Here is a 71,408-nt window from a genome sequence, read left to right as displayed (position 1 = left end):
CAATGCAAGCGAGAATGTCTTTCGTTGACTTCAGGTTATGATGACGTCATATTGTGATTTCAATGCTTGATGATTCCTCTATTGTTTTTTATCAGACACGTTGACGCTGGAAATGGCAACGCTAACGGTCCATTTAGCGTTTGGCCCGGCATCTAAGGATCGCTTCTTGACACGAAAGTAGCTTACTTAAGTACTTCCAGGGCCACGGTTGGATGAGACAGGCCGAGGCGTACGGGAGGTGCCCCCTACCCAAGAGTAAGCTTTAGTCCTAACTGTGAGGGTCTAACGTCCCAAAACCGCGATATTGTTATGCGAGGCGCTGTAGTGGAGGGCTCCGGAAATTTCGCCCACATAGACTTCTTCAACAGGCACCTAAATATAAGTGTACGGGCTTCAAGCATGTTCGCCTTCACCGAAAATGCGGCCGCCAGTTGCATGATTCAGTCCACCATTGTGTATGCATATACATTAACTACAGTCTCTTTCCTGTGGCGTAGCTAGGAGATGCCACAATGGGTCCATGGGCCCCGAAATTCTTTTTTTTTTTTTCGCCATGGCATATCGAGTGAAAAATGACGATTTCAGGGGGTCCCCTTTTCCCTCCTCAATCCCCCGAAAAAAGTTTCTGCCTTCGTCCCAGTCTCCTTCACTTCACTTCCACTGTCAGTCAGTCCCGTTCACACAAGCGAGAGCCGACAAAACTCTGTACAGCCTCGAAGTTCAACCCAGTCGAGGAAGTCGGTCTAGACGCGAAAACGCTTTCGCTTTCCACGCATCGAACTTGACCTTCGCGGGGCGTAAACACGAGTTCTGCCATTGGGCCTTATCGGTGAGGTTATCGCAGTGGCCAATCACGACTGACGATCGCCTACTTCCGGACATTTACTGAGAGTATGCGTGTGTTGTGCGGTATTACGGGCCTCTGGAGGACACCGAAAGTTTCAGCGTGCTGTCCACGGGCAGAGAAAGTGATTGGTCGACGTGCTTAGGCGGCACCCGCGCAATTGAGGCACGTTTTCTCGAAGAAAGCCGCGTGTGTTGCGTGCGATAAGCCCGACTACATTTGTGAGATAAGTACCGAAATTCTTCGAGGCAACTCGGCAGCTATTCATCAGCGGTTTGTGCGAAGCGAAACCATATGGGGAAGCATAACAATAATGAAAGGCGTACAAATCTATTCCTCGGACACTGCTCGTTGTGAATGAGAGAGAAAGACTTCGAAGGCCATACATTTGAGAACGTGGGTCCACACCATGAATAATTCTAGAAAGCCGGAAGGACTTCGCCAATGCTAGCGATGCAGTCTGCGTACCACACCAGGGGCCACCATTTGCATGCCACTATACGGTCCTGGCAAAACTAGCGAATCATCGGACAAAACGGGGATCCTTGGGGCCTCAATTACGGCCAGATGTAACTACTCCAGCAAGTCCTTTGTTGCCTTGGTGAAAAGAAAGTGGCATTTATGGACAGTGTAAGCAATGGTGCCCACCTGTGACATGATTTCTTTTTTTTTCTTTTTGTCACTGCATTTAATTAACGTGTGTTTTGTAAAGTTCGATAAGATTTTCCCGCTAAACTTGCTGACGCTTACTACGCGAGCTCTCACGTGGCGTGGTATGCCCAAGGAGGTTTTAAAAAAAAAATTGCTGGAGTAGAAGCTCCCGCAATGCTTTGCCAGCAGTAGTGAAGTTAGGTTTTGCCCTCCAAAGATCTCGGAAACATTATATTTTCTTGTGGTGGCCACTTAGACATCAAGTGACTTTGATTTGTTAATCTAAGAGCTACGTTAATTGTAAATTAAAAAAAAATAGTTGGTTCCGAAGAAATCATCCGCAGAATGTCTTACTCGGTGACTTAATCTCCAATAAAACTTGGAGGCCACCTAGCTGCAATTCGAAGGTGGACGCCATCTAGCATATGGGCGCAGTGATTACATGAAACTTCGTTTCTTCAAATCAACGCTAGATAGCGTACGTATCTCCCGCAGTCTAACGCAGCCTACTGGCCGATTTTCTCGGGCAGAACGTCAAACAAGCGTTTTATTCCCTACCTCTATAGACAGCAGACTATCGTCTTTCGATGACCTTTGCCAGCGGAGCACGCGAATTTGCCGGTAATATTTTCTGTGTGTTTAGAAAAAGAGGTGAATTATTTAGAGTACTTTGTACCCTATACTACGGGAGAGCTCGAAGCTGTCCCGTTGTAACCAAGGAGGTTCTATACTATAACCTCCCTGGTTGCAACCGACTATAGTGATGCCAAACCTGAGGGAAGTGGGTAGCCGAGCAACCTTCTTTGTTTCTCGTGGTTTCTCTATTTCCTTACCTCCCTCTATTGTTTTCCTATTCTGCAGTTCTTGGTTCTTTTTCTCGATTGATTCTGTTATTGTAACTTTTTTTTTTCTATTTTATTCTTTTGTTCTTTCTCCTGTTTTTATCTTCGTCTGTCTTTTTTTTTCAATTTTTATACATGGTTCCATTGAAAGCGCTCCGCACTTAATTAACACCATGAAAGCACTCAAAGAACAAGAGGACGAAGACTTTTCTTTTGGCGCGAACGTGGCCTCAGCATGCCGCGGTGTCGGGAAGATCGCTGAAGCATTGCAGGAGTTCATCAAATGTTCAAAGATATTTAAGTTTTTAAGACAATACTTGCTAATATTCTTTACTTCTCCAATTTCCTTTTTAAATTCAGATTCCTCCCTTCATTGCTTGAATACATTTATAGTTCATTATTCCATTAATAGTTTTGTGCCGTTTCATCTTTCTTCTTTTTCTTAAGTAGACAAATCCCAACCTTTTACTAAAAAATTCTTTTATGAGGACTATCCGGTTCTTGGCCGATCCTCCAGCGTGGGTGTGCGTCCCAGATTCGAGGATCTTGACCTGACTCAATATGCTACAGATGGCTATGCTATAATGTGGTTTTTGCCTACGGTAGGCCAAGCGACAACGACGGCATGTGACAACCTGGTTCTCCTAAAGTTCTCTGCACTTGAAAAGTCCGGAGGCGGAAAGGCCCGTGTGCTCAGATTTGGGTGCACGTTAAAGAACCCCAGGGTGGTCGAAATTTCCGGAGCCCTCCGCTACGGCGTCTCTCATAATCATATGGTGGTTTTGGGAAGTTAAACCCCACATATCAATCAATCAATCAATCATCAATCAGCACATAAAAAGTGACCTCGCGTTTCCACTTGTGCGAGTTAAGCTTGAGGTGGCGTTGTGCGCTCAATGTAGTCAGCCCAAATGACCATAGAGGGCTGGGGAGGAGGTATTATGGACCTAGTGTCTGGATGCGTGAGAACTGCAAAAGCATTGCCACGCAGCGTAGAAATGACACTTATCGCAGGTTTCCCGGATTTCGAGGCGATTCGCTATAACTGCGTGCACACGTACAGGCTGGGGTTTTGATCTTATTTATTATTTGTAAAGTGACGTCCCGAAACTATACGATGTGATACTGAGGGACGCCGCCGTGGAGGGCACCGAAAGGTTCAATCGCCCACAACACGGGCCTCGCATTTCGCCTCCACCGAAATTCGACGGCCGCTGCTGAACCAGCGACTTTCGGGACAGCATCCTAGCGCCTTAACCCGCTGTTCTCCCGAGGTGGACCCCTCACCCCCACCTTGGCCATACTGCTTTCCTTCATCGAAGAGTTGGTAACCCACGCTGCTTCCATGGCTGAAACGTGAAGTTTCCTAAATATACGCTAGAGGGAACTCTGGCGCTAGTGTCTATGGGAGCCGCTATACGCTTGGCGCTTCAGCGAGCATGGGAAGTATGGGTATGACACGGATCTGCCTATAGTCTTCGTAATTTACGGCTTCGCGTGGCTTGAGGCGGCTTTGCCATAAAAACAATCGGCAAACGTTCGGCAGTTGCGCTTCACCACCTGTGCTTTTTTTAGGATCCCCATTCAAATCAGGCTCACGATTTGAGTTTAAAGCCGGTTGTTCTTTCATTCCAAACAAAACCATGGCACAGCAATAAACGAAGCCACAATTGCGATTCACTGCCCGTAAGCGCGAAGGCAAATCCATGTAATACCCATAATTCCCACGGCCATTGAATGGTCGCGCAGCGCCAGGGTCTCTTCTAGGTAATTTTAGGGTACTCTATGCAATGAAACCTTAGCCATAAAGGGGCCCTCTAACACTTTTCATGACTTCATAGTTTTACACGTTTTTTCTAGCTGGTTGCGTACACTGACTGCTTAAGAGTTAAGTGCCGCAAAAACGGCAGCGATAGGGCTGCGCAGTGCCAAGTTATTCAGCGTAGAAATACCAAAATACAATGAAATGGATGCTTATACCCTCCACTCCATTTTCGCGGGCTCACCTTACCGTGTTTCCCTCGCCCTCTGACGTCGGAATTGAGGCTGCCCAATGAAATTAACTGAAAGCCCTACCGTACAGCAAGCTCGCATGGCATATTGACTGTAACGTCGAGCGTATTAAGGACGCCGTTGCGATGGTAACAATGTGGCACTTGAAGAGGGAACTACACGTGTGAAACGAGCCGGTTCGCGAATGCTTCTATAAAGTATTGTAGCTTTACTGATCTTTCTTTTTGCAATGACGTATATCTATCAACGCTCTTACATTTCTTTTTTTCTTTTAGTTTCATCAATTGATGGTGCCGGGAGCATCGCTGGCGCGTTTCCTCCAGCACATGGCGTTCGGCGCATTCTTTGACCAGCTTTGCAGTTTTCAAGCTGGAAAAGTGTGAGAGCTTTTTTCACTGTCACTTTGAGTGAAAAATCATGCTAACGAAAAATAAATCCGATAGTAGTCCCTATTTTGATGCAATGCCATGGTCACATTTAACGTTACACTTAACCAATAATGTGGTAGAGAGCTTCCGGCGTCATTTCCGCTTGCAGTAGTTCTGGCGAGCGGCTCTGCGAGTTATGCTGTCGGCACCGATGTTTTCAAGAGTTAGAGGGTCCCTTTAAACTTTTTCTGTCGCCTACTCACCTAGTGTAAGTTTTCAGTAGCGCACGTAAAAGAGGGGATAAAAATTCGGGGACCCTTAAGCTTCACTTTTAAAAGTGTCGGGACAGCATTAGAGTGTCGGGCAGCTTTAACAGGGTTGGGACAGCATTCGGGTGCAGATATCGGCTTCCTAAGGGGAATACGGACCTCCTCACTCTGTATTCGATGAACATAATCTCTGAGCATGAAGCGGGGCTCGAAGTACAGCTCGAACACTGCGCAGGTGTTGCCCAAAGACTTGTCCAATCGTCAAAAATTTCTTTGCCACATCTTTCTCCTGTTTGGAAGCCGAAGAGCGCCATCTTGGGGCCGCCTTTCTTGAACACGTAGCCGGTCTTGCAGCCCGGTGCGTAGCAATGGTTTCGACGCCGTCCGGGCATTTGCAGGAAACCTCTATCATCGCGCCAGTGCATTAGAAATTACATGCACTGCTGCTAAAAAAAAAAAACGCAACGCAGAGACGGAAAAAGCGTGAACAGCGCCGCACCGACGCACACGAACTCTAATGCGATTGTCGGATTGAGGACGCTACCGCTGGTATTGCCACCTGGTTCATAGCTGTGTAAGCACTTTTTGTTAAACGCGCGCAGAAGGCCCTCTACATTTATAGCCTCCAAGATTGCAAGCTTGTTTCTCAGCGCGTTAATCTAAAATTTCATGCAACTCATTTTTTTATCAGAAAGTGTCACCCAATTTCTCATTTATTTTTATACATTATTAACGAACACTTATTTAGGTAAACTTCAGACTAATTTATTAGGTGAAGTAATCCGGCATTTTTTTTTATTGCGCAACGTGGCTTTGGCACCGCGGTACACTAGCGCCATCTCTGACTAGCTCAACACTTCTATTTTCCCACCTTTGTGCGGGAAACTTAAATGAACTGACGAGAGGTTCGAATTTCAACGCGGAATCTTCGATCGCAGCTAAGATGCCGAACATCACAAAACTGCTAAGATCGCAGCTAAGATACCGCATGGCACAAACAAGCAGAAGTCAGTTATCTCATAGCGATATAGTAAAGCGTTTACGCTGACTTTCAGTCACTTGCATTCTAAGAACACTTCTCACCAATTCTTGCAGTGTGACGTTGATAATATGTCATTAATAAACCCATACTCACGTCAATAGAATAATATTGCAATTCTTGGGGCAGTCTCACTCTGGCGGCGCGAATCGTGACATAATTATGACAGGTCCCGTAGTGCAGGGGTCCGGGAACTTTGACCACCTGCGGTATCGGAGTGGCCCACTTAAAGTGCACTCGTGTTTGCCTCCCCCGCATCTACCGCGGCCAGGATTCGATCCCGTGACCTGCGTGTCGGCACTCGAGCCCCATAACCACTAGACCACCGCGGCGGGCTACGTCATTATGTTGTGTGCGAGGTCTGAGCGTGGCCACGTCACTGTTACGTCAGAGGTTTCAGTGTTTCTACTACTGGCGCTGCTGTGGGACTCTGAACTTCTACAACAGAGAGGATGAATAAACACCTTTGGACTGTGGCACGGGAGTAAAAAAAGATAGGAGGCCCTAAAGCGTCGCCTTTAGGATGTGAATGCGATAGCGGTATCCTGTACCCGGCGCGTATTTCAAACACTTAGTGCATGAAAGCTTTTCGAACTTGCTATGTACCCACTACGTGGCCTTAACCTATATATGCCCAAACTTAGGAAAATTAATAAAACTTACTTATTTCCCCAAAATGATTGCTTCTACAACCTCAGAAAGCAGAATAAGGTTTCATTAAAAAAAAACTCTTTTGAACAATGATTTTGGAGCCGCCTTGTACGTAGCCCGCATATGTTGACACACCGTGATCAAAAAACATTAGAGCCTATCACTGTCATACGAAAGTTACTGCACACCCAATAACTAAGGAACAATCGAAAAAAAATATCAGCAGCATAGAGAACATTTTGGCTCAATATAACTTTTTTTTTCGCAATATGGCGCTGAGCTACATAACGTTACTAGATTCTCCTTTCAGTTTGCAAACTACACCGCCGCAGGTGTCACCCTTCTATGCACCGCCACGAGGGGGCGCGCTCGTCGTTTTTTGAGGGCAAAATAGACTTTAAGCGGGTAGACTTAACTAAAAGGAGGTTATGTGATTGGTGGCTAAAGTCAAGGCACGAGTGAAAATTAAAATCTTCACTGCAAAGTACAAATCCTCAAACTCACTTTTTAAGAAAAAAAAATATAGATTTTGGTTCATTGAGTATTACAGCTTGGTGGCGCTAGCCACCGCCCGATCTAAAGGGTACAGCCATATCCATCCATCCATTCATCCAACCGGTTTGACGAGTGTCACGGCGGCTAGGCGCACGCCACCGACCACGCCGGCGAAGTGAAACAGCAAGATGCTTCTTCGTAGCGTGCAAGTATGGTGCAAGTGTGTTCCGCGGCAATCGCTATCATTGCGTGTATCAGCGAGATCGACGACACTCGCGCAGTTTGTGCTCCCACTGCTGCTTACTGCGATATCGTGGTGACAATTGGCGTTGTGTCTCACATGTTGTCAGCTCTATTGTGCTATCTTGCCGGGTGTTAGCTCTCATGCGTCGTGTGACTGTTTTTCGATGTTATGAAACATGCCTCGCTGATTTGTCAATGGTCGCAGTAGCGGCTACGACTCAACGAAACCTGCGACCGAAAAGGGCATTTTTTCAAGCCACCCGTTGATGAGGTGGGCCTTCAACAGTGGCAACGAGCAATACCGAGACTGCATAAGGAACTATCAAGATCTTGGGCTGTGTGTGACCTCCACTTCCAGGAGGACGATATCTTGAAGGACTACGTGCACAACGTTCATGGTGAAGTATAGTTCTGATACCGCGTGAACAAAAGTGACTTCCAGTTTATTTGTTGTAGCGTTCAATAAATTGTGTTCAAAAAGACTTTGCTGAAATCATTGTATATTGCACTTTATAGCCTTCTAAGGGACACACATTTATTTAATGCATCTGTTATCTTTCCTTTAAAAAAAAAAAACGTTCGGATCGTAAATTTCAGTTATCTGGAACGAACGAGTTATTCTAGGCTTTACACTTCCTATATCTCCGGCGGCATCAGATAAATGTGGTGTGTGTGCCTCATCATATAACAAAAACGAAGGTTATACGATTACGAGGCACGTCGTGTTGAAGAGCTTTGAAAAATTTGGCCACCTGTAGTTTCTCTAACATGCACCTAAATTCAAGTGCATAGTCCTCCAGCATTTACCCTTAAGCTCACTGCAAGTGTTTTCTAATTTATACGGTTGAATTTTAAAGAACAAGAACGCAATACGGCTAAATTAACACAATGCCCACAAGATTCAGGCATCGCACTCACATCTCCGCCATTTGGCCCCGCATTATCCGCACAGTGTTTTAATTGCTCACTCGTAATAACGTAATAAGCTTAGTGCATTATCAAGGAAAATAACTCCGGCAACGCCAAATTGGCCACAAGAACTCCGATGAACACTGTGTGTAGGATCCATTACGTCACGGCGACCCTTCAAATGGCATCGGAAGCGCCACCTAGAGAGCGGGAAACGAGAGGGGCCGCGTTTCGCCGCCTCGTCCTAGCGGAGTTTGCAAACTGAAGAAGAATCTAGTAACGTTGGAGCTACATGCACCGGAAATCGCCATTTTGTGACTTCAAGCACGTGGCTAATTGTAGCTCAGTGATCACCTAGACTTGCATGTGAAGAGGGCATCATAAATAGATCTTAGGTGGCGCTACCTTTTTTACAGAAAAAAAAAATCGAGTTACACTGAAAAGTTTCACCGTCCTACATGTAGGACACTGGGCGTAAATGAGTTAATAAGGGAATGGGCCCGGTAGCGTGTGTACGTTTTGTAGTGGGTGACCAACTTTGAACCACGAAGCCTTTATGATAATGACGCGTTCTGACGCCCGCTGGCAATTGGCGCGTCCGCCACGCATTATTACTGAAACATGTCATGTTTCGTTGTGCAGCATGAATACAAAACGCGCGTGCTTGTGAAGCATGAAAGCTACTTTCACTGCATTTCCAAGCACGGGAATCTCCCTTCGCGGTACGCGGTGCCGTGTGGTAGAACATGTGCTTGCCACGTAAACGACTTGGGTTCGATCTCCACTCGGACCCAAACGAGCGCGCTTCGGTCCTTACTATGACTCAGCGTTTGTTTATTACTTGTTTTATTGACATCGTTCTCGATTTTAGGTCACGCACAAGATGATGATTTTTTCGCTCGCAACCAACGACGCCGACACCGGAATTTCTTCGAAACGAGGTCTTTAACGTGACAGCGTTAAAAGGCTACGTTACTACCTGGCCAGTGTATTTTTGGACGGTCACGCCTCGAGCGATGTTCAGTGGGTCGACACGCACACACACACTACAGTGCAGGTTAATTCTAGGCCAATAAAAGGACTTCAACGTGCTACTTCGTATGAGAATGTCCATATAATCCACCTGAGAAACCCACAACACAACGAGTAGCCAGCTCTGTCCTGCTCGAATCTGAAGACCCGAGAGGCGCTTCTGAAACGTGCGAGGATGGCGGGCAGCGCCAATGGAATCTCGGTCTAAAAGATCTCACTCACCGGTATTCTCGCGCATAACACCATTCACTACATTTTTTGGGGGGCTGCAGAACTTATTGAGTAGCCGAGGTGACATGAACTTCAACCTCTACACAGTAAAACAGAACAGAACCGAAGAAATGCTTTATTCTCACTTTCTTACACTTAAAAGAATCAGCATGGCGACGATATGCGCCGTGATCGTCTAAGTTTGCGGTAATACTACCAACAGCTATCTGCCGTTCTTTCTTGCTTTTTTTTCACTCCCTGACACTGCCGGAGAACGAACAAAAGGTTCACTTTATTTCTTATCTGCCAGCAGTGAAAGTGCAATGTCTCAAGGTATATTCGATCTGCTCGTTCCTTACGAGCGTGGGCACCGCTTCCTCCGCGACCCCGCGCGGCCTTCCTTTGAAGACGACGAAGTCTTTGTCGTGGAAGTGCTGGAAGCACACCCGGGGGCTCCGAGGTCTGTTGATCTCGGGGTCGATGGGGAGCTTCTCGCGCCAAGACGACTCGAGCGCCTCGTCGGCAGGCAGCGAGAACAGCCAGATGCCGGTGAATGGCTCCCTGCCCGACGCGCGGCATCCCGACACGCAGCACTTGTACAAGCTGCCTGGTCCCTTTACCCTGCGGTAATCAAGGCAGAAGCACGCGCAAGTAACTAAAAGACGTTACACAAGCTCTCTAAGAACCAATGCTATAATTTCACGCCCCATGGAGTCGACAAAGCATGACACACATAAGAAGAACGGCTATTTGGGCTACTTGGTTGGAATTCATGGTAATAAGGGCTGCAGCGCGAGCACGAAGGTGCTAGAAGAAACGTGAAACGAAAGGCGAGGCAAGTAGAGCAAAGAGGACAACACGAGCGCTGTCTGCAATCCACGAAACCAAAGTGGCCGGGTCCAAAAAAGTAGGACTGCCCTGTGTACCAGAACTGCATTGAAGAAGAAAGGCTATTTGGGCTAGTTGGTTTGAATTCATGGTAATAAGGGCTGCAGCGCGTGTTGTCCTCTTTGCTTTCCTTGCCTCGCCTTTCGTTTCACGTTTCTTCTAGCAGCTTCGTGCTCGCGCTGCAGCCCTTATTACCATGAAGGCAACATATACTTTATTTGTCCCCACCGGGAGTGCGATCAATAGCCATTTTAGAAAATCCACGCATCTCCACGAAGTACAATCACGACAAGTTGGCGAAGCACTGGAGTTCAATCAGCCGCCCACTCGCGCATTTAAATGGGTGGCAACGCGCGCGTACAGTATACAAGATGTTTCATTGGTCTCCGGGCTGGCTTGTTTTCTGCGCCACGGCTTTACCTTTCGCGGGCGAGAGCACGTTCAGATTCATTTTCATCTATGGCAGAAAGATTGATTGGTTGATTGATTGATTGATTGATTGATTGTCCCTATTATCCTGGCGCCACCCATCATGGGTGATCAGCCATGAAACGAGCGGCGCTTTGCTATACAAAATAATAATTACATAAATCACTTTTTAAATTTACAAATAGACATGTTTTTAACGAATATGCTTGATTTTGAAAATATGTGGTGTAGAACGCACTTATTTGTCGTCATCATCACCAGCCGCAGCACAAAGAATGTGCACATAATTCTTTGCATACGTGTAGCGGGTACCTCATTTATTAGCAGAATGACGAACGGGTGCTTCCCTACTTCATGGAAGCTACCGCGAACGTATACAGTGGGTACCGATTGCATGTGATGTGCCGGGCAGCGGACAACGCCCAACGGACAAGCCTATATATACCCCAAAAAGGGTCCTGCTTCAAGCTCGTGGAAAGAACCGGAATTCGCGAACATAAATCATCATCACGATGAACCGGAACGCGCTCTTCTTGTCCTCCTCTTCATCTCCTGCTTCGCTCCACCAGAACACGTGCGCCGATTTTGTCCGGCGTGGGATGAAGTAACTCTGACGGGCGAAAACGAGTAGAGTGAGAGAGTGGAAGAAAGGGGAAAACCGGGGAAATTCTGGGCGAGATTCGAGCTCCCGTACTCAAGATCCGAAGGCGACCGAGCGTCGTATAGCCACTCGGCTACCGAAGGGACAGCATAGTCAAGAGGGCGAGAAAGGAAAGCGAGCTTGAGGAGGATGAGGAGAGTGAGGCATAGCATAGCATTGTGTTGCAAAAGGTTGGGAAAAGAAAGAAAGGAAAGGCACAACCATTGGCTGACTTGAAAATTGTGGACTGCAGGCTGACCGCGGTCACTGTGGTGGCCTTTTTTTTCTTTTTCTTGCACTCCTTTCCACTGTCTCCCTCCCCTGCTGACGCTCACGACTGTAATGATTTTATTGCGACTGCGAACTTCATTATAGAAACTATTGGCAGGGCTTTTGCAGTTGGGTTCCGTATAAGGCCGCCCGATCAGCGAACGGTAGTAAACTTCAACAAATCGGCGCGGCCGCGATCTCGACTGAGTTCAGTTGATGGCCCATATGTATGCCGTTGTATGGTGCGAGCCGCGCTCTAACCACTTGCTGAGCGTTTAAATGACAGGCAGCGCCAAAACCGCTTCAATGGAGCTGGCGAGGCCGTATTCTCTCACAGCAGCGCATCGTAGAGTGCATACGTACACGTGGCTGTCGCCTTCATTGCTTCACACAAACAAACACACAGATACAACACGCATAACTCGCGTCGAATGAAACCCGAAACAACGGTAAGCGTTGTATAAATTGGTCATAATGCGCAGCACCGCCCAGTTATCAACATTGACAGGCGCGCAGCACTTTGCATGCCTATCTGGACAGCGCTTGCTGACGCCATAGCCTCGTAGATTTCCCTTGCCTGCCGGACGAGCGCGAAACGCCCGTCATCTATGGCGGCGCTGCCTACGTATGAATAAGGGTCTTTGTACTTGGCCTTTAAGATTGGCAACTTTGGCGTTTGCTACTAATTTCAGAGGCTATGTTTCGTATTGAAAGAGTTGCCTGCTGAATGACGGCGTCACTTACGTAGGGTTAATTAAACTTACTTTTACGCCTTTTTAAAACGTTTTTACGTTATTTTTGTTGCACATAAGCTCCAAAAACGTTAAAACTTATTTGAAGACACCCCTACCTAAGTGGCGCCACCACCATAGTTACTTATTTGAAGACACCCTTACTAGGCGATGCCACCACCATAGTTCCGACGACGGCCGCTTTCGAAATGACCGCCGATTATACGGCAGGAAAGGAAAATCTAGGTGGCTATGCTAACGCTTAGCAATAACTCTTATAGCAAAATGGTGAGGATTCACCCAAAGTCGACAAAGAACAGAGTGACAGGAAAGAGCGAGAGTTTCTAGCTACGCTCTTTTATGTCCTCCTGTTTTTTCGGCACCTTCGGTTGCGTCTTTATCTTTTTGCTCAGCGTGAACCAACTATAGCCTAACACGTATTATTTTGCTAATGCTTGCCGCTGTTCGCGTTTTATTTGACGCCGATATCTTACCATAACATGTATGTATGTATGTGTGTATGTATGTATGTATGTATGTATGTATGTATGTATGTATGTATGTATGTATGTATGTATGTATGTATGTATGTATGTATGTATGTATGTAGGCATGTATGTATGTATGTATGTATGTATGTATGTATGTATGTATGTATGTATGTATGTATGTATGTATGTATGTATGTATGTATGCATGTATGTAGGCATGTATGTATGTATGTATGTATGTATGTATGTATGTATGTATGTATGTATGTATGCATGTATGTATGTATGTATGCATGTATGTATGTATGTATGTATGTATGTATGTATGTATGTATGTATGTATGTATGTATGTATGTATGTATGTATGTATGTATGTACGTACGTGCGTTCGAAGGATCGACAAAGGGGCGTTCAACTGTGCATACTCACTGCGGTACTCTCATCCAGACGGGTGGCTGGGACTTCGGGACCACCTCCAAGTTCTTGTCGGCGGCTCGCCTCCCTAACCTCTCCGCCTCCGCCTCGTTCGGAGGAGCTTTCTTCACGTCGGGACGTCCAGACGACGTCCCCACCACGGCGGTTCTCGTGCTTCGCCTGCTGGGCGCAATGAGCCTCGCCAGTGCCATCCTCTTGCTCAGAGGCTTCTCCTTCTTCTCGCATTCTCGGCGCGCTTTTTTCCCGGCTGTCCCTCCGGAGGAATCTTCGGCGGACCGTCCGGCGGTTTCGTTCGCGCCCGGCAACTGCCGCTCTGCCATCGGTTCGACTACGTTGCCGATCCCTTTTTCGACTTTAGGCTTGATTCCCCGCGACGAAGCGCTTCTCTCGCCTGCATCTACCGGGCGTATCCACGGCTCCTGCGACATCAGCCCGTCGACTTGGGCCCCTTCGGAGCTTGTTGGACGCTGCGTTACATCGGAGCACCCTTGGGGCTCGTCGGTACTTTTCCGGTGATCGTGTGTAGTTTCAGACATGCTCATGCTCTGCGTGACGGCTTGAGCCTCGGTACTGGGGCCCTAAGAGAGAGAGAGAGAAAACGACATTTCTATAGATGGTACTCGGTTGTCACTTAAAGCAAGGCAAAAAGCGAGCTCTTGCCACGCAGCCTTCGTTGTCCCTCAGACAATTCGTGCAAATGCCCAATGCAATGTTGTTTACTGATCCTCGCGACGCCAAGAAATTTTCGAGTGCTTAAGGTCCTTGACTTTCCCGTACAAACGCACGCTTGTGTCGTTTTTTTTTAGGTACTGAAACTTGAACATGCTGGTGATTTTCATCACTGACTCTAACACCGATGCTCAGCGAAACATTGTTTTAGGCATAGTAATGGTGACCCTGTTGATATGGGCGTGTCCATCAAACCTATCTATCCGCACCAACCCCAACCCTACGTGAGAGAGCTAGGAGGCGAGCCCGCTCAGTTGTCGGGACCCGAAGGTCCAATAAGGTACTGGTTCAACAGATGCGGGTGGAGTCGCTAGCAAATGGAGCTCCGAAATAGGGCTTCCACTAAGTGCTGTGAAGGAAGCTAGGAGGCGAATTCAGCCCCCAACTCAATCGTCTCATCCTCTGTAACTATTTAATGGTTAATAAACGTTTTCACCTCCACCCACTCTCATTATGAGCAGTACCAGTTGCGTTAGCAGAGAAAAACTATTCGAGGGAATAAAAATTCACCCCCCCCCCTTCCACGAGAAAATTTCTGGCTGCGGGTGTCGAGGCCGCCTTGAAGTTCCCGCATCAGTTGTCATGTCGATTCTGGCGGAGTCACTGTTCGAGCAGGCATTCACGTGACGTCATCCGCAAGGGGCGCTAGCGCGGCAGTCACCTCACCATACTTGTGGTCTAGCACGCCAAAGTCATCGTCGTGCCAAAACCAGAGTTTTAGGCAGCACGTGTTATGTCAATATTTTTTCAAGAACACGGGTTAGTCAGGTGCACCGTCGCAAAATATCGCGCTGCCATGTATGCTGGATCACTGACAGACCACGGCTACAGTGCACTTCTAGTACATTCTATCACGGCTTTGGCGGTGTTTTCATGGCGGCGCACTCACTGGCGCCACCTGGAGGGAAGAGCTATATACAGTTATCAATCAGCATTAATAAAGTGAGGGAGCCAGAGGCTTAACATGACAAGTTTCAGGAAACTTCCCTTAGACAATGTGAACCAGAAAACGAAAAAAAAAAAGAACACTTTGAAATCGAAAATGACGTCACCGCCGTAGATAACGGCGGGAAACTTAAAGTGCAGCTTTTGACGTTGGTTTTCTCGTCTACTAACAAACCTATGGTAGTGAAATGACCGACCGTCGTTTTAAGAGTATAATTTAAAAGTAGTCTAACTTACTGTTATACTTCGGCGTCCCATTAAAAGATATGGCCCAGTTCAAAGGCATCGTTCGATTCAGTAACGGCACCCTACGGCTTAGTCACCGAGCAGGACAGTCATGCGCAATACAAAAGCGTCCGTCCTGAAAGGTTACAGTAAAGCCAAAACCTATAAGCGCCAAAATGCAGGCGGCAGCGACGAGCGACGCGACGTATAGACGGATGAATGGACGGATATGGCTGCACCCTTTAGATCGGGCGGTGGCTAGCGCCACCAAGCCTTCATACTTAATGAACCAAAAACTAGATTTATTTTTTTCCCTTAAATAGTGAGGTTGAGGATTCGTACTTTGCAGTGAAGGGCTTAATTTTCACTCGTGTCTTGACTTTAGCCACCAATCAGATGACCTCCTTCTAGTTAATTATACCCGCTTAAAGTCTATTTTGCCCTCCCTGTCCCTAAAACCCAGTGCTTTAAAAAACTCTGCGCCATCATCCTGAACTATAGGGCGAAGTCCTTTACATAACATTATCAAGTGTTCGGCAGTTTCTTCCTCTCCACACGCACTGCATACCGTGTCTACCCCTTTGTATTTGGCCCGATATCTCTTGGTTCTCAATACTCCCGTCCTGGCCTCAAACAGTAGAGAACTACCCCGAGTATTATCATAGATCCTTTCCTTGGCAATTTCCTGCTTAAAAGTTCGATGGATCTCTAGTGCGGACTTCTTAATCATGCCAATTTTCTACATATCGGTCTCAGCTTCCTTCACCTTCTTCTTAACCGATAATTCTTCTTGGTTTGGCCCCCTGCTGTTTTCCAAGTATTTACCAGTCAATTTTCTGGTTCGCTTCCTCCATTTTGTATCGACATTCTTCATGTACAAGTAGCTGAATACCTTCCTAGCCCAACGCTCCTCCCCCATTTCTCTCAATCGCTTCTCAAATTTTATCTTGCTGCTAGCTTCCCTGCCCTCAAATAATGTCCATCCCATATCACCTTGTACTCCCTCATTTGGTGTATTCCCGTGAGCTCCTAAAGCAAGCCTACCTATTCCACGTTGCTTAATTTCTAATCTCGCTTGAACTTCTGATCTCAGGCACAAGACCGCATTGCCGAACGTCAGACCAGGAACCATGACCCCTTTCCATATTCCTCTCACAACATCATACCAATTGTAATTCTACAGTGCCCTGTTTTTCATTACCGCTGCATTCCTGTTACCTTTAGTCGACACGTATAATTCGTGTTCCCTTAGGTACTAGGCCCCATTGCTTATCCATACACCCAGATATTTGTATTTATCTGTTATCTCTAGCGTTACCTCCTGTATTCTAAGCTCACTACCTTCTTTATCATTAAAAATCATGACTGCGTATTTTTCCTTACTGAATCTGAAATCTAACCTATCTCCCTCATTACCGCAGATGTCCACCAATCTCTGCAAATCTTCCTTGTTGTCGGCCATTAGCACTATATCTCTGCGTACATCAATGCTGGTAGTGCCTGTTGAATGAGTTTTCCTTGTTTGACGAAAGAGAGCTTGAAGCCCAGTCCACTTCCCTCTAATTTGGCCTCTAATTCTTGTAGGTACATCATGAATAATAAGGGTGACAGGGGACACCCCAGCCTATAAGCCCCCGTTTTACCTCTGCAGGCTTGGATACCTGTTTTCCCCACTTTATAATTACCTTGTTACCTCTATAAATATCCTTTAAAAGATTAGTGACTACATCTTCCACGCCTAGTGTGTCCAGTATTCCCCACAATTCCTCTTGAACCACGCTATCGTACGCTCCCTTGATATCCAAGAATGCTAGCCACAGAGGCCTGTGTTCCTTTTCTGCTATTTCGATGCACTGCGTCAGTGAGAACAGATTGTCTTCCAACCTCCTGTGTTTCCGAAACCCATACTGCAGTTCCACCAGCACCCCCTCATCTTCTATCCATGCCTGCAGTCTTTCCTTTATAATCTGAATCGCCAGCCTGTAGACCACTGATGTTTCTGTTATAGGACGGTAGTTGTTTATGTCAGCTTTGTCCCCCTTTCCTTTATAGATCACGCTCATCCTGCTAAGTTTCCATCCATCGGGAACTTCTCCATCGATTATTATTTTGCTCACTTCCTCTCTGAAAGCCTGCTTAGACTTCGGGCCTAATGTCTTTATCAGCATAATTGGAATGCCATATGGGCCTGTTGATGTACTACTAGGAACCCTTTTCTCAGCCCTTTCCCACTCTTGTTGTGAAAATGAAGCCGTCGCGCCACTTGATTCATCCTTGTCTATTGTGGTGCATAAAGCACTTCTTTGTGACCTTTTCGAAAAAGGGCGCCCCTAGCGCCGCAGACGCGAACTACAGTCTACCGAGACAACGCAGGCTGTGTGTCACAGCGATGCTGATGCGGGTTTCTTGCAGCGCACAAAGACACCTCTTGCGTTCTTGCAGGACGCGGACCGCGTCGGGAGGGCACACCGATGAGAGTCTCTTGCAGGCCGGATCCATGCATTGCCGGTCATAACAAGCCAAACTGCTCGTCCAACCCGTTGCGGTACAAAATATTGCTCATTGTGCAGTGGAAGCAGCTCAGAAAGCTTATCGGAGAGTACTAGGAGCTCGTTCAAGCTAGAAAGCAGTGCGATTGCAGCGGATGATACGGAAAACTAGCCGCCAACACAAACATCACAACACTCACGCATTTGACGGCTCGCTTTCCAAGCCCTCGTGATGGCGCTAGCTATCCCGCGCTCCTTTGCGAAGCGAAGCTGACGAAACGCTCACAACCAGGTGGTGTGTTTAATGAAAAGAGTCTATATATATAGGTATGCTGACCCAACAGGCAAAAAGATCATGTATATATGTGAAAAGCATGATTTGATCATTTGCAACAGTACTGATAAGCCTCGAAGGGCAAATAACATGAGAGGTAGGAAGGCTGCAGTCGACGATAGATTATGCACTTATGTCACATAGGATGTATAATAGGCTCAGGGGAATGCACATAGATGAAGGTGGCTCCAGAAGTCTGGGTAGTGATCACAAACGTATCAAGCTAAGTTTTGAAAGAGCAGTGAAAATGGGAAAAAGACAAAATGAGCAACTACATGAAAATTTTTATTCAGAAAGGCAAATAGAAATCGCTACTAAACACACTGAGAAAGTAATCACTGAGGATAGTAAAACAGTGTGGATATACACGAATCTAATTAGACTGTTTGAGCTAGAGCTTCCTAAGGCACGTGACAAGTCGCCCCAGAAAAGAAGACACAAATCGAAAAGTTGGTGGCATGAGGAAGTTAAAAGAGCCATAGCAAAACATCAGCAAGCGTCTAGGAAACACAGACATGCTAAGCAGTGGGGTGAACCCACAGATGATGTTGAAAGAAAATGGGACATCTTTCTAAGCTGTAGAAGGGAAGCAACCCTACTGATCAATGAGAAGATTAGAAGAAAAGGGCTCAGCGGCTGGCAGAAGTACATAAAATGAATAGAAAGGCAGCTGGGAAATTTCGGAACCATCTAAACTCCCTAAGAAATGAGACAAGCCTAGAGCGGAGGTTTATAACTACAGCTCAGGGTGCTAGGATAGAAGGGGACGAATCTATTGAATATATAGAAACAAGGGTGACAGAAAAATTCCAACAGAGAAGTGCCTTATGCACCACAATAGGCAAGGATGAATCGAATGGCGCAATGACTCCATTTTCACAACGAGAGTGGGAAAGGGCTGAGAAGAGGGTTCCTAGTAGTACACCATGCATATGTATCGTCATCCATTGACGTCACGTGACACCAAATTTGGTATATGTGGAGCTAGCAAAACGGCCGCGAGCGCATCATGAAAGGCTCAATATACTCCAATGTAGCGTTGACGCGCACGAATGCTGGGCAAAGCGACGCTACGTTACCAAAACGCGAGCACTGTATAGTCTGATGCCAGGCGCGACCGGTGCAACCAGCGTCGGTCGGCGCGGGACGACGGCAACCGGCGCGAAATTCGCACCAATGCGTTACCCATACAACACTGCGTCTCCACCTTTTCGCGACGGATGCACGCCGGACGCGCTGAAACGCGCATGCGTTAAAGCAACGCAGTGCGGCGCACACCTGCGAGTACACGGCAGGAACGGCGCCTGGCGTTGCAACGCCGGCGTGACGCAACGAAATGAACGCTGGTGAGCATGCGCGCCGCGTCACGTCCAAATGTATTGGTGCCTTGGCTGAGGTACGTAGTCATGTTGTCACATGACACGCATCTCATGATTAACATGTTTGCACTAGTCACATACCTTCGTCATCTATTGACGTCACGAATGCCAAATTTGGCATATATGTGAAGCTAGCGAAACGACCGCGAGCGCATCATGAGTGTGCCATGTAGTCATGTTGTTACATGATATTGCCGCATGAATTCGCGTGGTTTTCGTGTGGAAGAGGACGAAGAAGTTGGGACTGGGCCGCTTTTGTTTTTCCTAGCTTGACGAGCAGTTCTGCGGAAGGTTTCCTTGAGTAAGACAAGATTGGTGACAAGATTGGTGACAAGATTGGTGGAGCTGCTGGGTACGACAACTGACGACGCACCCCATGCACAAGAGCCCGCCCAGGAGCCGGAACACAAGCCCTGTGCCCGTGGACACGCCAGTTCACAGAACAAGCCGCCGCCAACGAGGCCTACCACCAGAGACACCGGCACAGCTTATCCATAGAGCGACTATGACTTCGCCTCAAGGCGTCATGGAAACTCCTACGTCGTCGGCACCAATTTATTGCACTGTCCAGAACCCGCTGATGCCTAGTCCCTTTCACGGAGAGCTGTTTGAGGATGTGGACGACTGGCTGAGCGAGTTCGAACACGTCGCAGCGATCAACTACTGGGACGAAGCCGCCAAACTCCGCAACGTCTACGCGTGTTTGAAAGACGGCGCCCGAACGTGGTTCATGAACAGAAGTGATGTCTTGACATCCTGGCGCGAGTTCCAGCATCGCCTCTTGGAGACCTACCGGAGCCCCGACCGCCGCGATCGTGCTGAACGTGCATTGCATTCACGCATCCAGATGCCTAATGAGACCGTCACCATGTACGTGGAGGACATGACGCAGCTTTTCAGGCGAGCGGATCCGGCAATGCCAGAAGAAAAAAAGCTACGCTATCTGATGCGAGGCGTGAAGGAGCAGCTTTTTGCTGGTCTAGTGCGGAGTCCTCCGAAGAGTGTAGCAGAATTCCTGACCGAAGCCACTACGATGGAGAGGGTACTTCATCAGCGGTCAGCCCTACTCAACCGGCAAGTGAATTCTGCATCACCTACTGAATTTTCCGCTAGCTTCGGGAGCAACAGCATTGAGTGGATTCGCGAAATCGTCCGCTCCGTCGTCCGCGAGGAAATCGCGAAACTACACGGGGCGAGACAGCCGGAGGTAAGCAGCATCACCAATATTATTCGGGACGAGGTCCAGCAGGTGCTTCACAGCCGTCGCCCTCAACCAACGGTTACAAATCTAGAACCACCTCCTGCGTCCACTGATGTTGGGAACCGCACATATGCCGAAGCTCTGCGCACTTCCATGCCGGTCTCAAGCCCTGCAGTCCCAATCCAGACGATGCCGCCAGTTTCAATTCAATCTGCGCATGCTGGTTTGGACATCGACGGTCGCCGTGCCCCTCCGCGGAAGTCCGATATTTGGCGTACGTCGGATAGAAGACCCCTCTGCTTCCATTGCGGTGAAGCCGGTCACATCTACCGGGAATGTCCATACCGACAACTTGGACTGCGCGGTTTCTCTATTCATTCGCCTCGTCCCCTAGTTGGTCAGAGGCCAAGAGAAATTGAGGACTACCTCGCGCAGCAACGCCTGCCTTTCTCACGGCGTCAATCGCGGTCTCCATCTCCACGACGACCCGCAGCTATTGGACCACGTCTCAGTACGATGGCACGGGGACGTTCCCCAAGCCCTCGTCGGGAAAACTGAAGGCAGCGACCTTCGGGGGCGAGGTCGCTGGGACTAAAAGTGCGGAAGACCTCCTATCGACGCTTCCACAAAACGCTGCAGACATTGAATTGACGTCTGAGTGCAGTGCGAGAGAAATGCCGGATTGTGCGTCTGAACCCAGTGGCCGAGTCTCACTCGACATTCCCGTACTGATAGACGGTCTTCAGGTTAGCGCATTGGTGGACACAGGTGCAGATTATTCTATTATGAGCGGAAAATTGGCAACCAGTCTTAAGAAAGTGATGACACCTTGGAATGGGACGCGTATTCGCACTGCTGGAGGCCACGTTATTACTCCATTGGGTCGCTGTACCGCAAGAGTGGAAATACGCGAGTCAACGTTTGTGGTAACCTGCCTCGTACTACGCGACTGTTCTCGTCAGCTCATCCTTGGAATGGACTTCCTTCGAGAGAATGGCGCGATCATAAATCTCCGCGAGCGAATGGTGACTTTCTCGACGCAACTTGCAACCGATCGAGGCGCTGATAGCTGTCGTAGACCTGCGCTGCGTGTTGCCGACGAAAGCGTGACGTTGCCTCCCCGAGCGACTGCTTTCGTAGAAGTCACCTGTGAAGACCTCCAAGACGGTGACGTGGTCGCCGAGAGCAACGTATCCCTTTTACTGCTTCAAGGTGTGTGTGCAGTGCGAAGCATTCTGCGTGTGCGTGACGGACGGTCGCAGATACTCGTCACAAATTTTAACTTCGAGCACCGACATCTTTTCCGCGGCACCACCGTGGCCTTCGGAGACCGTGTAGCGGATGTCACCGAGTGCTTCGCATCCGAGGAAATGGTTGATGGAGATAAGTTTCTGGACCACATCGACGTCAGTTCGAAGCTTTCGGACGAGAAGAAGGCCGCACTGCATACCCTGCTGAAGGAATTTAAATCTTGCTTCGCCTCTTCATCTAGAGTCGGTCAAACACCCCTCATAAAGCACCGAATTATTACCGACGATGATGTTCGCCCAATCCGCCAGCAACCTTACCGTGTTTCGGCTAAAGAACGCGAGACTATACAGACGCAGGTAAAGGAGATGCTTGACGACGGGGTGATACAACCGTCGAGCAGCCCGTGGTCCTCGCCAGTCGTTCTAGTAAAGAAGAAAGACGGAACGCTGCGATTCTGTGTTGACTACAGGAAACTCAATAGCGTCACAAAAAAAGACGTCTACCCGCTCCCACGGGTTGATGATTCTCTCGACAGGCTACGACACGCGAAGTATTTTTCATCGATAGATTTGAAGAGCGGCTATTGGCAGATAGAGGTCGATGAGCGAGACAGAGAGAAGACAGCGTTTGTAACTCCCGATGGGCTTTATGAATTCAGAGTTCTTCCTTTCGGCCTCTGTTCGGCTCCCGCAACATTCCAGCGAATGATGGATACCGTTCTCGCTGGCTTGAAGTGGCAAAGCTGCCTTGTATACCTTGATGATGTGGTCATCTTTGCCGAGAGTTTCGAAGAACATCTGAAGCGTCTAAGAATGGTTCTGGAAGCTATTCGTTCGGCCGAACTCACGCTAAAACCCCAGAAGTGCCATTTCGGCTACGATGAGCTGAAATTTTTGGGACATGTTGTGAGTGCGGATGGAGTGCGGCCTGACCCAGAAAAAACTGCAGCAGTCGCCACCTTTCCTGTGCCGTCAGACAAAAAAGCGGTGCGGCGTTTTCTCGGCTTGTGTGCTTATTATCGCCGATTCATTACCAACTTCTCGACGATAGCCGAACCGCTCACGCGACTCACCCGAGATGATGTACCGTTTGCCTGGACTACAGAGCAAGAAGCAGCTTTCACAGAGTTACGGCAGCGAATGCAAGAGGCACCTGTTCTTGCGCATTTTGATGAGGACGCTGATACCGAAGTTCACACGGATGCAAGCAACGTCGGACTTGGCGCTGTCCTTGTACAACGGCACAACGGCGTAGAACATGTCATAGCTTACGCCAGTCGTACTCTCTCTCGAGCCGAGGCCAACTACTCCACTTCAGAGAAGGAATGCCTCGCAGTCGTGTGGGCAACGGCAAAGTTTCGACCTTACCTCTACGGCCGTTCCTTCAAGGTGGTGACCGATCACCATTCGCTGTGTTGGCTGGCCAATCTCCGTGATCCGTCTGGTCGTCTCGCTCGGTGGAGTTTACGCTTACAAGAGTTCGACATCATGATTGTGTATAGGTCGGGGCGCAAGCACGAAGATGCCGACGCACTTTCTCGAGCACCCGTGGGACATCCTGATATGGACTCGGAATATGCTGATGGTTTTCTCGGAGCCCTCAGTGATTCTGACTTTATGTCTAGACAGAGAGCCGATCAGGAATTGCGCCCTATTATTGATTCCTTAGAAGGCCGAAATTCTCACACTCCTCGGCGCATCGCTCGCGAATTGTCATCCTTTTGTCTAAGGAGGGGCATTCTTTACAAGAAAAATGCTCGAGGTAGCAACAAAGCCTTCCTCCTCGTTGTACCAGCCGACATGCGGGATGACATCCTACTCGCGTGCCACGACGAGCCCACGTCGGGACACTTGGGCTACTCGCGGACTCTCGCCAGAGTGCGCCAGCAGTACTATTGGCCACGACTTTCGACCAGTGTACACCGCTACGTGCAAGGCTGCCGCGAGTGCCAGCGTCGCAAGACGCCACCCGTGAAACCTGCGGGCCTTCTCCACCCTATTACACCACCACGGACACCTTTCGACCTCGTGGGAATGGACCTTCTAGGACCCTTCCCTTTGTCGGCCACTGGTAACAAATGGATTATAGTGGCAACCGATTACTTGACCCGGTATGCTGAGACAAAGGCATTACCCCGCGGCACGGCGTCTGAAGTGGCGAAGTTCTTCGTGCAGCACATCGTCCTCCGGCACGGCGCGCCGTCATGTGTGATTACGGATAGAGGAACATCATTTACGGCACAAATGCTAGAGGACATTTTCAGACTGAGCTGCACGAGTCACCGAAAAACAACGGCTTACCACCCACAAAGTAATGGACTGACGGAAAGGCTCAACAAGACCATAGCGGACATGCTGTCAATGTACGTGGACGTGCAGCACAAAACCTGGGACGATATCCTCCCATACGTCACGTTCGCATACAATACGGCAATGCAGGAAACAACCCGATTTTCACCTTTCCACCTTGTTTATGGACGCAACGTACAAACGATGCTTGACGCTATGCTGCCGTACGATAATAGCGATGCTCTTTCTCCAGAAGCCGAGCAATACACGCAGTACGCCGAAGAGGCTCGTCAACTGGCTCGCGTGAACATCGGTCACCAACAAGACGCAGATGCACGACGTTACAACCTTCGCCGTCGAAACGTCGCATACCACCCGGGTGAACGAGTGTGGGTGTGGACTCCTGTCCGACGACCAGGCTTGTCTGAAAAGCTTCTGAGCCGTTATTTCGGACCATACAAGGTTATCCGACGTGTGAGTGACCTTACATACGAAGTACTTCCGGACGGCACAGTGTCGTCACGTCGACAACATCGGCCCGAAACTGTGCATGTCGTACGACTCAAGCCGTACTACACACAATAGTCTCTGTGCTTACGAGTTACTTCGCAAACGTGACAGTGATCTCATGTGGTGTTTTTTTTTTTTTCTTCTTGACTCTTCCACTGGTGCTGTTCTGTTCGCGCATGGTCCAAGTGCTTGTGCGCCCTCTTTGTTTTCCCTGGCACTCACTTTGTGATTCTCTGCGTCAACGCGTGTTCTAATTATGGGCCTTTTTTTTCTTCTCCTTTTATTTAGAAGCATCGAGTCGATGCTTTTTAAAAGGGGGGACTAATGCCGCATGAATTCGCGTGGTTTTCGTGTGGAAGAGGACGAAGAAGTTGGGACTGGGCCGCTTTTGTTTTTCCTAGCTTGACGAGCAGTTCTGCGGAAGGTTTCCTTGAGTAAGACAAGATTGGTGACAAGATTGGTGACAATATGCATCTCATGTTTATCATGTTTGCACCAGTATCATACCTTCGTCAACCATTCACGTCCCGTAATACCGAATTCGGTATAAGGGAAGCTAACGAAACGGCCTCTAGCGCATCATGAGCGTGGCATGTAGTCATGTTGTTACATGACACGCATGTCATGATTTTTATGATACGGTCTGTCGCTTGTGTTTGCTATGCAATCACGTCGTACCACACCCCTTTTGCAACATGCCATATGAGCGAAACCACCGCAAGAGCTGCAAGACCATGAATTATAAATCATGACATTCATGACACATGTCATGATTTTCATGTTATTACTACTAAAATGTGTTCTTCATAGGGTCATGTTATGCCATACCAAGTTTGGTATCGATACCATTATCGAAACGCCTAGGAGAGCTAAAAGTCATGGATGGATGGATGGATGGATGGATGGACGGATGAAGATGGATGGATGGATGAAGATGGATGGATGGATGGATGGATGGATGGATGGATGGATGCATGGATGGACGGACGTATACGCTTAAAGTCGTCGAAGTTTGCTAAGAAATACTTCGCATTTAAAACAGTCGCTATTAATGCGTGTTCCAAAGGGTAGCAATCATAAGCCAAGCAACTCGGTCAATTTTCAGGGCAAACCTTCAGTACAGAGAAGTGGGAGGTAGTGGTCAAATATTTAATAACCATTAAATGGTTAGAGAGAGTTGATTGGGTGCGGGCCTTATTGGCCTCCTCCCCTTACAGCACTAGGTGGAACCGCGGGGATCAAACAGAGAGCAACGCCACCCGCGTCAGCTGAAGGCACAACTGACTAGCTCGTACCCGGGAGTGCAGCCCGCGCTCCTGGATCAAGTCCGGCGGGCGGCTAAGGCCAGTACAACCCTGGACGAAGGGACCCAACCATAGGAGCTCCAAGATCCCCCTTTCCCTCTGCCTGAATGAAATTCCATTCTCTTCTTCACTAGCCACATTTCATTGCGCATCCGGAACAGTCTTGGATGCAGCCTGCCAGCCATTTACAATGGCATTCTGCGCCCGTACAACATTTGCAGACTTTTAACTAAATCCTCCTATCCTACGATTGAAGAGCCATGCAAGCAGGCGCGTCTTCTACTACGGTGATGATTCACTAAAGAAATATACCTTAGTGCGAGAGCGTTGAGGCGCTTGGCGCGTTTGCACGACACTGACTGATGTGTCGTCGCGTCTCAGTTCAGTCGAATTAAGGTGCAGCAAAAAAAAAAAGTGTTGTAAGCAACACTTCATTGACGACAGAGATCTGTATACTCGGCGACAACTTTTCTTGGCAATGAAGGGAAAGCTACGGAGCCGAATTGCATGCATCCTACCGCCAGTGCACGTAGTTTCAAGGTAGCGCCCGTATTTTCAACGCGAAATATAGATGTTCTTCCTTTATTTTCTGCGTGGAGCTATTTGAGACAGAACGCAGCTCACGCCATTAAGATATTCGTAATTCCCTAATTTATTCGTTCTGACTTCGCGTTTTTGAACGCGTGGGAAAGTCCCGCCTTACGTGCGCCTCAAACGCTAAGCGGCGTCTGCGTCTACATGAAATGCTGATGGTGCGCCGCAACCACTTTGCACACCTTCACGAGACGCGCGCCAAAACGGAGTATACTTCGAGTAGTGCTACATGTGCGGAAGCTCCGCTTTCGTAGCTTTCCCTTCAGGGCCAAGCAAAGTTGTCTATAGCTATAAACGCACTATATGCGACATCGTCCCCCGCTGTACTTTTGAAATTTTATGTGATAAATGCACTACACTCATCCGTCAGTCTCATCCGCACTCTAGTTGGTTTATTAACCTATTAATTTAAGGTTGACATCGCGCCATTCAGACGTTGGTGTTCTTGGGATGTGAATAGGCAAAAAAAAAATCACGCATATCCACGATATTAATGATGACGAGAGGGCGAAGCTATAGGTTCTCAGGCTCATGTCTACGTTGAAGTCGACGACTATTGTAAGAAGGACGGACAGATGGCGCAGGTGATACTGCATAATTGTGCTGTCACATAATTGATTAATGTACAAATAAAATCGGCTTTATTTACACAGGTGTTCATGTTTTCAGTTGTGGCGGTTTCAATTTCGGTTTTGTGTAGCGTGACGGACGCGGACGACAACAAGGCTCGGCCGCCTTCGCCCCGACATTTACAATACTAGAAAAGCTTCGTCGATTGCGATGCCCAAACAAAAGTACTGACAGGTAGCCAGCGATTCCACCCGAAAAATAACGCTGAGATTCCGCATCCACATTATTAACCAATGTACGGACAGCGCTAATGAACGCACGACGCGATTCGAATGCCCACGCCACAGTGCTTATTCGCATATAACTTATTCGCGTCCATAAGTTATTTACGAAGTTCTAACGAAGACAACCGACACTACCGAGCTTATTAGTCTCGCCGTCGTTGGCAGGGTTTTCTATCTGTACTTAGTCAATGTATGGGGCAAACTTTGCCCCCCCCCCCCACACACACGTGACAATAAGGAGAAAAGAACCCGTGCGCACGGCGACGGTTATCACATGTCTGGCTATCAAGGTGTCAAATGTGACTCACGGAATATATATGTGACATTAGACAGATGAGACAGATTTGGTTGCGCGTCTGCAGCAGACGCCTACGGACGCGGCCTGCCATTGACAATGGCAACCAGGCTGCGTTCGTTCGGCTGCAGCGCGACTAAATCTGTCTGCTAGTACGAAAACGTGTCGCAGTGCGCGTGCGAGGTCACGCCGAAAAACTTCGAACCAGGGTCACCAAGAGTGTCACGAAACGTCAGTGACGCGGCGTTGGTCATAATTATGTGGCATGAAACTAAACGATCCGCACGAGAAAGTCAACATCAATCTAGCATTAAAAAAGAAATAGCCACGCTCAAATGATTTACTCACCTGTTTCGTGCGGCGGAGACTTCCTCCAAAGCTCAAACGGCAGCAACTTTTCGCGGTTTCGGCATTTGGGCTGCAAGAATAAACGAATACGTAATACCCGCTCGTTCTCCGAAAGACTCTCCACAGAACACCTACCCCCTCAACAGACAATGGAGCTTTCCAGAAATCGCAGCGCCGCGTCTCCCCTGGCGGCTCAGGGCGGCTTGAGCATTATGGGAAAGTGGAGCGCCGGGCGGGCCGAGCAGACGACGCTTTCCCGCTTTTCGTCCACTTTCATCGAATGCCGTGAGTGGTTTGGCTGCAGTGCGGCGCTGCTCTCGTGAAGAAACGGCTACTTCTGAGTGCTCCGACTTTCGTGAACGCCAACTAGATTCTAGTGGTCGCCACAAATGGCGAGAATCATCAGAGAACATGCCGAAGAAGAAGAAAAGCGGAGGACTAACCTGCTCTGCTCGTGGGTGTCATACGACGGGAAAGACATCGCACGTTTCGTTTCATTGCTCGACACTACTTCAGGACTTGAATTTATATGATGCTGCAGCTACGTTTGACCTTTGTTGAGATCAAGGAGGTTATACTAAAACTTCTGGAGCGGCGGTCCAGCATAGTCGCTCATGTATCGAAGCATGGTCGAAGTGAAGCCGCGGCGGCCATATTGCTAAAGGCAGAAGGAGGCGGCGCCTGCCTTGTAGCGCCGTGATGCTCTGGGCGCTTGTTCTGTGTTATAGCTACTAAAGCGCCTGTTTATCATTCTTAGGAGGCGAGATAACGTGGGAGGGACTTTAATGAACATCTGCTTTAATTTTTTCTTTGATACTTAGCGTTTTAAGCGTGTTGAAAGAAAATTCCCAAGCATTTCCCCGAGGGTGAATATGGTTAAGTGCGAATGCACGGGGTGATGCTATGAGGGGTATTTATTAATTCGCACTATTATATTTATTAATCACACTATGGTGCCTTTATGGTGTAATGGTTCCTGGGAATCGCAATTGGATCACACGGGGAATTTTACGTTAACTCACTGGCGAATGCCAACGGATTTTAACTTTACTCCCCCTCATAGCATCACCCCGTGCATTCGCACTTAACCATGTTCACCCTCGGGGAAATGCTTGGGAGTTTTATTACTGATGATGATGATTAAAGTGCAATTAATGAATTTAAGTGTTGTTTGTCATGAAGCATTTGTACACAGATACATTATATACTGTAGTGTACACGTATCCCGAAGGAGTACGGCCACCAGCGTGGGTCCGGTCTTAGCGAGCCGCAGGGCACGCGTTAACCGTCGCCGTGGCGGGAAACACGATACTGCTCAAGTCGCAACACTTTATTGTGGCAACACCAAACGCAGTACAGCCCGTTGCAAAAAGGCGCGGCGGGAAAGCAAGTAGGCTTATCCACGCCACGGGCACAAAGTACTACACAGGGTGCCACGAGCACGTCTCCGCGGTAAAGGTGATCCACGGAGACACCGGGACAAAGGGGCCCGGTTGCTCGAGCGAGGGCAAAGGCGCTCGCGTTGGCTTCGAAGGGAGACGGGTCGGCGTAGCTAGGCCACGCACTAGGACACCGTACTGCCCTTCGGCCGTGAGTACGCAGCGGGGCAACAAAAGGTGAGCGTTCGCCTTGGGCGCGAGGCGCCGTCAGCGAAGTCCGACGAGCCCCGAGCGACGGGACTCGACGGACGGAAAAGATAGCGTGGCTCACCGTTTGAAGTCCCGGACTGTACTCACCGCTCCCGACGCAGCGCGCGAAAACCTCTCGGGAGGCTCCCCGCGCGGCGCCACAGTCAACATCCGCTACCGGGTGAGGGAGTTAAACGTCACTCCGCCCTTCCCAGCGCGGCAGACAGCAAAGGAGGGCAGACATGTCGGGACATGAGAATGGCAGAAAGGCGGGAAAGCCCGCGCAAAGGCAGCGGGCCAGCCTCAATTCCCACAATACGAAGTATTATTTATTTACACTTCACGACGCGTCCGGACGAGCAAAGTCCAGGGCTCGCACCCTCTCCCGCGCGGCACGTTCACTGGCTGGAACGGCTTCGGGAACGTTCACTCGCCCTTGACGATTGCGAGCGGCGTCTTGACGCCGGCCTTCATCGCCCTTCTCCGCCTGACGCTTGCGTTGTCGTTCCGCTTCTTGGGCCGCGTTCGCGGCTCGATGCTGACGCCTCATCTCGGCCTCGCGAGCGCGCAGTTCACCATCCGCTGCACGCTTCGCCCACTTGTCCTCGGCCTCGCGAGCGCGAAGTTCGGCATCCTCTGCACGCTTCGCCCGCTTGTCCTCGGCCTCGCGAGCGCGAAGTTCGGCATCCTCTGCACGCTTCGCCCGCTTGTCCTCGGCCTCGCGAGCGCGAAGTTCGGCATCCTCTGCACGCTTCGCCCGCTTGTCCTCGGCCTCGCGAGCGCGAAGTTCGGCATCCTCTGCACGCTTCGCCCGCTTACGTTCGGTCTCACGAACCCTTCGCAGCGCCGCCTTGTCTTCCAACGTCGGCGAAACCACCGCGGTACCGTCACCTCCAACGACGGGTGCAGTGCTGGCATTCGGTTGTACTGCAGTCGTTGTTGATGGTAGCGTTGGAGCGGAGGAACGAGCGAAGGGGGAGGGGGTATAAGGCGCGTTACTGACACCGATATCAGCGTCGGGTCCGTGGCTTATTCGGTAGAGCGTCTCGCTGCGGCCCGCCAAGTCTTCTTTCTTTTAAAGATAGAGAGAAGACTGCGGACGCCGCCGACGGCGGTGGATGGTTTGGGGTCGCTTATAAAGTGTATTCACAGTTAAAACGCCAGGCTTGCGCGGAACGCGCAGCACAGGTGCAGCGAAAGCTAGAAGAGTGGCCTTTCAGAGCCTTTTATAAACACTCATTGGGTAACTGCTGCAAGTACACTGCTGGGCACCCACAGTGCCATAAATAATCACAAGTTTGGGGAGTAGGCCAGCGTTCACTATGCTATCCTTCGTCATTCTTTGAAGAAGCGTACGAGGTATCCGCTACACACTTGTCGGAAATGTACAATTTTTTTTTTTTTGATGCAGTGGCTGACGACGATGAAGAATTTCTTGAAGTCGATATACACCACAGTTAATAGGTGATCAAGAACAAGTTTTCTAATGGGTTGGAGCATTGGACGACCCAGTCGTTACGCAATTCGCAGTGTGTGACGCCTGGCTGTTCCTTTGATGTTCTAAAACGCTTTATTACTCAAATCAACGCAATTCCATTCCCGACATAGAGCATGCATGCCTAAGGCCAGTTTAAAAACAAGTTCGAACCACTGGCGTGCCTCAGTGGTAGATTACTGGGCTGGAACGCAGCAGACCCGGGTTTGAATCCTATTGTGTCATTGGTGTTTTTTTTTATTCCCCGACAGTTTTTTGTTTGTTTTTTGTTCGACACTGGGGGCGGCAGTGGACAACTACGGCGCAGTGCGTGACCCCTTCATTCGCTGTAAAAAAAAAGTACTCAGCATTATAACTTCGCATTATTATATATTTGCACAGTTGCCCCACAGTAAAGTAACTGGGGAGGACATGCAGCGAAAATAAATGTTTCACTGGCCACAGCCATAAGCCCATGGCTAAATACAGCAGAGATTGATTTTTCTAAAAATGTATACATGTGAATCATGCTGGTATCCTATGTGTATCAATACTTTCTTCTCTTTTTGTGGAGCGTTATTGTGTTTCATGTTACCTCTATGTATCCACTCCTGCATGGGCCCGGTTAGGGCCTGCAGTATGTCCAAATAAATATAAATAAATAAAAACAGCGCAGTGCGTGTGGAAACTTTTTTTTATTGTGGGGGGGGGGGGGGGGGTATCCGCCTTTTGACGTACTCGTTTGAGAAGCTCCTGGACATCCGGAGAAAACGATGCTTGGAAAACCTCCAATACGTCATCTGATAATATGCTCTGCTCCAATATCTGGTCAATGAATTTCTTAGCAGCCTCAACATATTTTAAATATATATTAAAAATATCTTAAAAAATATATTTTAAAAGGCCTCATCGGTTGTGGTACGATGGCTTACCCTTCTTTTTCAGCTGTTAATTCTACCTCGTTCGCAATTAATTCAGTTTTCGTTTTTTTTTTGTGCCTGTGCCATTCCTTTGTGGGTGAAGTTTGGGGGTGGCGGGATTTTGACACATCCATCAATGAGAGGTTTTTCAGGTGAAAGTGTTATTCCCTGACTTTTGAGAGCAGATCGTTTCCTTTTTATCCTACGTAAAGAGAGGCATGTCGCAACATCAGAAATTTGGTCGTTGCGAGCGTAGTTCTCGTGATAATATAAGAAACTTAAAATCCCAGAAATGCTGAGCCGATGCTACATGAACTACCTTTCATAAACGAAGTGCTAACTGGTATTTGGCACACTCACGTGCTGGCTTTGTAAGTGCCCTGGAAACGATGCAAACACGGTAGTCACGTTAGAAACCCATCGCCTCGTTATTTACTCTGTATCATCGAAGTAGCCTGCTTCAACATGTGTACTGAACGCGAGTCGTCATTCATTTGGGGGGGGGGGGGTAACTTTTTCGTCTCAGAGCGCGCTCTCTTAAGCCGTGCATTATGACGTCTTTGAACTCCTGAAGCGTACAAAAATTATTCAAGGTTTACTGTGCACCTGCACGCAAAAAGGAAATCTATGTACGCACGAATGCTGTCGTAGTCACGAAAATATGTGAGGAAAAGCGAGCGAGTGCAGCATACCTTGTTATACATTGAAAGTTGCGCCCGGTGTCCACTTTGACACGATTCTCGCAGCCAAATGCTACCCAAGAGCCCCCCATCGTCGTCTCAAAAAGTGTTCATAGACCTGTTCAGAACCGTACGTCCTGTTCAATTGAAAGCACCACACGCAGCATTACTAGCTCAAGAACAACGCGAAAGCCACGTACGCTACGATGCGCCCATCACTGCCCTGAGCAATATGGCGGCGCGTCGGCTTCAGCCACGGAGCCCCTCCGCCACTCCAGAAGCTTTAGTATAACCTCCTTGGTTAAGGTATTTGAGCTCTAATTCAACGTGATTTCGGGGCTGGGGTTTTACAGTTGAAGCATACTACGTAATACGCTAAGTTATTGAGGCGACACCGTTAGATATGCCTCATTAAGGAATCCAAAGGTCCCATGCGCATTCACCTAAGACGTCATGAAGTTGAACACCATATCGTTGTTATTGCCAGTCGATGTGCATATTCTACCCCGCCAGTCCATCAGTGTCAGCAGGATGACACCACGGGTGCGAACCCGTCTTGCATCGCGGCTGGGAGAGGGCACTGGTGTAGCTTGGGCGTGGGCACGGGGCGTGGGCAAGTGCTGGTGTGCCTTGAGGGGGGTAAGTGCCCCTCTTGCACCCCCTGCCGTGGCCCACACCCACCACCATCCACACTATCCTTCAAAAAATTTATTCACGTGCATAATGAGGTTTTGCATTGCCTCCATGATCAAACCTTGACCAATCTCGGATATCACGTGAACTCACATAACGTTTTAATGATGTCACAATTTTTGGCGGTGTCTGACGCCATATATGTCGTCGTCACCACATGATGCTTTTTGGGATAACTCGACATCATCGACGCGGGAGGCAAACAGTCCAGTTTAACGTTCGATGAGGCACCTACAGTTTTCGCCTAAAAACAAAAATTTTCCGTCGGTGGCTGTGGCATCCCGTGGCGGTGGCATCAACAAGAGCGACGCGAAAATTATCGCGCGATCACGTCACCACAGAACGTCATCGTGACATCACGGATCACAGAATGTGTAAGGTCACACACCTTACACATTCTGTAACGTTCTGGGCCATACACATAATGTGTAAAGTCATCACGACAGTCTAATATCACGCCATCGCACGACATTGTCGCTTTGCACTGCCTGTGTGATCGGCCCACCAATCACGGAGACCGATAAAAACCAGGTGAGGCACAACATGTTTGGAATGCCTCCGCTCATAGAACCAGTGCAAAGCCACTTTAGGTGCAGAAAACCTTCGGATGGGTGTGGGAAAAGCCAATAAACCGACTGAAGAAAAAAAAAAAAAAGACGGCTTTTGCCTTTAAGTCGTCTTGGGTGAATCCATAAAAAACACTGCAGATATTTTTTATTGCAGTGTTACTTAGAGTTTATTTTGATGTTTAGTGCTTGGTATTGTTCAATCGTATCTGCTTGTTATTCACCATAAACCTAGAGGCCTCACCTATTGTGGCTTTGCGCACCTCATTTTTTTTTTTTTTGTTCCTTGTGTGTCAAGGCAAAGAGTGCTAGTTCCATTATTACGGATACAAAAGTGACACTATAACAGCCAGGTAACGTTGCCAACTGATGTAAGCGCTGCTGCAATATGCTATACATTTCCCACACGGAATGAGGCTTCCACCATTGCTTTTAAAGTCATAGTCTCACCATTAGCAGCCTTATACAGCATTACTTATTAGCGTTTTCTGGCGCCAAAATACTATTTCCAGACACTGAGTGCTTATTACCACCATGAGAATGCTTTATTCCGTAAATTTTTTCCTTCTGAATGCACCTGAGGCGATTCCTTCAGATGTTCTTGTCCACGGCCATTTTGGCAAAGGCGACAGGAACAGCTGTATAATTTCTGCGCAGCTCGGAGAGCCATCTGCATTGAAACGACAAATCACTAAATTAGCATAGTCATAAACTGTGATAAAACAAGGGATCACGGGAGCTCAAACAGTAAAATAGAATATTGTGTATATATTGCACACCAACGCCCATTCGTTAATACATTTCTTGCCATTGTTACCCTTCGCGCAGTCAGGTCGAAAATTCTCAACTTCTTAACAAGAGCCACACGAACAAGGCATGTTTTATGCTGCATTACAAAAAATACTGCGAAGTCAAATGTGCAGAATATTTTCACTTTATGAAGTGCGACACCGCACAGTAACTATGTGGTCTCCGCACCCTTTAGTACTCACTTGATGTCCACTCTATGGGCGTGCTGGTAGCTGGTTTTTACTATACTCTCAGCGTCCCAAGTTTCTCAGGCACAACATTTGAAAGAGGCAATTAGAATTCCGATCCACCAGCATAGTAGGGCTCGAACTGACTAATAGGGGTTGGATTTTCACATTGATTATCATGCGCAAAGTGCCGCGGTCTTGCACCACGTATACCGCGGAAGCATGTCACGAGTGATAGTGCCTAACATAAAGTGCTAATGGTAAAGCTGTACGGTCATGCTGAAAATAAAACGAAAGAGAAAAGCTTCCGCTACATGGAAATACGACCAACGAAGCGCACGGGCTCACCGCGAGAGCCGAGTAATGCTTCCAATTCAATGAGCTCTTTCGCGGGTACGTTGGCATTTTTCCCGGGTCTCTAATAAGTCGAGGATACTTACCGTTTGCTGACTTTATGTTGCCCTGCGTTGTGCCTCTTCCGTGAGTGCAGATTGAAGCAGGGTGTATCACGCGCGATATTCCCGCAAGGATGAGTTCGTACGCCCGCGCGCTGTGGGAAACGAAGTGAGCCAACGCTTCCGCGAGCAGACGACACCGCAGAACACCTACCAGACGACACTCCGCCGGCGCTCCGGCTTCCCATTGGGCTTTGCGGCCAGCCTAGGTGGCGCACACCAATTTCTGGAAAGGTTCATTATTGCTGATGATAGAACTGTTTCAAACATCGTAATGCAGATCTAAAACTAATGTTTACAGATCACGCTCGCAAGTGTAATAACAAATAGAACATTGCAAAGTAATCATTTTAGCAGCAAACTTCAAAAAGAGTAAGACATTGTGTGTGTGTGTGTGTGTTTTTTTTTTTTTGAAAGAGCGTTTAGCAACCACTAAGCCTTATTAGAACTTATTATATAGTATTTTCGAGTGGCCCAACAATTATAGAGGCTACGTTCGAGTAAACGCGAGACCGTGCACACCATGCCCAAGTTTTTGTTGGTTTTATAGATTTCTAAATCATACTCGACTTGACCTCGAAGCTACAGTGTACACTGTATCGAAGCACACCAACGTCGACCAGCATCGCACGCTAGAGGGCGAAGAGGTAGTTACCGATGGCACGTCACAATCAAAAAGAGAATGGCGAGAGTCTCATTTGCCGCGAAACTAGTTTAGCGGAACACCTGCTGTAAGCGCTGCGTTAACACCCTCGTGCAGACCACCTAGCTCGGATGTTGTTCTGCGCGAGCCATGCTTGATGTAAGTACGAGCGTCGATCGACTTCTAGCTCTGCAACGTTTGCTTACGTTCCCGCGCGTTCGTGTCACGTTAAAGGGGGTTCAAGGTATTGTGCGTGGTGAAGACGCGTTTGCTTGGACTGCGAAATGCGCCTACATCTCAACTTTGGGTTTTCGACTACGTATTGATGTGAGCGCTGCTCTTGCACCTTCGACCCGACCAAACAAGCTGAGATCTTTGCAAGTGATTGAGCGTCGATGAACTACTTCCTCTCTGCACCGTACGTATCAGGTGAACGCGTGGTTTCTTGCACCGCTAAACACGCCTACACCCCAGCTTTTTTTTTTTTGGATTAACGTATTGATGTGAGCGCTGCTCTGGCACCATCTGAGATCTTTATAAACTATTGCTAACAATGATGGAGCGTCGATCAGCTCCTTGCTTGTTGCACCGTTTGTTTTCGTCCCCCCGCGCTGGTGTTAGGTTTGAGGTCTAGTGCGCGATGAACGCGCTTTTGCTTGAACTGCGAATCACGGCGCCTCGGGTGCGAACTCCGCATGCAAACGATCGCAGCGTTTATGAAGCGAGCCGCGTTGTGCGAGTGAATCTGCTTGCACGGTCATCGAACAACTTGGACAAGATGGAACTGTCCTAGCTCGTCATCTTAGCGAACTGTTTTATCAAACCGTCTTGGCGCGTCGAGATTGTAGGCATTGAGAGATGTTTTCAACATTTACTTATCAGGTGAAGGTTTGTTTTTTGCAGTGCTGCTGGCCCGAAAGTCACGGGGTCCATCCTGGCCGTGGCAGTCGCATTTTGACGACGACCAAATGCTAGATCACGGCCGCTGCTTTTTCATCCAGCGGCCGTGGCTCCATAGAGGTTCCTACAAATACACTAGAGGGAAATCTGGCGCTAGTGTCAATGGGAGTTGCAACGCATGGGGCTTCAGCGAGCATGCTGGGTAGTGGTGGTAGTGGTAGCGGTTAGAATAAGAAGGTGCCTTATTTCTGCAGCCTGATATGAAGTACGGTGCAACATTTGGCTAGTACAATGATTTGCCTAATCGTCTCACTTTCGGCTCCATTTGGCAGCACGTGGCTTGGAGCTGCTTTGTCACGAAACGACCATCCGCACATCTTAAGCTGTTGCTATTCACCACCTTAATCTTTTAGGCTCGACAATTCAAATCGGGTCCCGAAGTTCAAAAATCCTTCATACTACCAGACTGATACGTTGCGGCTCATGTAAATATATATGATTCTTTCAAACGAAAGAAGCAAGCTCCTTGAACTATTTTCATGTTCAATTCATTCAGAACCTCATATGTAATTAATTTATACAAGTTTCATACGTCCAGGTCATTTATGTACAATCTTCATAAATTGAGTCACACTCTGAACCCTCCAACACATAGTGTAGTCTCTCAACTAATCAATGTACTGCACAACGCTGCCAACATGAAGGCAGCCATCAAAACTCGGTACCGAAGAAAAATTTTTTTTTCAGTGACTCTTAATTGTATCATTAGTTGTATAGAACGAAAACCACTTTTTATGAATTAATGTTAACTTGCCATGGTGGTATAGCAGGTAGGATGCTATATGTCTTAAGACATTGGTTTGATTTCGAGGCACCTCTGGAGTGGAGGCCAAATTCGAGCACACCGGTTTGCTTAGGTGCAGCTGCAAAATTAATCAGGGGTCCCACTGCTTTGGCATGTCTCGTAATGGTATCATAGTTTCGGCGTTACTTATACCAATGAATGTGCCTTGGAATATAGCTGGTCCAATTATTTGCTTATATTTTATTCTTTGTGCGGTAACCTAATTACTAGTATTGCTGAGTATTCCCACTCTAATAGCCCCAGATCAAAAAGAAACTGAATATGTTTTAAAATCCGATAAAACTTTGTGGTTAGCAAAGACCGGCATTAATGTCAATGATGTCATAACCTTTTCCACGGTTGTAGCAGAAGGAGCTTCAGAATACGCTAAAGAGAAGTTTGTCTTGTTCTGCCCTTATGAGTGTGCTATAAGTGGGGTCGTAGAAATATGCGTCATTTTCGATTTTTCTCGCCGAGCCATTCTGCACTCTGACGTGAAATTCGGCCGCTCACTAGGCATGTTTAGCTGAGCGTCGCCTACCTGTGCTTACACTCAGTCATGTGCAGATGTAGCATCCTGAGGCAGTGCAGAGTGCTGCAAGAATTTCGTGTTATGACGAGATACGCCAGCTTAGGTGCAAAACGATGGCGAAACCATGTGGACGCACCTTCACCTTCCATTCAGTCCACTTCGTGAGCGGAGCAAGAAATGCATTCTATGTAGTGAGCGCTACTTGAGCAAGCATCTCTCGTGTCTTCAACCATGGCCTCTGTGACTAACTCACGAAGTTCTGTTGCTGGAAATAATTGAGGAGGCCATGCTTCAGCGATGCTGCTGTTGCAGATGATGGGGTATTCCGAACACGTGGTTGCTTGGTGTCTCAAGAAGTCCAACAGCCACAGCCTCTGTTTTTTCACCAGAAAGTGCTGCCTGCACTCACTTGCGAGAATTCTTGCATTGCTATTCGAGTTCAGCAGGAACCAAACTGTCCTCACACAATCAAAGGTTACTTTTTTTGTTAAAAAGTGTTTTAGCTTCCCTTTAAGGCTGCAGCATACCTAAACAAATACCATTTTTGCCTTACTTATAATTTTGTTCTCTGCCTTACGTTAGGCATATCCTTACGTTATGCATATTGTTTACTCATAAATATATGTATTTTTTCTTTTTGAACAGGCCCCCTGTTTCAGAGGAGCCTGCTGGTGGCATCGAGCTATTGACCGAACGACATTAAAGCATTCAAGCGTGAGAGCTGTTCAAGATGGATGCAGGGAAAGAAACCAAGTTGGCACTTGTGAGCACTCATGAAGATTGGCCTCAAGGATACAATGTCTGGCCGTCAAGCGCACTCACGATGAAGGATGCGGACTCCGTGAATGTTTGCGAGTCTGGAGCCCACGGCGAATTCGTCGTTCTTGAGGAAATGGATGTCTACGAAGACGAAGACGGCGGCTGCTATGACCGAGGTGGTTTCTGCACGAGCACTGACAGCTCTGAGTAAGCGACTGATTAGGCCGACATAAAAGTTTTGCCGAAACCGGAAGATTCTGCCAGCATTTGTGTTGGCAATTTTATGTTTCTTTGGGATGCTTGTAGGCTATGGGAGTCAATCAGTGAAAGTAAATCAAAGTAAAGTGCTAACATTTGTAGGTATGCAGTCAACTCTTTACCTCCTATATTATTCAAAACAACATTCCCAAATAACAGAAATTTTTTGGCATTATTGGTGATATTGCAGCAACATCTGTGCTTGGAATACAGAACTACAGATGCATAGATAATAAGTGGTGCAATATTAAAGCCGTCTTAAAAATGAAGGAATGCTCAGGACGCCCGCAGTTAATTTGGATGAGCTTTCCTACGCCTACTGAATCTGCGTTGCTTGAGCCTGAACCAATTGGGTGTGACCAGAATGTTTTCTTTTAGAATGGGCACAAAATTGTGTACCAGATTATCATTAGTAAAAGAAATACTTTGGTGTGTGGTTATGCATTTAAATACACAGTTGGAAGGAAGAGATGGTTGCGAACCAACTATATAGACGCAAAAGACACGGACAAGGACAATTTAGCACATTCGTGTCTTCTGTGTCCATGTGTAGTTTGTCTACAACCATCTTTACCTTGCAAGTTTGAAGCCACTTTTCCAACAGCAAGTTTTATTAAAGGGGCTGTGACATCCAACTTTTGATCATTATCTGTGTTGTGTGTAGTTAAGACTGGGGAATGGAGGTACTTCCTATGGTTCGGATGGCCACGACGACGCATTGAAAGACTGGACAGCCCCGGTTGCTCAGTTCCTTGCAAACTTCCAGTTTATTTACATGCTGACACTTATTTACAAACAAAAATGGTGGGGGCCACTAAACCGACCACGCAGTAAGAGGCACTACTTGCCAAGCCCTTAATCATGCTGCAGACACTGACACGAACTTCTCGATGTAATAGTCAATCCCTGGATCAGAGTCCGCGCTAAGCATGACCCCTGTCCACATTTCCTGATCTTGTCGTGAGCACCAAGCTCCCCTCCGCTCCATTTATCTTCGTTAAATATCTCCAGTCTCATCTGAGACCATCTCTTGGGATGAACCCCTTCTTGATGCTCCACCAATGAAGCAAACAACTTTCTTTTTGTCGGAGACGTGTATCCTTCTCTGCGTTTTCACCTTTTGCTGCCCTCATCCTCCAGGAAATCAGCTACAGAAGTGATCTTTCATTTAGTCAAGGTAGAGCTTAAATATACTGTCGCGGAATAAGCAGGCTTGGCTAGACAGCTGGTCGGCAGTCTCGCGTCTGCACACAAGATGCTGCCGCCTGTCCACAATAACTGTGACAGCACGCCCCCACATTATCCTGTCGGGAGGGACGTTGCGACAGGGGCAACTTGTTTTTTAGTCTGGCTCTCCGTAGGAACGGTTCCGCCGTGCGGGTGATCCACCAGCACGAGGTATCGTGAACAAAAGCTCACGGGGTTTAGCAATAAGGGCACGTGCAGGGGCGAACGGCTTAGTGACCTGCCTGAGCAGTTGCTTTTTATTATCTCCCCTTTACCACTGGTCATCGTTCGCTTGTCCTGAACATAACTTGTGTGTTAATCCTTGTGCCTTCACCAACAGACTGGTGAAATGTCAGTACATTTGCTTGGGCACCTTAAAAATTGAACATTTTTATAAACACGCGGGCTGCGGGAGAGTCGGGCAACACGGGTGCAATTGCGAGCTGTGACTTGATGAGGACCTAGCTGCGCGAGTGTCCGCATTCTAGCGAACAATATTGTTTCGTGGTCAACCGCACATGAATTCAAGATAACTTGGCCTTCTCCACCATGGCACTGAAGCTAATTGACTTGCAGCGGCTTAACATTTGGTGGAAGGCGGCGGCTGTGCTCCCTCCAGCTCGCGTTATCACTCGCACCACGGCGAAACGGCGGTCGCTGGCAGTGGGTGGAATTTACAGCTGGTGACTGTTAAGGCTTGCTTTGCCCTGAGATATTTTTTTACGGCCTACTTTCTACGCCTCCGTGGGCCTGATAGATCCTCTACTTCTAGTTTTCGCTCGAAACCGCGAATTGTTGGTTGGCCGTGTCATGGCCCCTTTAGGTACGCAGTGTAGTAGGTGTGTGAAATACGTAGGCTTCCTGAGCTCACCTGCAATGTGTGAACCATGATCGAAAGGAAACAGCAGCTGCATAAAGTGTGCAAGCAGCAAATCGACGTAAACAGTGCTCTTGATTTTAGGGGGGGGGGGGGCATGAAAGAAAAATGATGAATATACAGCACAAAACACGGTGCAATGCATTCTATCGGTGTTTAGAGAATACTGCGTTCTGTGAGTGTCAGGATCTATGTATCAAACATTGCTTGCAGCTCTTCAGGTTTGCTTAACAACAGTGGTAACTTGTTTCTTGTGCTTTATTACATGCTTACACTTTTATGCATCAGTGCTTCACGGTATTGAACTTTTTTTGTTTGTGCTTCTGCTCTAATATTTTCGTGATTTAGCTGCATTGGTGTTCAATTGATAGAACTTTCTTCCCCGCATTTCTCTCACACACTTATGTTTTGGCCTGTTTTAATGATATGTGAACTAGTTTTCAAACATGCAGAGCTTCTTATGCTTTCATATTGTACTGCATGTGTTGATATTGTTTTGCAAATGAGTGGTGCGAGAACCCGCAAGGTGGTGGAAGAGTTAAGAAAGGAAAAGTAGACAACCGCCCGTTTGTAGCACGAAGCCACAAGAAAATAAGTACGAATTTCTCAAAAAAAAAAAAAAAAAAGAGCTTCTTAGTTGCCGAAAAATTTTTTCTGATCTGGGTTCGAACCCGGGACTAGCGCCTTTCCGGGGCTGTCGCTTTACTAATTGAGCTAACCAGGAAGCTAGCAATTGACAGCATGAGGGCGAATTTATCGACAACTTGAGGCACAAGGACACTGCCCCAAAAAGGCGTTGGTGCTGAGTTCGAAACCTGTACCAGGACGAATTTTTCGTCAACTAAGAATCTTTTCTCTCTAAGAAATCCGTACGGATTTCTTTGTAGCTTTGTGCTACAAACAAGTGGTTGTCTTCGTTCCCTTCCTTCTTCTGATAATGTTTTGTTACATTTTATCTCTTCTGCCTAATGTCCCTGCTCTAAGACCTGTAAAGCTGTAAAAGGAGGGCTAGCGCTTCCTCCCCTGAGGCCTGTAAGGGACCATAAAACGAATGTCCTCAAAATTTTAAAAAATGTACCGGTAAGCATGAATGCGCCCTGAAAGATTAATCACATGTTTTTAAATAGCTGGTTTGGGTTCATACTGTATTCCGATGTCATGGCATGGTAGTATCTTCGCGTCACGTGCTCCCCTAAGACGTGGAATTTGGCTTCGTTGGTGATGCACGAGCTGCTCTTTTGAATGTCATTTTGGTTACACGCTTATGAAAATTTTTAGTTTTAGTCCCTGACATCAGAACTAGCCAAGCTGCTGTGTGAAGTCGCCAAAAATCGATGCTGTAGCGTGGCGTCACGCTAGCGTCAGTGGGTGTGTGATGCAAAAATTTGCATTTGATGATAAAGTGAAGTACCTTGTCAGCATTTTCCAACCTTCGCACTTGCTCAGAGCTGTCTTAGTATGCGGGTGACGACCTGTATGGCAGAGTAAACTCTGCCTCGAAAATCTGTGACGGCACCCCTTTATAGTATGTTGGTTGACTGCTAGTAATGGGTCACTTTGGTTGTTTCAGCTACATCTTGGGAGGCATAGAGGAAGATGCGACATGTGAAGAGCGAGTGCATAATCGCAACAGCGAAAGAGAAATGCCAAAGAGCGAAAACAATCGTGAAGACGGTCCAGTAGAAGTTGAAGAAGAGAAGAAAAACATGGAGCCTGGCGTGGCAAGCTGTGCAAGCCCGGAATCGTTATCTCACAGTCTGGTGGTCCCGGTCCCTCTAAGTGGCGATCGAGCATCGATAACATGCATAGAAGAGGATCCTCCCAAGCAGTCGTTTGGCATGGGCAATCACGTCCAGCGGCTACGTTCTTGGGCTGTCGATTCGCGGCAGTCGGAAAGTTTCAACACTATTTCGACGCACATCGGTGATGACTCGAGCGACGAAGAGCGACTGGTAATGGACATTGTTGACATATCAGCAGAAATTCAAAAGAATGGTGGACACTGTGCCGTGAAGGTTAGAGGTGAAGAAAAAAATCAGGTAAGCATGTTTGAAATCGACTTCAGGCTGCATTTTCAGTTGATAGTGTTGAGGATGCGATCGCTTTCGCGAGATTTTTTGTTGCTTGGCATCCTATGCATCGGAGTGCGTGGGTGGCAGCGCTTCTTGCACAGTGTCAAGCCTGCTGTTTCAACATGTTGTCAGAAGTTGCGTTGCAGTTACTTTTAGACCTCGACAAAGCTGGTCCCAAGTCTTTTGAAGTCTCGTTAAAGTGAATGTACGAATTGTGATCGAATTTTGGGCCATGGCAGCTGGGTTTCGTTTAGTGCTTGAGGCGAAGTGCTTGAGGCTTGTTACTTAGATTTAGGTGCATGCTAAGGAATCTCAGTATCATGCTTAGACCCCATTATAACAAAGTAGCTACGTACACAAAAGTAGGTTCGTCATAACTGAAAATTTGTTATAAAGGTGTATTTCTATCACTAAGTCCGTTGCAAGACTACTCTTTATTTACCTTCTTGTGATCGATATTTCGTTATATCATGGTTCGTTATATTGTCGATATCACACGTGTATATACACACAAGTCTATAACGGGGTTTGAGTGGGTGTCTTTAGTGCCTGCTCCCTTGCGGTACACCGAGTGGGTTACGTAGTTGCTTCTTGACACCAGTTACACTGTACAATGTATGCTAAGCAAGTTCGGCGCAGTTACGCACACTGAAGGATAGTCACTGTTGAAAGCAGTACAAGCTCGTGCACCAGAGCTGCCTGCACAATGCACATGGCCATTGACACAGCAGTCAAGTGGTCATAATTTCCAGAGCCCTCCACAATGGTGATCGTTATCTCATAGAGGCTATCAGACATAAAAACCCAACAGTTAGTTAATTAAGTAATTCATGAAGAAATTGTTACAATATGATTTGCTAAGAATAACCCTCCATGTGAGTCAGACCCATAGCCAGGCAAGGGGCCCTGGCTCCCCTCGAAATTCAGGCAGAGGGGGGTGGGGTTAGCTTTGGCGAGAATAAATAATGAGAATAAGGATTTTTGAATGCCTTCGAAAGGTGGGCCATAGCAAAAAAGAATTCCTGGGTACGGCCTTGGTCCTCAGAACGACACAATGCTCAAGGCCTTTCTGTTTCAGGTGCCCGGCAGCGACCAACTCGCGAAGAATGCCAGCGAAGAACCTGCCCACAAACTTAGCGCCAGCAGCGACAACTCCTCTGATCCGCTGGCTGGAGGAGGTAAGCTTCGGGTGTGTCAGTGTTTGTCCGAACATGCCTGGCATGTTCTCTTTGTAATGTAGTGCGCTGGGAACGCTTAGGCGGTCGCATAATTCAGGTGCTCTCCAAGGTTACTCTGCAGTTTTTTTTTTCCTGGGTCATAACGGCGCGCGCAGACCCAACATTCATTTATAGAGACGAAGTTATTGGAAGGGTCGTAAGTGTGGCTCCTGTGTCGCTTCATAATTTTTGCTCCTGCTTCCTCCCACGAGTCTCTTCTTTTATTCTTTATTGTTACTCGCAACCATGGAATCAAGCTTATGGCAGCCTTTTTTCGTACAGTTAGTTATTCAAAGGAATACCACTCTTTCAAGGCAAAGCTTAAGGGTCCCCCAATTCTCGGCATTGTTATTCCTTTTTGAGTACAGGAACTACTGTACTTATTGCATAGTGTAAAATCCTGAGCAAGCAACCTTTTTTGAGGAAGTACACCTTTGCCTTTTTTTGGTAAACTTGGAAGTATGCGCCAGTGACCGTGCAGGTGTCCCTTCCACCTCCTGCAAACCTTTTTTGCCATTATTTTTTTTATTCAACCAGTTTTCATTTACTGAATCCTGCAGCCGGAGTTTCCAAGAACCCAGGTTCTGAGGGTCCTCAGATTTGGGCACCATTTCTTAGTTTTTTTGCAGTATGGTGCCTTGAAGTTACATTCGGAGTTGTCACAAATTGTCGGCAAATTTGAAGAACGTATTTACCCCCCTTGTTATAACGCATGATATTTCTCATGTGGATTCCCTTTGGTTCAGTAAAAACAGCAAATGCTTGCGTAGTCTCTAAAGCATCTCCTTAGAAGCACTTAGTGGCCTTTTCGCTGCCATTCTAATTGCAGTTCGCAACCAAGCTACACCCCTCCCCCAGACATTTATGTCATTATTTTTCATCGTCATGGATACGCTGGCTTCGGATTGTACCGATACTTCTTGTGCCAATTGACAGTAGCAACGGCACATTGGTCAAACATTCAGCTAACACTCTCATCGCCATTCCAGCGGCGTCCCGGTCCCTGAATGAGCAGAACGGACCTGCAAACTTGGTCTTGGTCAACTACGAGGAACTTGACAAAGTCGTTGCCGAGGGAGTGGACGAGAGCCTAGAGAAGGATGTGAGAGCCCTGCTTCAGCCTCTAGAAGTGAAGTACAGTGGCCTGCTGGCGGAGCTGGGGCGAAATTGCCGGCAAACAATCCGGCTGAGCGAGCGGCTCGGTGAGCTCATCCAGGTGCAGGTAAGAGTCTGTTACCGACTTGATAGTTCAGAGGGAGTAAACTGACGACCACACGCTCGTTGCGTGAGGCCGCAAGGAAATTCGTGCGGGTTTCTCAGCGGTAATGCTAAGGGGTCACACAGCCGCCAAATGCTCCATCCTGTCACGGTCAAGGCACCAGTTTTAAGCAGGGGTGAGGACGTCCAGGCCGTTTCCTCTTCAGAAATGGGTCGACGTCGAGGAATGCTCCACCTTTCTGTTGCCAGCATGGGATGGAGAAAGTGGGGAGAGCACAAAAGAACTCGGAGGTAGAACGACTGAGTCGCTGACACACTATGGCAATGTTACCAGTTGTGGGGATCAATACCATTCAATTTCTTGCTTTACGGTGATGTTCATATTACATTCATAATATACCTCCCACATGCATACGTCATAATATACTATTAACCTTTTATTTCTTGTTTTCATTAACATTATACCAACAATAGTTGACTGAACTTATTTACTGAAAATTGTTGATTTCATTTCTTCATGTTGAAGCGAACATGACAGTTGTAGGTGAACACTGTACAAAAACGTGCTGCTGTCGACGTTGCAACCACCGTTGTCGTTTCTATGCAGCTCCGCCACGTCTACTTTACATTTTTTTTCCAGCGTGATGGTGACGTGACGGGTCGTTTGACGGCTGTGTGAATGCGCACTTCGTTGTGAAGCCTCCATGCTCCGACGAGCCTCAAAAGTATAGTCCAAAATAAGCTCTGTTTATCGGAACAGTTTCATCCTCAAAGTGAAGTTTCAGTGTTTGCCTCACTTTTTGCCATTCTTCGTTTGGTATCCCTGCATGTTAAACTACCCTGGGAGGTCGGCAATAATTCAGAGTTCCTTGTTACTCTCAACCTTGTAACCACATTGTGGTTTCTGTTCTTTGAAATCTAGAAGTTAAGTTGGTTGTGAATATGTGCATGTTAGAGTGTAATGGCAGAAACACAATTTTCTCATTTGCCGAGTTCTACCAGTATTGAATAGCTGGGCACCTTTTCATCATTGCCAAAGATCCGCTCCTTGGCAGTGTTGTCGCGGTACATCTTGTGAGCTTGGCCGCAATGAATAATTTGCCTGACTAGACAATTTGATTTGGTTAATTGGTAATGAGTCGTTATTCTAGGAATATGGTGTAACAGCGCCTGGTCTTCAAGAAGTGCACTGCGCTTCTTGTAGAGTGTTTGTTTGGGCTTATTCGTACACATTAGTAGAAAACGATCAGAAGCGCAAACGATTGTGAAAGTTGGTCCAAATTGGCCAGTGAGATTCAGATTGGTCACCATGTAGCAAAGGGACCTGCTCTGTTTTGACCAATAAAATATTTCATAAATTGTGGACATAATAATTATTAGAACTTACACAGAATGATGCCAAGGAAACTATAGGAGGTGCTATCAGTTGTAATTGTAATGTATGTGCAAAGAGCATCGGATGTGTAATTGAAGGTTGCCTGTTCGGTCCCCGCCAGTGGCAAGGCATCGTTTCGTCCACTTTCTTTCTTCACATCTGCATTACATTTACTATTAACAACGTCTCCCATGCATTCCTTGGCATCATTGTCTGCAAGTTCTCATTAATATTGTGCCATCAGTGAGGGTCATTTAAAGAGACAGAAGGAATAATAAAGGACGAGATATGTGGCCGAAATTGACGGAAGGTTTAGACGTACATAGTGACCAAACCATAAAATTTGCTGGCATAAATGTCTTGCAGATGACAGGGTGGTTGAAGGTCATTGAGAGAGGCACTCATCCTCCACTGGACATACTATGGGATGATGATGATGATGGTGAGGATGCATGCCCTACGCAGAAACTTCCCACCGACGCGACCCAAACACCGGATCGAGGCGCACGGACCTCCAAGCACCGGGCGTCACACAAGAAACCTTGCCACTGGTACCCCAGCACTTCGTGGAGAAGACAGGTGCGAAAGGGCAGGCAAAAGCGTCTGTGGGACAGTTTCTACGAGAAATGTGCCAGCAGTGCAGTGACCGAACACGGCCTCTGCGAGTCGGACTCTGACGGATCAGTTGACATCTACCAGTGTGATCAGCCGGAAGTCCGTCCAGCGGCAGTAGCCAAGTGCCAAAGCAAACAGGCTTTCAAAGTGTCACGAGGTCGTCATGGACGACACACTCCTAAAGACGGGCCGCTGAATCAGATTCCGTACATTGCCAAGAGGTAAGTGTCACTTTCAGAAGCATATCGACCGTTTTGTGAAAGTATGAAGATGCCGTCATCTTAGGCAGTTGATGCTGTTGCTTTTTTAAAATCTGGAACAACTCAGTGAACTGTACTGTACAGTGAACTCGCACGAATAAAAACTTGTCCGTACAGATACATTCAGATTTTTGAAACTACAGTCAACTGCCGATTTTTCGGACCCTCTAGGGAGCGAAAAACCGTCCAAAAATTCGGGCAGTCCGAAAAAATGAATGCAAGCAAAAAAAATGCATTATTTTACTGATAATTTTCAATGCAAGCAAAAAAACGCACCATTTTGCTAATATTTCTCAATGCAAGCAAAAAACGCACCATTTCATTGATATTTCTCGGACAAGAGCGTCCTCAAGCTTTGGATGAACACCTTGGCTTGCATTCATCTTTTGGGCACCAGACGGTTTTTCGGCCGCTTCCAAGATCTTGTCTTTGTTCCTCAGGAAATCGGAAACTGTTTGCTTGGAAATGCCTAACTCCTTGCTCACATCAGCCTGCGATCGGCCACTCTTCACGAACTTAATAATTGCGGCTTTCTTCTTTATCGTTAACCGATGGTACTGTTTTCCGCACTTCGATGCCATCGGCTAGTACGACGAAGGCGGAGTGGGGGCTATCGCAGGCAAGCGAAATCCTCAGGATGTGGACAAAGAAGTTTGCTGACGAGCGTCGAAGCACCTAGGCTTAGCATTGCAGAGCACACTTCACATGATCGCACAACCACGCACTAGGCTGGCCAAATACCATGTGGGCTGCGTAAACAAAACGGCACGACTGCAGGTGATGGTGTCTCGGGTACTCCAGAGGTGGCGCGGGTAAACATTCAAGATAGCCAGCATGGCCAGACCGATTCGGTGTGTGACGGTTAGTTCTAGTTCGAAGTGGTGAAATGCTTTGCGAAAGCGCTGCACGGGAAGCCAGAGTAGCACGCACGAGCACTAGCGCTAAAGCGAAAGGAACTTTATTGGCGCCAAAAAATTTCCGGTGAATAGCTTCGATTGGCAGCGAAGCACCCTTACACGATAAACACGGCCAGTGTTAGGAATCTCGGAGGCTGTGTGTGTTTCTCCGCTAACGATCAACGAGTCCAAGCAACTGATGCCGCCACAGTAGACCGGCGCCCTCATTTATGCGATTGTAATCGCATATGACGCAATTGTGGTGGTTTCCACTGGAGGTCAGTGGTGGTTTCCGACCTTCCGTCGCGTCAAAAAGTCTGGAAAAACGGACTCCGGGGGGTTCGAGCGTCCGAAACTTCAGACTTCCTTATACATTGATTCTATGGGGCTCGTGGCGGTGCCGCGGAGATGTCCGAATTATCGGGCATGTCCGAAAATTCGGGTGCTCGAAAAATCGGCAGTTGACTGTATATGAATTTGACATAATTGTATGGAAAAGTGACAAATCGTTCGTATTTTAACACATTAATGATGGCACCCAAATTGAAAATCAAATTGTGCCCCGTCGCGGTGGTTTAGTGGCTAAGGTACTCGACTGCTGACCCGCAGGTCGCGGGATCGAATCCCGGCTGCTGCGGCTGCATTTCCGATGGAGGCGTAAATGTTGTAAGCCCGTGTGCTCAGATTTGGGTGCCCGTTAAAGAACCCCATGTGGTCAAAATTTCCGGAGTCCTCCACTACGGCGTCTCTCATAATCATATGGTGGTTTTGGGACGTTAAAACCCCACCAATCAATCAATCAAAATAAAATTGTCTGTAGTCAACATCGGCTGCACTTTAAAAAAAGAAAGACTAAAAAGAGTGTATTTCTGTCCCACTGCAATAATAGTCATCTGGTTGCGTTTTCTTTCTTGAAAACCCAGCCCTCACGGCTTTCCTGTCAAGAAGACTATGAGGTGCTGATATTGTGCATGCTGTTCATCTCGTTGAAGTACTGGGCACACTGCAACACTGCAAGAAAAGGTATGCAAGATAGATGACAATTGTTGTGGGATAAAGAGGTACCCTTCCAACTTCTTTGTTTTTTACTGCACGAGTTTGCCCAGTGGCAGCGGTTGGCAACTAGAAGGCCGCGGGCCACACTAAGCTGCGGCCACCGGCACAGCATCAAACTCCCGTTCCCCTTGCCACTTGCTATCTGAAGAGCAACAAAGCAGTTTTGACTAAATATTGGATTTTCGTTTGTAACTCTTGTTTGATTGCAACTTTGTTACATGCGTGCTGAAAATAAATACCGCATTAATTTGCTTTTGTAATGAACACACTTGCATAATAAACGCACCCTCAACTTCAGTTGTAGACATTTTGATTTTTTTTTTCTCCTGTGTAATAAATGAACCCCCTACATTCATCCGCTGCATTTCCGTGAGCCGACAGACACGTGGCACCTCCCTGCCAGTGGGATCTTTTCCGCTTTTTATTATGCCGACCGTCCTCGGCCACCTCAGCTTGCTCCCTCCCTTCGCCCGCTGCCGCTTGCCTTTTTTTTGTTGTTTTTTCGATTTGTGTGCGGCACATCCACAGACTTTTTTAATTATCTATGCACCACAGCGTGGTTCACAAACGGTACAAGTGCAGAGACAGCACAGCTGACGAGCACACAGCGAATGAAGGTCATGAAACTGCCCGTGCCAAGCAACGGTTGCTTTCTGCAAATATGAAACTTAGAGGCCCAACCACATGCGCGCGATTTTCAAGCGATGACGGCAGGGTTTGCTGTTGTGAAGAGCCAGTCGTGGTCATCGTGTCGCAGGTTTTTGAAATATCAGAAACGATTGCTTGGTCGCCAGAAGAGAGCTTGACAATTTGCACAATGTGGCAGCACCCCTGATTCTCGCTTCAGTTGCAAATGGCTTTTCATATGCTTGTTATCCGCGCATACTTCAAGGAATGCAATATATGGCTACCTCTCTTACAGTTACTTTTCATATGGACAGTGAGGTGGTGGCCATAATTTGTTGTTAATCTTGTTATCTTCGGCTTATTTTCATGCTTCGGCGATAGCTTTGATGCAATGTTGGTTATTTGCTGCAAAGTCAGTGGTGTATCACGGAAGATAGCTTGCAGAAGATATCACAATCAACCACTGAAGATGAGTGAAGTGCCGTGCACAGATAGAGTCAAGTCACTTGGATTTTCCAGGAGGCTCTCGGATTGACCATTTCTTATGTTTGTATACGGTTGTCATGAAAATCTCCCGGAAATCGAAATTTCTGTGCGTAATCTAGCCACATTGAGAAAAATGCAGTGCAATCCATTCAAGTCTTTTTGCGAATTGCCTAACGCATTTTCTTGTTAACGAATTTAGGAGGCGTTCATCTAAATGCACAATAGAATCTCAGTGTTGCGAAACTGGTTGATACAAATTTGTGAAATTCCCCACTCAAATTCTACTGTGTCCATTGGGCCGAAATTCGCATGTTCGGAACAGTTTTCCTCACTGCAGCGGGTGAGATGAACTTTAGCACTGAAAACCGCGGAACAAAGGCTGAGAGCAGAGTGCTCGAAGTTTTCGAAGTACGTGTGCGGCGGAAGTACGTGTGCGGCCTGTGCACAAGCACTGTCTTCTGACAGTGCTTGTGGTTATCGTTTGCCACAACTGCTGTGGACGAAACCACAGTTGCTTTTGACACGATCGCGAATGGTGACATAACTGACAGAAGTCTGAAAGTGTGCGCGCTTGCAACGCTCGACCAGTCAAAGCGATGCTGCTTTCCAGAAACGCTGCGGAGAAAACCGTGGCAAATGCAATCATAGAGAGCAAAAACGACCTAGTTTTGAAGGCACGTATGAAGCCAACGCACGCAGATCGGAAATGGAACTACTGCTGGCCGAAACCGGTGCGCACGAAACTGTGTTTGCGGCAACGCATAACGGCTACGAGCTCCAAGGCCACATGGCTAATGCAGCAATAGGTTAATAGCAATAAAGACTTTGAAAAAAGGCTAAAAGTGTTTTCGCATTTCTGTCCAAAGAGCCTAGTAATCAATTTGCGTACTATAAGGATGTATACGTTGTCATTAAGTTAGCCTTAAGTGAAGCTTTGATCTGCGCTTACGCCGCAGCCACCTGCTCTGTCCCGCCCCTTCACGTGTGTCCCAGGAAGAACTAGACAAGTTCTTTTGGCTGAAATAGATTTTGCTAGTTGTTTTGATTAATATCGGGAGATACGAATATTGTGACTCGCACCTCCCTACTGTAGTTGAAAACTCCCAACATTGACCCCCCCCCCCCCCCATTTTTTTCTGGCGATCTTTTTTTTTTTTGGTGTGAAGGGGAGAAATAAATCAGCTCCCCTCTCCTCCCCCGTTGCGAAATCTCCCGGATTCTGAGTCCTTGAACTTGGCAGGTATAGATAGAACAGTGTATGTGTATGTCAATTGAGAAAGGTTAAGGGACCTAACTTTTTTTTTTTATTACTGCAATACTTGCTCAACCCGAAAAAGTTTTCATGAGTGTCTTGCATAATCAAAACAACCCTTTTTTGCTTCTATTTTTCAAAAACAAAGTGTGTTCATTAAGCGAGTATACATGGTATGATTTCTGTTCAAGTTTTACAAAGTAGTGTCAATTCGCCGAATTTTTACTATTTATCTGCAAGCCCCCCCCCCCCTCAGTTTCCCATGCCGGGGGCATGCAATGTGGCCCTTGGCCTCAAAAGGTCGCTAACCTCTGCCCTGTGGTGTCAATACATATTACACAAAGTTGTGTAGCTGTGTTTTCTCCATGAAGACCGAGAGGGACTTACGGTTCAGACCGTATTTTTTTTGTGATAAAACAGTGTACAGCTTATAATTTTGGAGACAGTGCACACTTGTAGCAGGATATAAAATCCGGTGAGTTGGTGAACACACACGTTGGTTGATAGTGCCTGTCCTGCGTTTTTCACTTTTCCTTCTGGCGAAGTTGCAAAATTTGCGTTGTGTATATTCGCCGTGTATGAGTGCAAATTTGGTCTCGGCGAGTGGTTTTCGAATTGTGCAGTGTAGGATGAAACTGGCATGGTTGGAAGGACAAGACGACGCGCAAAAGCGCTACTGTAAACATACTTGTGAGGTTAAGGGTTTGCCGGGACCCCAGTATTTTGTCCATTACCTTGTTCTCATATGCTGCTGTTTCGCATGTGCCATAATGTTTTTCACAATACCACCCAAAGGAATATGTGGCCTCAGACCTCGATGGAACACGCCAATATATAACAAAATATTGGTTATAACGATGTAAATGAAGAATAATCTTGCAACGGACAAAATGTTAGCAACATATCTTTTTAACAAATTTTGGGATACAACAAGCTTATTTTCCCTTTAATATGCAGCTTTGTTATGAAGTTTGAATGTATACTAAAAGGTGCTATGCCGTCACAAAAATGGCGGTACTTGCGTCTGCGAGGCTTGGATGGTGTTGAGCAAGGCTTGACCTAAGGAGGAGATATGGCTACACAATTGAAGCTTGTCGCTAACAAAACCTCCATGAATGAATTGCACTGGCAGTACGTAATTGCGATAAATGTTTGCTTACCTTCAGTGCGTTAGTGAAAGGAAGAAATGAACTGGAGACTGTCGCAAAGTGAACGCTGACCTTGTTATCTGTCTTTCAACTTTAGCAGGTGGTTCTTACTTCTCATGTATCATAAAATTGTATGTACAACTTTCAAGAGTTAAGCGAACTTGTTTTAAAGGGGTACCGACACCATTTTTCAAAGTTTAGTCAGCCATGCAAATGTCCTGTATTGACTATTTTACAGGCGGTTTTAAGCACAGCCGTGTTGAGCTGTTAGCCTTTGCGTTTTGTATCATTAACAACTAAACGAACGGTGTTACAGGTGAGGCATGCGCATGAGAACGAGTGAGTTTGTGCATTCGATGTTTAGTTGCCTTATTAATTCATGTCGCAATAGATAGAAACAGGAACATATCAGCAGAACAGTCCAAGATGATGGCACTAGGATGTCTTATGGGAAGCAGTCTATACAGAGGCGGCTCTCCAAGTGTCACTGTGACGCTCCGCAAACGCTGGCGAGATATTTAATTTAAATATTAAAGTGAATTTTGCCTTGGGTGCAGCTACTGAAGTCGACATTGGCTTGACGTAAGCTATAGGTTGAATTCTGGTGACTTCACGTGGCAGTCTGGCTAGTTGCTATTGTCATCAGGTACCAAACTTTCAAAATGGCTGCTTGAGTTACACCAACGGAGCTGCAGTGCCGAGCAACTGTCTAAACATTAAGATATTTTGCACAAGCGTGCGACGAGATGCTCGTACCGTGTTGTTGAGAAGCTCGTATCGTGTCAGGTTACAATAGGAACTGAAACTAGCTTTTAAAATTGCACGGTAATAATTACCTTTTCTGACTGCAATCAAGCATTTCAGTGCATTTTGTGGGATTTCAGGGGATTGGCCTTTTATTCGACGCGAGAAAATGGCTACTGATAATTTTTGTGCCGGTGCCCCTTTAGGGTTCAGTTTGTTTGCCGTATTTTCTGGAGTATAAGACGCATTTTTTTTTCTGAATTTTCCACGGTGTGTCTTATACAAATGTGCAACTTGTATATCTTTTTTTGCCCTTTCACTTTGAAACTGAAGTTATTTCTTTTTGTTTTTAAACTGCGGTGAGGATTGTCAGGTTGTTAAGCGAGCAATTGAAGCCGGCACATCAAGATTCAGGTTGCTTAACAGCGAGCGCGACTGAGAAAAAAAGGTTAGAATGATTCTGCTTTCCACGAGTTACCAAATTTTTGAGCAATTTAGAATTAGCAAGTCATGATGCTTTTTTATTGCACTATAATGTTATTGTTTTGCCCTTTTGAGCTTTTTCACACCGTTTATTGTAGTCAAAGGCCGACAGCGAAGGCACTGTTGCACTTGCAAGGCGATAATAAGGACAATCCACGTCGATGCCGAGGCGAGCCAAGCTGAGTCAAGCCGTCCTTCACCACGTGGTGTGAGCTGGGCTGCGGCGGTTGAGTCGCCGTCTCTGCTTTGCCCGGTTTGTGTGTCCGGTTTCACCATAGTGCCTCGGCAATCGCGGAAAAGCCACAGGTCAAAGTTCAAGTTGACAGCGGTTGAGTACGCCCTTAAAGATGGTAACCATGCGGCTGAACGACACTTTGGTGCGAGTGTAAAGATGGTGCGCGATTGGCGTAAGTCGGAGGACAAGCATTGGGCTATTAGAAGTACGAAGAAAGCTGACAGAGGATTGAAAGCCTGATGGCCGGAACTTGAGGCCCGTCTGCGCACTTGGGCACTAGAATAGCGTGCTGAAGGCAGTGCACCGTCTACTGTGCAGTTGCGTTTCAAAGCGCGCACTAGGGTACAAGAGTTGTTGGTTTTCCCGGCGGACCTTCTTGGTGCCTCAGATTTATGACGTGCAACTCTTTGAGGCATCAGAGTGCGCACAATACTTTGTCAAAAGCTGCCCGAAGACTTCGCTGGAAATCTGGAGAAGTTCAAGCGTTTGTGAAGAAGCAGGTGGACGAAAGCAAGATATCGGAAAATCACATGGTAAACATGGACAAAATTCCATTGGCGTTTGACATTCTGATGGGACGAACTGCTACGCGGAAGGGTGAGAAGTTGGTGCTGCTGCGAACAACCGGGCACGAAAAATCAGATTTTACAGTCGTCCTTGATTGTTAGGCTGATGGAACCTAACTGCCACTAATGCTTATATTTAAGTGGAAGAGACTGCTGAACGACAGCTTCCCTTCTGGTGTCATCATCCAGGCAAACGAAAAGGGACAAAAGGATGAGTGCATGATGGTAGTTTGACTTGAAAAATGTTTTGTCAAATGACCAGACGGCTTCTTCTATGTGAAGAAAGGTCTGCTGATTATGGATAGCATGCGTATGCATATTACCGACGCAACACTTAAAAGAGTCAAGGCTGTCAACTGCATGCCTGCAGTCATACCAGGCGGTATGATGAAGCTGCTGCAACCTTTGGATATCTCTGTCAACTGCAGCTTCAAAGCTGTACTGCGCCATTTGTGGGAAAGCTAGATGACCGACAGCGACCACAGCTTTATGGCCACTGGACGCATGAGACATGCAACATTTGGCGAGGTGGCCAAGTTGGTCGAGGAAGCGTGGGATACCGTGTCTGTGTCCACAATAGCTGCAGGTTTTCAAAAAGCTGGCCTTGTTGCGTCTGCACCTGCCGGGGATTATGACAGCAGCGACTCTGAAGGTGACAATAATGTCCCTGCGACCCTGTCCAGTAAATCGGCCGAACTGTTCAACAGCGTATCGGAGAGCGAGGCCTTTGATGGTTTCTAGATAACGCGCAGCGAAGAAATAAATTTTTTTTTCTGCTTACAAGCACTCTATCACTGCATTTTTGCTGTAATCTGTAGCACTTTTGGTGATGGATTAGGGGAATGCGAGTGATCCGGAATGGGTATGTACAATGCATAAAACTAAGCACGTGGTGAATTGTGCTCAGTTGGGCTGATCACACTGATAATAGGTGCATCTTATATATGAATTTTTTTTGTGAATATGTGCCAAAATAGGGGGGTGCGTCTTATACAAAGGTGTGACTTCTGGAAAATACGATATTTATTACATATCCATCAGTTACATCATACTTATATATAGATGGTGGTCCCAGAATATAAATACTGAAAACGAGACCATTTCTGCAATTCTTTGAAAAAAAAAAAAAAGAACCCTCATTACAGTGGAATCTCATTGATACAATTCAACATAATACGTTTTTTTTTTCTTTTAATTCTCGACTAACGTTGCTTCGAAATAATTAATTTTCATGCACTTAATACGATCACATTTTGCCCGGCATTGGATAGTATGATCGCGACAGCGAATCTGGACCGATATGTCTGGGAATCCTTCGTTTATTCTTCGATATATTAGCGGAACGCGCTTTCCAAGTAGCCGTGACCTGGACATTGCTGAGCTGCCGAGGCCGCAGTAGCCTCGGTTGTGCGGTCATAAGAACTCTGCCAACAGCAAGCGACGCGCTGAAACATTGGGATGCACTTTGTAGTTTTGTCGTGTATGAAGAGGTGAGTGAGCACACTGCAGCTTCTTTTTTTTACAGAAAGAATATGCTCCTACATGTTCAAAAGAACAAAGTGCAGTGCAAAGGGACCAGCTACTTTAATGTTTCGATAAAATTGAGTTGCAGTCGGAGTATGTGCGATTTCTTTCTTTCTTTAACCTGTCTGGCTGATACGATTCTTGCCTCGTAGGTTTTATTTTTCCGTTGTTAGCTATTGCGCACCACTTGAAAGGTGTAGACTTGACTAGATGAAGAACCACACGAACACAAATGCAATCTTTCAGAGAGTTTTTTTTTATTGTATGGACACATGATGCCTTTATACAATCGCATTTCATGGTTGGAAGAAAATGTTTACAAAAAAAGAAAATAAATTAGGGGACTCTATAGCTTCGGCTTTACGAGCTGAACATGATAGCGACATCCTGTTTGTAGTGCGTACTTCAAACACTTAGTGCATGAAACCTGTTCAAATTTTCTATGCACCCACTACGCGGCCTTAAGGGAATAGGCACAGTAGCGCGTGTGCCTTTAGTAGTGGGGTACGTATAACATTAAACCATGGAGCCATTGTGACAATCACATAATCTGACACTCGATGGCAATGTACGCTTGTACCCCGCAATATAACTGCAATACTTCATGTTGCATTTTGAAGCATATATACAAGACGCGTGTGTTTGTGAACACGAAAGCTACTTTCACTGCATTTTCCAAGCAGAGAAAGTTGTTTTCACTGTGTTTACAAGCAGAGGCATGGCTGTGTGGTAGAGCATCCGCTTGCAATGCAAACGACCCGGGTTCGATCCCCACTCTGCTCCAGGGTTTTTATCATTTATTTATTTTATTTATTTGCATTGTTTTCGATTTTTCAGTCACGCATAAGATGATGATTTCTTGCTCACAACCAACGACACCATTTCCGTGAAACAATCTCTTTAACGCTATTGCCTTAAAAAAAGGTAGCAATAATCTAACAATAGGTACTAACTCACCCAAGCGAGTACCCTTATAAGAACCTGTATTTTCCGGTTCCTTTCAAAAAGTGTATCAAACGGATTACACTGTAAATTCTTCTGTACTGCATCATAACCAATGTGATGCAAGGAAGGTTTCCAGCCAGGTGTGTGCCGTCCGGGATCTTTTCTCTCGTGACTTTGTTTGCGTGCCCACCTTCTTTTATCAGGAGAATCCCAGTTGTCAGCAATATTTTTGTTTCTTTTTTCCACGCAAGCTTCTGAGATGTCCCTTACGCCATCTGGATGGACTGAGAATTCCTCCACAGGTCAGCAGTGCCCAGGGCAAGTCGAGCTGTCCCGGATCGTGGTGCCCAAGCACGAGCCAAGGCAGTCGGAGCATAACTGGTGCCTCCATCTTATTTTCCTCTGTACAGCTAGACAGAGCTGTCAACACTGCTGCGCCAAAAGCCTCGACAGAGCCGACATTGGACAGTGCTTTAGCGGCAGCTTAAAAGAAGAAAAAGACTTCGAAAAAGAACTCTAAAAAGAAGGAAAGGACTCGGAAGCTGGCAGAGTTGCAAGCATTAGACAGCCCCTTGTTCTCAGGATGTCTTGAAAAGAACGCTTTCCAACAGCACAAAGCAGTGTTGCCATAGTGATCGTCAGATATAGTGTTTGTAACGTTTGCAGTTTTTGCATTCATTTTAGAGTTGGTGGAGTTTGTTGTACTTTTTTTTCTTATAACTTGCCCTTGCTCATAACCCGCACTCCTAACTACCACTAATACCACTAATAGATTAGCTTTTTCTTAAAGAAGAGATCCCCAGCGTACTGTTTCCATGAACCTACCTTCCTTGCATTGCTGGGAAGAAGTGCTGCCTTGCCCTCCTAAAACTTGCATGTTACAATCACATTGACTTTGTTATCATTGTCATATTGTGTGTGTGTGAGTTATATGTGTAAAATAAGGTACCTTTCAAGAACCGTGCATCAGCAACAAAGAACACCGCCGTCACGCCCAAGTGTGTGTAGAAGGTTGTACCAAAAAGGAATGTTCTCTTTAGCGCCTTCAAGACCAGCGGTTCAACTGCGGACTTTTCCTCTTCAGCGTTCAGTGCTGCGCGTAATATATGGATGTAACCAAGACCAAAGAAACTGTGATAGTACGGGTGAACGCAGTCACTGTATAGATGATCTCAAAGGACAAAGCTCAGAATTAAGGAAAGTCATTCTAAATAACTTCATTTAGAAGTCATTTAGTCAAGCAATTGTGATATTTTGTGTTTGTGACGTTTTCCAACTGTGGCTTATCTGTTGTATTTGCCGCGCCTGCCATAGCTGGCTTCCAGAGTATACTGCATTGGTGCAGCGTCATAGCAATCCCGGCTGTATTAGCAGATTGGTGCCCCAACTGTAAAGTCTCCACAATACTCGTAAAGTGAACGATGTTACTTAATTAAGGGGGCCCTGCAACGCTTTTTTGTCTGCATTCTGCAGCACTGGGTGCATGTAGTACTGAATACTGAAATGAGCACCACAATAATTATTGAAATTGGTGCACGGTAACAGAAGTTATTAGTCTTCAAACTTCAAAATTGTAACAGTAGACGAGAAAAAATGTTCCCTTTCGCATTTCACTCTTCCATTGACTTCAAAGGCCACTTCCAATCACCACGCACCTTTTACAGAGACATACCAGATAAAGCATCTTGTGGTGGCCATCGTGTGGTGCACCTAGTGTCATTTTGGAACTGTTTTCAAAATATCATAAAAACATACTAGTGTGGCCTGTCTGGGACCATGTCAATACACTCAAACCTCTATATAACGAAATATCGGATATAACTGGTGTCGTGGTTTCAATTTTGGTTTTGGAACCAGTTGGCTGGCCCCTGTAGGGCATTGTATAAATGCATATACAGTGATGCTTATGTACATAAAAGAAGGTTTCCGCGTGGGTCTCGTGCGCGCCACTTCTCCTTCCCAGCCTGCACTTTGGGCGCTGGGCCTCGTATGCTCTGCGCATCGTGTCCAACGCACAATACAACATCCGGCGACAAGGCGGCGAATCGGCATGCGTCCGGCCGAAAGTGGGAATACGACCATTGCTACTGCATGGTCGCACCCTTGGATACTGCCTACACCGATACTACATTTTCTGCTGATCACCAGTTCGTGACCACTGAGACTATGCATACTGGGCTACGTGTATGACTCGGTCCTCTGGTTTGGCTACCTTTCTCCACAGGGATGTATACCGTGATACCTCCGCCCCTGTTCTTGCAGTGCCCCGGTAGGCCTTCTATTCCATGGCGACAGTGGCGTCTAGTTCTTCAAGTTTACATCGACGCCGCTACCTGGGAAGCCATGACAGAGCACAAGAAGGTGTTGCTACTGAATTCACTGGGCGTTGAAGGTTTAAACTCTTGCCTGCGTGCAGTGGAGGACAAACTGACTCTGCAGCAGACCATGCCATCCCGGCAGACGTCGTGCAAGATGCGTATGCTCAGGTTGACTCGTTCGTAGAAAATCGCGTTCAACTGCTGAAGCGCATGCTGCAACACTCTGGCAGTTGGACACGATTTTTCACAAGCAAGTCGATCCGATGTGCCTTATTCCAGACGCTACGGCAACAACTGGCCAAGACCGCAGTGCAATACATTTCAGAAATTAAATGGCTTGCTCGACTCTGCAATTCGGTGTGAGTACCGACACGCTGGCGTTCTACCAAATTGTAGAAGAAATCGCATTCCCGAATCTGGGAGGAAAGATTCTGAAGATGGGATCGGAATTCTCCATTTAGAAGGCCCTAGATCTTGCCATAGAAGAGGAGCGCATCGATCGCACATTACAACAGCTGGATTCCCTCAAGCGATGCTGTTTCATCGCGTCAGACGACCTTCCTTCCACCTTTAGGAGCGTTCCTCGTTCTCCAGCTGCTTCGCAACTGGCGCCATCTGCTCGCCGACTGCGACTGCCCCCTCGGCTACCGGCGCCTCTGACTCTGGTTCTTCGGCGTCGGCGTCGACTCGCGTGAAAGCGTGCTTCCGCTGCGGTTCGTCGCAGCACTGGGCCGACGCTGCCACTTGCCCTGCGAGGACCAGCACCTGTGTGCGTTGGGGAAGGAGAGGACATGATGTAAGTGTCCGCCGATCCACAAGGGATGTAGCTACCAATAGATCGGGCCATACTTCGACTTCCAGTACTGCGACGATTCCTGCCCAGACTGAAAGTGTGCTATCTTGTGCGGCGCTTGTAAGCGTCCCAGCTGGCCGTGCTCCTGATGCGTCTGTTCCTGCTGTTGCCTGCAGTATAGCGTATCATGGTTCTATCTGCTTCGACTGGGAGAACTTCTACTAGAAGGATGGCTGTTCCGGTCAGGTCTACTGCTGCTGACCTGCTTGCTGCTCCCATTGTGCCTGCTGCTGCTTCCGCCCTGGCTGTGCTTCGTTCGGCTGGTGGTGGTCTCCGGGATGCTGTTTCTGTGCTTGATCCGCCGGAGGTGCTACCCCCGGTCGCGTTTGCGCCAGCCGTGCCCGTTCCGGTTCTCTGCACGGCACCTGCATCAATGGTGCCGAGCAGTTCCTCGCCGGAGCTTCATCGCATGCTTGTTCCGGCTCCTGTTATGCCAAAAGTACCCCTGAAGGAAAGTTCATGGGCCTGTTCTTTCGCATGAGACTGCTGTGGGCGGCGACAGTTCAGAGGCCTGTCGTGGAAGTGGCATCACTATAAGCGTCGAGGCCGTAGACTCAAACGAGACAGTGACTATGCAGACATCTTCTCTCAGGGGAGGGGATGATAGGGTGGTGTGTGCCTCGTCTTTCTGTGTTTGCTGTGCAATCCTTTATGCGTTATGTTGTGCATTTCCTTATTTTTCTGTGTAAATCCTACATTTTTATTCTTATCGTGCAGTGGTCGCGTGCAGAACCCCACATCATCTTCATTTCAAGGGGGGATGATGTGTCGTAGTAGTTTCAGTTCTGAAACCTGTTGACTGGCCTCTAGAAGACGTTGTATAAATGTATATATAGTTATTCTTGTGTACATAAAAGAGAGTTTCCACCTGCGTCTCGAGGATGGGATAACATCTTTGTGCATTACATCCGACTCACGATACAACAATAACGAAGTAAAAGCAGAATACTCTAGTACTATATAGAGTGCTAGAAAAAAACCTTTATGACGAATTTTTGGATATAAAAATTTTTTTTTGTAAGATGCAGCTTGTCACGTCAAACCAATCAAATTGCCCTGCCAGTGTCGTCACTCTCGTGTGTTGAGGCGTCGATGCCGATCACAACAATAACTGTTTTGTGTCACTAATCAGAAGCCAGTGGTTTCTCCATTGAAGTGAAATGATAACGGCCTTGTTTTTTGGCTTTGCCACCGGTGCAACAATAGTGGTGCATTCTACATTGCAAGAAGCAGCGATGAACCCTACACGTCTAATTTGTGTTGCAGGGCCCCCTTTAAGGGCTACATAATGCACCTGCCTTCATTTCATATAACATGGTTATATATTATATAGTAATTGCTTGCTCAAGTTGTGGCATTTGATAACGCTTCGTTGCTACATCAGTGAATTCTTCAGACTTTGAAGAGAGACTAAATGTAGCTGTTCTAAAAATCTTCAAGGTGGAGTATGTTTGTACCAAAAGCAAGTTATTTAACTGCTTTTCAAGTGCATTTGTGGCGGGTATGTGCAAAAGTATTGGCCAGAAGTGTGCCGCTGTGCATAATACATGTGTGGCCCATGTGTAATAGGAATGTCGAGTATCCTAATGTGAAAAACTGATTGGCTACTGCAAAAACTGTAGTTGCAGCATTTCTCACCCTGCAGTTTCTACGGCATATTGAACTGCAGTTTTCAAGCAGCTGGCAAGTGCAGTCTTTGGAAACTCCAGTGTATAAATTTGAGGTTTCTTTTGGGAAAAGCTATGTTGTGTGGCACTTGGTGCAATAGACAAACACAGTGTACACTTTCCTAATCGAAGGCACGCTTTCTTTTTTTTGGTGGCAATACAAGGTTCGACAAGCATGCAATTTCAAGGGAACATAGCAAATGTTTTAGCTTAAGCATTAGCTGTTCCAAGCTTTGGGCCAGCCTGCATTTTGTTTTAAGTGATTCTCGTTTTATCCACTGTTCCAGGTGATGATAATGTAATGCAAGCAGCTGTTTGCACACAATGCTGTATCGGTTGCTCAGACATTACCAACATGCACTGGAAAGTGTTTTATTTATAACATTTGTACCGTGTGTTGTTCAAATGTTTGCTTCACCATTGTTAGTGTCATTCGTCATGCAGTCGTTAGTTGCACGTGAAAATGTCTCTGCTTTGAAACAATTCTTGTCCCCATTTACCCTGGTGACAACTGGTCTGAGCACCATCAGAGCATGAATAAGAGAAGCTCGGCATTGTCGTCAAAAATGAAATTATGCTAATCAGTTCTACTCGTAGCATGTTTACCCAAGGCCGACAGGTCATTAGGAGCCTCTACTTCCATTAATGTGCAGTTTTGAATAGGTAAAACACAAATTTTAGCGCATCCCTGTTACCTAAAGGTACTACGACCACTTCTGGTTTAAATATTTTGCTACGCACAATCGCTTTGCTGGAAGCAAAACGAGACATTAAATCTGGGAGTTTTCGACATAAATTTTGAAATATTTTAACGCGAAAGCATTAAAGAGCTCGTTTCACAAAAATTCCGGCAATGCCAGTTGCAAGTGAAAAATCATCCATGGTTGAAAATGTAGAAAGCTGCAAATAAAACTAATAAAAATTTGCACGTCTGAGTGAGGATCAGACCCGGACCGTTTGCATGGCAAGCAGGCGTTCCACCATTGAGCCAAACGTCTGCTTTGGAAGCACAGTGAAAGTAACTTGCATGCTTTACTAACATACAAGTTCTGCATACAGGCTTCACAATACATGTAATATTGCAGTAATATTGCGTGGTACAAGAATACATTACCAACGGTTGACAGAACATGCGATTACCTTACAGACTTGGTGGTCATAAGGCTCACATGTTGCTGCATAGCAAGTTCGAAAACGTTTCACGCTTATATGATGATGGTTAAAAGCATGCTATTCATTTTACACAAAGTGCAGCTATGCGCACTAAAGCTTGCCTACCACGAGATACTTTGAAATGCACACTAGGGACAGGATAATGTTAACCTCTGCAAGAATGCTTGCTCCCAGCTACCATCACACTGTGGGCCAATGAATTCAGTTAGCAAAGCAACATAGGTAATCGTACAAGCAGTAATTATAATTACCACGACTAGCACTAGCCTGCTTTAGATTTGGCCTCATGCACCTCGACAAGAAATTAAGCAAGCTTCACTTATCTACAAGATACCCGAGTCGCGACTTTCAGTAAAATGACCGTGCCAGCGGCATCGGAGTGAGGGTTTCCAGAGAGAGCACTCCTTTAAAATCAGCAGAAATTAGTCGCTTAGTCCCAGAAATTAGTCGCTTCGAAAAACCGGACGCAAGGGAGTCGACGGTTATACCGCGACAATAGTTGCACGACCTTATTAAATGCACAGCACACAAAATTTGAGCAAATAATTTATTTGACGTGTACACATACAAACGTGGAGCACGAGTCGACTTCCTATGGAGGCATTGACTCCTGCGACAGAGGGAAAAAGTGCAAATTAATTAACGGCGGTACACACACACACACGCGGCAACAATTAGGCGGTTTCCTTTTCGTCAGAAATGTACTGGACCTCTTCAGCGTTATTTCAGTCCGCCCGTACAAGATCATCATTCAAGGAAACGCCACACAATACTGACATTCTATAAACATTTCGGTTCTGCTGGTGCAACCGCTACGAGACAAAGGACTACAAACACTAGTAGGCTTATATGAAGCGTTGGCATTAAAAGGGAGTCGGCAAACGCGGTATTGCCGCCTTTCGGTATGACCAAGTACTTCGCAGTTTTACGTTACAACACGGGCCTTAACGCATTTCGCGTTCTTTCAGCAATGCCGGCCACGTGGTACCCGCACCGTTACTCAAAAGAATACGTCAACGTGGCTGTCGCGTTTATCTACACAGTAAAACGTTAAAATATTAATAGTAAAATAACTGCTGTCGAATTGGACGCGATATATTTCAGATTCTAGTACTCACACGGCACAATTTGATGAACGCAGGAGCAGCAGTGATGAAGTTCAAGGTGCATAAGGGGAGAACTGAGGAGAGGACCGGGTATTTTATACGGCGCACAAGCTAGCCCTACCCACAAATTATTGTGGACTCGTCCACAAAAAAATGGTGATGATGATAGCAACTGAATTACCTAGCCTCAGTGATTGCACTTGAGCATCAAAGGCCACGACATCAAATAAAACGTTACGGCCGGTTTCTCAAAAAATAAAACATAAAATATTTTGAGTTTGGTTGCATTTAGATTTTTACGTGAACGCAATTGGTAGGAGTTGTGCTTGTAAACAACGTTGTTGTAAACTAACATGCAGGCTGCTCCCGGTTTGAAACACGAACATTTGAGGTTCTTAAAGCAAACTTAAAAGTGTGAAATGAATGCGCTTTGTTTAATTTTAAACTCATTATTTAAGATTTAGAATGTGTTATTAGTATTTTACAACTAGAGTAGGCGTTGTTCAGACCATCGTACGTCCAATTGCAACCTAGCCAAAACGAGCTGCCACGTTAAAATAATGCGTTCGTGTGACGTTCGTTATTACGACGTTCGTCGTGCAGCGTGTGGATTGGGGACGGCTGTCTGCTTTTACCGGCATGTTCACTGTGTTCTTTTGAATACTACGTAAGTAGCGTTCGTCGACGTTCCCATCTAACGGGAGCCGTCATATTATTTTTGTCGCGACGACGCTCTTCAGGCCAGCATGGCGACTTGCACTGCACCATCTCGTCCTCAACGCCACAAATCGAAACGTCGGTGAACCGAAAACCGTACGTGCCGCACCACGAACCAGGACACCGGCAAGACCATTAAGCAGCGATTCCGACGCTTCGTCTACGTACGCGAGCAACCCGTTCTACAACAAGTACGTTGACAAGATTCGAGAACTGGAGCGTCGAGAGCGCGACGCGCTCAAAAGACGTCGACAGCCGGTCAAGGTTCTGTTTGGCGTCTCGTACCTCCAGTAAGTTGCCTCGATGTGCGCGCCCCAAACGAGCGAGCATCGAGACACTCTAGTCTCGTTCGTCGTCGCAGTCTTTCGAGACGTCGTCGACGCCGTCCCCTCCGGCAGATTGACAGGTTGAGGTTTCAGCACAAAACTGATGTCACTTTTGAGTACTACTTAGGGAGCTTCCGAAGTTTTCCAAAATCGCGCCTTGGGCGCATTGCTGTAGCTACTGTAGCCACAGAACACCTAGCGTTGCTAGGGTAGCTAGAATCAACGCCCCAGGAGTTGAACATGCGTTGAGATGTTGGCGATATCACTAGGGGTGGTGGTGGTGAAAACATTTAATAACCATTAAATGGTTACAGAGAGGTGATTGGGTTGGGGCCTTATTGGCCTCCTACCCTCACAGCACTAGGTGGAACCCCCATTCCGGGGTTCCATTGGCAAGCAACGCCGCCCGCGCCCGTTGAACCAGAGCCTCTTGGGCCTTCAGGTCTTGACAGCCGAGCAGGGCCGCCTCCCAGTCCTCTCTCGTGGGATTGGGGTTGGGGGGGATAGATGGATTAGACTGGCACGCCCAGACGATGTGAAAGGTGTCAGCCACCTCACCACAGAACTGGCACGTGCCATCAAAGGATGAATTGAAATGTTTTAGCACCGCCGGGCACAGTACAGTATTGGTAAACAGTTTTAAGAGGAGGGGCTCGTCAGCGCGATGCAGTCCCTTACAAGGGTCTGGATAGCGCCGGTGCTCCTCCTTGTAGTAATTGGTAATATCTTTGAATGGAAGGGCCGAATTGTCTGATTGCGAGTAGGCTTCCAAAGACAGGGAGATAGCCCAAGAAGAGAGTGCGCGGGCGGCCTGATCGGCCTGTTCGTTACCCCTGAGTCCTTGGTGACCGGGTGCCCAAACCAGATTTCGCGGAGTTGGATTAACGTATCGGCAGCTAGGTTCCAGTATGCGCTGAGCAAGCGGTGAAGCCCACTCTAGCTGATAGTTCCGACAGGCCCCTCGTGAGTCGGTGATGATATGTTTAGAAGAGGGATAGGTGAGAGCCAGAGCGGTGGCAATCTCCTCCGCGTGTGTTGCGCTGTAGGCTTTGAAAGTGAGCCCGTTTACGGTGTTTGCGTTGTGTATGACTGCGGCAGTATACCACCCCCCATGGTGCGGGCCGGCAACGTCCACGTACCACACGTGTTCCTCTTGACCAAAGTGTCGCTGCAACGCGACCACTGTGGTTTTCTTTGGACATGTTGCGTGGAAGGGGTCGGACCCGGAGGGCGCGTCTCCAAGGTTCTGGCACTCTCACCCTTTCCTCAATATAGTAATCGTGTTTGATGTGTATTCGGTCCAAGAGGCAGCGACCGGAATGGGTCTGTGCAAGGCGCGTGTATTGGTTAACGAGGTGGGCTTCTCGAAGTTCCCGGTAGGTATTCACCACGCCTAGGGCCAGAAGTCCCTGGTTGGACGTGGTGATAGGGAGGTCGAGAGCCCGCTTGATAACTTTACGGTGGATGACCTCGAGTTGATCATCCTCGTGTTTGCGTTGGTGCAAGTAGGGAGTCGAGTAGAGTATTCTACTCGTTACGAAAGCGTGGGCAAGCCGCATTGCATCCCTGCTTCGTAATCCGCCCCGCTTGTTGGAGACCCGGCAGACCATACGGCCCACCTGGTCTCCCACCGTGCGAAGTTTGGCTATTGTGGTGTCGGCCTTGCGTTGGTGGTGTATGAAGAGGCCAAGGACGCGGATCTCCTTGGCCTCGTGGATCGGTCCCGAGGGAAGACTGATATGGAGCTGAGTTGTGTCCTGAGGGGAGGGACGTACGTGCACAAATTCTGACTTAGCCGGGGCACACTGGAGTTCGCAGTAGGTTGCGTAGTCGTCGACTACAGTCGCTGCTGCTTGCAGGCATGACTCCATGTGACCCAGGTTACCTTGCGTGGCCCAGACCGTGATATCATCCGCGTAAAGAGCGTGATGTATCCCTGGTAAAGAAGCCAATTTGGGGGGAAGATGAAGCATGGCTATATTAAATAGGAGGGGAGAGAGGACCGCGCCTTGAGGAGTTCCCCTCGAGCCGATGACGTAAGGCCCATGTTCCTCATCTTGTATGCGTATGTAGGCTTGACGGTCTGTAAGAAACTGTCTAACATAATTTAATGTTTTATAACCACAGTTGGTCTGACTGAGGTGGTCAAGGATTACCTCATGCTTCACGTTGTCGAATGCCCCTTTAAGATCCAAGGCCAGGACTACCTTGTCATTGTGGGGGCATTCAACAGGATCTAATATGTCATGGTGGAGCTGTAGAAGTATATCCTGGGCTGACTTCTGAGGGCGGAATCCAAACATGGTGTCCGCAAAAGTGTGCTGTGTTTCTAAAAACTCGGAAAGTCTGTCGCCCACCATCGTTTCCATCAGCTTGCCGACACAAGACGTGAGGGAGATGGGGCGAAGGTTCTCCACGTCAATAAGTTTACCTGCCTTCGGGATGAAGGTCACGAGAGCTGATTTCCATTCAAGAGGGAGAGGAGTTTCTCCGTCCCAAATGCTATTGATGTATTTGAGGAGCGTGGCGTAGGCTGCGTCGGGAAGATTGGCCAACAGTTTGACCGTAACCTGGTCACGCCCTGGTGCAGTGCCACGCTTCATCTTGCGTAAGGCCGCCTGGAGGTCGTGGAGCTGGAACGGAGTGTCCAACTGCGTGTTCTTTTTGCCTGCATAGGAGTATGCGGCCGTCCGGGGGTCCTTGGTGGTGCACAGGTATCGGTCCCTGAGCGTGTTTGCCAGCTGTGTTGTCGTTCCTGTAAAGTTGTGCATGACCTTATGTAAGTGACGTTGAGTTTCCGTGCGTGTTTGTGTTGGATCGATGAGAGCGCGAAACAGGCGCCACGTGTTGCGACCAGACATCTGGCGTGCAGCCGTGTTGCACCTGTCCACCCAGTTAGTGTCGGCTAGCTGAGCAGCATATTCCGCAGCTTGCTCCGTGAGTTCTAGGATGCGTTTCTTGAGGCGTCTGTTATGTTTCTGTTTTTTCCATCGTTTGGTGAGACTGCGGCGGGCCTGCCAAAAATGGAGGAGGTGGTTGTCCACGTCCGTTTGAGTTTTCGTGAGCTGTATCAGCTGTTCGTGTTGTTTCAGTGTAGACGTCAGTGATTTAGACCAGGTGTCGTATCCCGACTGGAGAGGGTCTACAATAGGTAGAGTGGTGCGGAAAGTTGTCCAGTCTGGGATACGAGCTTGTGTAAGTGGGCGTTTTAAGGGACGCATGTACACGGTTGTGTTTAATACACAATGATCACTACCGAGAGTGTCCTGTGTGTTCAGCCAGTCGGCATGGCGTATGTTGCGTGTAATTGTGAGGTCCGGGCAAGTATCTCGTTGAACAGAGTTGCCTACACGTGTTGGGCTGGCGGGATCAGTGTGGAGGGTGAGTCCAAGTGTAGAAAGAAGTTCCACAAGGTTCCTTCCACGCGTGTCCTCGACGATCAGGAGGGGGTCCCGTCCTGCCACCTGCATAGCTTCTGTGAAAGTTGCGCTGAACGTGACGTTCTTAAGCTTTGGGGGACAGTAAATGTTTAAAATATGAACAGGTGGGTCAGATCGCCTTATAGGTAGCACCGACACCATCGTGTATGGGAAAGGCGGTGTTGTGGGGAGTGTGACTTCCTGGGCAGTATATTGCTTGTGAACAAGTATACATGTCTCCGGGTTGTGTTGAAATGTAGTGTAATTTGTGAGTTTGACGTCCGTGCCGGGTTCCTGAAGGGCAACCACGGCAACGAGGAACTCAAAGGTCTCAAGATAGAGGCGGAAATGAGCCCGCTTCTTGTGGTTCTTGAGACCTCTGCAGTTCCACTGTGTTAGTAACAACGGCTGAGTTGCTCGGCGATATCACTAAACATGACAACAATGCAAAAGGTGGTCGAAACCAGTGACTGGAACCATGGAGGAAGGAAAAACAAACCATGGAAGCCTAGAACAGTGGTAATCGCTAAACAAACTTACCAGCAAACGCGGCAGTGTTATAGACAATGGTTTGGTTTTTATAACTGTCATTCATATCTTTTTTTTTTTTGTCCGATTCACTGGATAGTATTTAAACTCGACACCCAACGCCACTATCAATGACTTTGAACACCAGAAAGTTGTGCTAGCTGGTGACTCCCAAATTTGAAAGCCTTAGTAGGCATAATTAGTGTTTTCAAGGTAGTAAGACAGACTATGCGATGATGGACGGAGCATGAGTTTGAGGACGAGCATGAGTTCGAGCTCCCTGTTTCAAATCGGCTTGTCATGATTTCTTTTCCTCATTTTTATCAACGGTTTCAGTAATAGTCTCGTTTCGAATTTCTAACTGTATGTGGGTGATTGTGTTGTGTGTCGTGTGCAGATGATGCGAGTGTTTTGCAGTCTGATCATGAGAAAACTTGTTTTTAGCGTTTTAAATGGGGAAATTAGTTTTGAACATAGCAAAATGCAATCCTGTGCTGTTTACTATTACATGGGTGTGTAGTTTATGCTTACTAAACAATGCACTAATGGATCTGGGCATCCCTTTAACGACGACATTGAACTAGGCATCGCACGATGAAAAAAACATGCGTAGAAACATATAGCTTATTACACTTGTTCAAGGAAATTTCAAGTATGCGCCCAAAGCGTTAAAGGAAATGTTGTACCCGGCTATTATCAGGCACGTGTTGGAATACACATGTGCAGCATGGGACCCTTGCACCAATATACTGGTAGATAAGTTAGAGCATGTCCAAAAGAAGAACTGCAAGATTCAACAGGGGAAAATGTGATTACAAAATACGATGTTTCTAAATCAGTGAAGAACTGAGGTTAAAGTTACTTTCCACCCACACAGAGATAATCAGGCTAAAGCTTTTATGGCACATCACTGGAGTAACACTGGAATCAATAAGGACATGTATAAGAAAAA

The 71,408-nt window shown here is 47.2% G+C and overlaps 2 protein-coding genes and 2 long non-coding RNA genes across 7 annotated transcripts; 1 reads left to right on the top strand and 3 right to left on the bottom strand.

Moving 5' to 3' along the window:
* Positions 1-9,865: 9,865 nt before the first annotated feature.
* LOC142767781 (uncharacterized) lies at positions 9,866-29,117 on the bottom strand. The gene is made up of 3 exons (XM_075870019.1): positions 28,198-29,117; positions 13,446-14,029; positions 9,866-10,187 (listed from the first exon to the last, which is right to left on the bottom strand). Exons 2-3 carry the CDS (start codon positions 13,991-13,993, stop codon positions 9,866-9,868), a joined length of 870 nt encoding a protein of 289 aa, XP_075726134.1. The 5' UTR covers positions 13,994-14,029; positions 28,198-29,117.
* Positions 29,118-34,681: 5,564 nt separating this feature from the next.
* On the bottom strand, positions 34,682-35,790 carry LOC142766963 (uncharacterized). Its single transcript, XR_012884685.1, has 2 exons — positions 35,576-35,790; positions 34,682-34,828 (listed from the first exon to the last, which is right to left on the bottom strand). It is a non-coding gene; the product is annotated as an uncharacterized LOC142766963 (long non-coding RNA).
* A 405-nt stretch (positions 35,791-36,195) lies between these two features.
* Positions 36,196-64,115, top strand: LOC119179460 (uncharacterized). Of its 4 annotated transcripts, none has more exons than XM_075869225.1 (8): positions 36,196-36,392; positions 39,155-39,475; positions 43,201-43,669; positions 44,781-44,880; positions 45,909-46,141; positions 47,879-48,348; positions 50,207-50,306; positions 55,178-57,965. In XM_075869225.1, exons 2-7 carry the CDS (start codon positions 39,240-39,242, stop codon positions 50,244-50,246), a joined length of 1,548 nt encoding a protein of 515 aa, XP_075725340.1. In that variant the 5' UTR covers positions 36,196-36,392; positions 39,155-39,239; the 3' UTR covers positions 50,247-50,306; positions 55,178-57,965. The 4 variants fall into 4 exon arrangements, with proteins under 4 accessions (XP_075725340.1, XP_075725338.1, XP_075725341.1 ...); XM_075869223.1 differs by lacking the exon at positions 55,178-57,965 and adding an exon at positions 58,601-64,115 and having other exon boundaries at positions 36,197-36,392; XM_075869226.1 differs by lacking the exon at positions 55,178-57,965 and adding an exon at positions 58,601-64,115 and having other exon boundaries at positions 36,203-36,392; positions 47,978-48,348.
* Positions 64,116-64,893: 778 nt separating this feature from the next.
* On the bottom strand, positions 64,894-65,581 carry LOC119179903 (uncharacterized). The gene is made up of 2 exons (XR_005110901.2): positions 65,479-65,581; positions 64,894-64,970 (listed from the first exon to the last, which is right to left on the bottom strand). It is a non-coding gene; the product is annotated as an uncharacterized LOC119179903 (long non-coding RNA).
* Positions 65,582-71,408: the final 5,827 nt, after the last annotated feature.

This window comes from Rhipicephalus microplus, chromosome 7, assembly GCF_043290135.1.
Source record: "Rhipicephalus microplus isolate Deutch F79 chromosome 7, USDA_Rmic, whole genome shotgun sequence".
NCBI lineage: Eukaryota > Metazoa > Arthropoda > Arachnida > Ixodida > Ixodidae > Rhipicephalus > Rhipicephalus microplus.
The sequence above is the reverse complement of the archived record's forward strand: the minus strand, read 5'-3'. Positions and strand labels throughout refer to the sequence as shown.

Coding starts and splice junctions, on each gene's coding strand:
- LOC142767781 (XM_075870019.1), bottom strand. CDS start 13,993: ATGAGCATGTCTGAAACTACACACGATCACCGGAAAAGTACCGACGAG. Junction 10,188..13,445: donor GTCTGGATGAGAGTACCGCA/GTGAGTATGCAC, acceptor TGATTACCGCAG/GGTAAAGGGACCAGGCAGCT.
- LOC119179460 (XM_075869223.1), top strand. CDS start 39,240: ATGGATGCAGGGAAAGAAACCAAGTTGGCACTTGTGAGCACTCATGAA. Junction 46,142..47,878: donor GTGAGCTCATCCAGGTGCAG/GTAAGAGTCTGT, acceptor AATGTCTTGCAG/ATGACAGGGTGGTTGAAGGT. Junction 48,349..50,206: donor ATTCCGTACATTGCCAAGAG/GTAAGTGTCACT, acceptor TTGAAAACCCAG/CCCTCACGGCTTTCCTGTCA.